Source organism: Oryctolagus cuniculus, chromosome 3 (assembly GCF_051225735.1).
Source record: "Oryctolagus cuniculus isolate XC-2025 breed Fujian yellow rabbit chromosome 3, ASM5122573v1, whole genome shotgun sequence".
Classification (NCBI taxonomy): domain Eukaryota; kingdom Metazoa; phylum Chordata; class Mammalia; order Lagomorpha; family Leporidae; genus Oryctolagus; species Oryctolagus cuniculus.
The window spans coordinates 116736100-116806497 of record NC_142869.1 but is presented as its reverse complement, the minus strand read 5'-3'; the positions used below and the strand labels follow the sequence as shown (position 1 = coordinate 116806497).

Sequence of the window (70398 nt, the reverse complement as noted above, 5' to 3'; positions counted from 1 at the left end):
TTTTCACAATTGTGCCGGCAATAAAATGATGACAGGAAATCGCACAGGCAGGGGTTAGCAGGAGATTTATTTTATTTATTTGAAAGGCAGAGAGACAGAGACAGAGAGAGAGAGAGAGATCCTCCATCCCTGGTTCACTCCCCAAATGGCTGCAACAGCTAGGGCTGGGCCAGGCTGAAGTCAGGAGCCAGGAGCTTCATCCAGGTCTCCCACATGGGCATCAGGGAGACAAATACCTGGGCCATCATCTGTTGCCTTCTCAGGTGCCTTAGCAGAGATCTAGACTGGCAGCGGAGCAGCTGGGACTTGAACCGGTGCTCTGATAGGGGATGCTGGTATCTCTGGCCCGGCTTAGTCTGCTGCACCACACTGCTGGTCCCAGGAGCTGTTTTGTAGTTGCCATACACATACACCTCTCTCCACTCAACAGACATGTAGCAAGGTCCTCCTGTGTGCCAGGCACACAATGTGGGACACACCAGCACAGTTAGTCTTGCCTCAGTTTCCTGTTGCTGCTATCACAAATTGCCACAGAGAGACTTAAAACAACACAACTGATTATTTTAATCATTTCTGCTGATAGACATCCTGCAGTGAAGGCACGCTCTTTCTGGAAGGGAAATTGGTTTCCTGGTCTTTTGCAGTCCCTAGAGACCACTTGCACTCCTTGGCTTGTGTCTCTCCTTCCTTTCTCTCACCCTGGGTCTCCTGTCTTCCTCCTGTTAGGGTGCTATGATTACATCGAGCCCACACATATAACCCAGGGCTGTCCTCCCACCACCATGAGGTCTTTGATTGCTCCTGCCCATTGCCAGGCTGGGTCACCCACTCATAGATCTGGTGGTTAGGGTATGGACATCTTTGGGAGCCCAAGATTCTGCCTTGCTCACTGCCTCATGGCGTTAATCTGCTGATCTACTCAGATGTCCACGGCAGCATTGTCACCCAGGATCTGGGTGAGGGAGTGTTGTGGAGCCCCAGGGATCCGGTCCCAGATATTCTGTAAAGTGAGAAGGTGGCATGCAGAGCGAGGTGGAGGTGGAGATGAACTTGTGCACTTTCAGGGTGGGGGAACATCCAGCCCACAGGCCATAGAAGGCCATAGAAGACCATAGAAAACATCACTGCATCTGGCCCTGCCAAGGCAACTGCAGGTGGGAATTGAAATTCAATACATCTACAGCAGCTTAATTTTTTTAAAAGATTTATTTTATTTACTTGAAAGACAGAGTTACAGAGAGAAGTAAAGACAGAGGGAGAGGTCTTCCATCTGCTGGTTCACTCCCTAATTGGCTGCAACAGCCAGAGCTGCGCTGATCTGATGCCAGGAGCCAGGAGCTTCTTCTGGGTCTCCCATGCAGGTACAGGGGCCCAAGGACTTGGGCCATCTTCTACTGCTTTCCCAAGCCATAGCAGAGAGCTGGATTGGAAGAGGAGCAGCCAGGACTAGAACCGGTGCCCATATAGGATTCCGGCACTTCAGGCCAGGGTGTTAACCCACTGCGCCACAGCGCCGGCCCCCAGCAGCTTAATTTTTAAGGTGATAATTTTGTAGCACTCTTGGATGACTTTGTAGCTATCCAAATGGCCCTGGGTAGAAAAAAGTTCCCCCAACCTGTGTCTCATGGATCCATTTGGAAGGATTTGCAAGATGCTTAACAAAGACTGGGAACCAGAACTAGGGGCTTGAGTCAGGGAGAAAATTACCTTTCCTAACAGACCCCACCACGTAGCTTTTGTTGTCACCATTTGTGAGAATCATGTTTCCAGTGAGACAGAAATGTGGCCTTCAGGGTCTTAACAGTGACCTCCTCGCTTCCCAAGGAGCCCGCCTCCTACATGACCTCCCCCCTACCAGGTGCCCACTAGGAGGGTGATGCTGTTTTGCCCAGGCTGGAAGCAGCAGGTGCCCCTGCCTGGAAGGGCTGCCTGGAGAGCCAGGGTGCCCAGGTGGCACCTGAGGGCAGGCCAGAAAGCAGCCAGGCCCTCTGTCATTTCTTCAGCACTCAGAGATTGTCCAGGAATGGAGGCTGGGGGGCCACCATGGCCCAGCTCAGGGCTGTTGGGTTGAAGGCACTTGGGGGACAACTGGAGGTAGGTGAGGCTGCAGCGCTGGCCTGGAGGCTCCAGCAGGATGGAGCCCCAGGAGGACCAGAGCTTTGCTGGTGGCTACGTGGGCATGGGTGGCGCCCTGTCCTTGCTTGAGTGACATCTGTAGAAGCAGCAGAGTCCCTGGAAGATGTCTCATTAAAGTTCTACAATAAGGATGAGAAAACACACTCCACTTATTTTTTTCTCCCTCTCTCTTCAGGGGAAGCAGCTGGAGTCGGGAGTCCCCTCCCTAAGCTACTCCTCGGTGTCATCTCTGCTGGAGAACGTGTGACAGCGAAGAGAGAAGAAGGTGGACGTTGATTTTTAAGGGGTAACGGGAGAGAAAGGAGCCCAGGAGGAAGACTGACGGGGGTGGAATGGGACACGCGGCTGGAACTCCCAGAGAGGTGGAGTTGTTACAGAGATTGCATGCTACATGTGTGATAGCTAGCTAGCTATCTGGCTATCTGGCTATCTGGCTATCTATCTATACTTGAAGAGCCATCTATACTTGGGCTATCATCTACTGTTTTCCCAGGTCATAGCAGGGAGCTGGATAGGATATGGAGCAGCCAAGGCTCGAATGGCACCCATATATGATGCTGGTGCGTAGGCCAGGGCTTTAACCTGCTGTGCCACAGTACCGGCCCCTGCTCCACTTCTGATCTGATTTCCTGATAATGCACCTGGGAAAGCAGCAGAAGATGGTCCAAGTGCTAGGGCCCCTGTACCCACATGGGAGATCTGGAAGAAGCTCCAGGCCACTGGCTTTGGTCTGGCACAGCCCTGACTGTTGCAGACATTTGAGAAGTGAACCAGTGGATGGAAGATCTGTCCCTCTGTCTCTGTGGCTCTGCCTTTCAAATAAATATATTTTTTAAAAAAAGAATCTTCAGGCAATGTTCTACAGAGCTTACACTTTATTCCATTGAAAACTGATATAGGCTATAAAATATTTAAGTAATAGCTTAACCCCGAAGCCACAAAGGAAAAGACTGATAAATTTGACAATACAAAAAATTAAAAGCTTTAGTACAGAGGGGGAAAAAAAGCTTCCAGACAAACTGCAAAGGTATTTGCAATGCATGTGACAGACAAAAGACTAATTTCCTTAATTTAGAATAATTGAAAGACTTCGAATGAGCAGATGTGAGCAGGAAGTTCTTACAAATGAAAGCTAGCATGAAAACATTCTCAACCTAAGTCCCAGTGCAAGAAATGTAACTCAAGACAGCAGCTGAGACTTCCAGAGTCAAGCCTCACACTGGCAAATGTTGCAATGCTCCTTGTTACCAGGGCTGTCAAAGGCATGGGGACTGGAATCCGCCTGCTGCTGGTGGGCGCAACTGTGTACAGTGTTTTTGGACACAATTTAGAAATGCATTTGCATTTAAAAAACATATACCAGGACAGGCATTGTGGCTGTGGGTGACGTTGCCACCCCATATTGGAGTACTGGTTCAGGTCCTGGCTGCTCTGCTTCCAATCCACCTACCTGTTAACGTACTGGAAAGTCAGTGGATGATGGCCCCAGTGTCTGGGTCCTTGCCATCCAAGTGGGAAACCTGGATGGAGTTCCCAGCTTCTGGCTTCCATCTGCTCCAGTCCTGGTTGTTGAGGCCATTTGGGGAATGAATCAGCAGATGAAAATTCTCTCTGTGTGTGTCATTTTTAAAAAAGATTTATTTATTTACTTGAGAGGCAGAGTTATAGACAGAGAGAGAGAGGCAGAGACAGAAAGGTCTTCCATCCTCTGGTTTACTCCCCGAATATCTGCAATGGCTGGAGCTGGGCCGATCTGAAATCAGGAGCCAGGAAATTCTTCTGTGTCTCCCACGTGGGTGCAGGGGCCCAAGGACTTGGGCCATCTTCCACTGCTTTCCCAGGCCATAGCAGAGAGCTGGATCAGAAGTGCAGCATCTGGGACTTGAACCGGCGCTCATATGGAATGCTGGCATGGCAGATGGAGGCTTAACCTACTACGCCACACCACTGGCCCCTCTCTGTCACTCTTCTAAATATATAAATAAATCTTTAAAAAACAATAAAATAAAATGCATATACTATTGAACTCAGCAATTCCCTATGAATAATTCTGCAAACACCACAATACCCACCACACAGGGATGTAGCAAGTGAGTTATACTGTGTCTCTCTACAGAATACCCCATAGCCATCAGGAAGGATGGGATACAAGTGGACCCAGCTTGGTGGAGAGCAATGTGTTTGATATTCTGTCTGCTGTTTATGTTTATGGCATCACGGCAGAAAAGCCGATATACTGTGCTTAGATTATGCTGAACTATTTTTCAGGAAGGATTCACATGAAGCTAGTAACCACTTTCGGCTGGAGACAGTGAAGGGATGGTTACTCCACCCAGTGAGACAAGAAATGACGGAGCAGATCTCTGGCTGGAAATCATGGGTCTGGGTTGGACTGCTGAGCTTCAGGTGAGTCTTGGAGTAGCTCTCAGAAGGGCTCAGGGTAGAGTGAAAGGCTGGGATTGTGAATTTTATACTTCCAAGTATTCTGTGAATGCTTCAAACATATGGACAAAGTACTTTCATAATAAATTTTAGATCAATTTTTAAAACAATTTATGTATTTCTTCATTTATGTATTTGACAAGCAGAGTGACAGAGAGAGAGAGGGAACGACAGACAAACAGAGACCTTCCATCCACTGGCTCGCCCTCTAAATGCCCACAGAGGACGGGGCTGGACCAGACCAAAGCCAGCAGTCAGGAGTTTCATCTGAGTCTCTCATGTGAGTGCAAGGACCCAAGCACTTGGGCCATCACCTGCTGCCTTCCCAGGCTCATTAGTGGGGAGCTGGATCCGAAGTAGAGCAGCCAGGGACCCAAACCTGTGCTCTGATAAGGCATGCCAGCATTGCAGGGGCAGCTTAACCTGTTGTGCCACAATGCCAATGCCCTAAATACATTTTATTTCTTTCATTTATTTATTTATTTGAAAGGCAAAGGGAGAGACAGAGTTCTCCCATCTGCTGGTTCAACTGCCTAAATGCCTGCAATGGAGGAAGCTGGGAACTCAACCTAGGTCTCCCATATGGGTGGCAGGAACCTAAGTACTTGTGCCATCACTGCTGCCTTCCAGGGGTGTGCATTAGCAGAGAGTTGGAACCGAAGCAGAACCAGGACTCAAACTCAGGCACTCCAATATGGGTCAGGGGCGTTTTCACCACTGTTGCAAGTGCCTGCATCTTTATCATAAATTGTAAGTGAATGTATGTACTAACACGATAGTTGAGTACTGACTTACATGTGGGAGCTATCGCCAAACTGTTCAGCCAACAAAGGCTGGGTAGGAAGCCTCTCTGGCCACCTCTCTGCACCACGCAGTTCCTCTACTTTGTGAAGTCCTTTGGTTCCTGCATCTTGTTCATGGAGGCCTTTGGGCAAATGTCCTACAAGGTGCCCGGGATGATCCTTAATCTCTCCCAGGCCCCATCATCTGGCCCCAAGATACAACCACAACAGAAGCCTGCACTGAGCAATTCCCATGTCACCGTGATTCCCCAAGATGGGATTAGTCACCAATCTGGGCAGCTGTGTGTGTGTCAAGGAGGGTAGAACAACCTGATACAGGGTGGGCATGAGTGTAGCGCTGAGATGCTGCTCGGGATGGACGCCTGCAACCCATACCAGAGAGCCTGGGGGCCGGTCCCAGCTCCCCTTCTGATTCCAGCATCCTGTTGATGCACACCATGGGAGCAGCAGTGACTGCCCAGGTACTTGGGTCTCTACCACCCACAGGAGAGACCTGGAATGCGTTCCCAGTTCTTGGGCATTTGGAGAGTGAACAAGTAGGAAGCTTTGCGCTCTCTCTTGCTCTCTCTCTCTCTCGTCTCAAATTAATTAAATAAGTTAAAAAAAAAAAAGAATGGAGAAAAGAGCAGCTGGCTGGATGGAAGGACTCCTGACTTGGGAACCAGGAAAACTGAGTTCTAATCCAACTGAGCAGTCAACCAGCTGTGCCCTGGGGCCAAGCTCAGTGCTAAGCCACACCTCAGCCCCCGCAGCCGCTGTCACTAGATCAAGGAATCCAACTCAATGCATGATCTCCAACGATCTATCTGGTCTTTCTGCCTTCCTCCCCAGCCCCAGTTCAACCTTGCTATGCATTTTTCCATGTCCCTACTTCCCTGTGGTACCTCTTGCAGGGCTGGAGCTGAGGGCACTGCCTGGTGTCGAGTCTGGGTCCTGGAATCAGACACCCTGGATTGGAATCACATTTCTGCTCCTCTCCAGCTGTGTCTCCCAGAGCCAGCCATCCCTCCTGCGAGTCTTGGTTTCTGACTCTATTGAGTGCCTTCTAGACGTTGTACAGGACAGGCTTTGTCTCAAGGGCTGGTGCAGCAGTGGGGCAGGAAAGTGGGCAAGCACAGCAGGCTGTATCCCCTCACCTCCTTCTGGGCATTGATGCCAATTTCTCCTGACTCTGCGTGGATCATATCCTATTGCGATTGCCTGCTGATGTCTCTGTCTCCCCACCAGAATGAACTCCCTAGGAGCCCAGATCCTGATTTTCAAGCCTGGAGCCCCCAGACCTGGCACAGGGTCTGGCACACAGACGTGGCTGCATGCACCTGCTAAGTTTGCACAGCCACGTGCTTTCCTGCCACAGGTAGCTGGGACGAGGCCTGCAGCCCCTGCTAGCTCACTTCCCTCTGGGCCAAGCTGTCATTCGGGCTGCACGTCTCAGCTCTTGATTGAGCTAATCCACCCACCAGGGTATGGAAGGGAGCCGGGAACTCTCTGGGCAAGCTGCTCTGAGCGGTGACCCCTCGGTTGCCTTGTGCGATGGGGACTGGGCCCGAGGTGCTGGGCCGTCAGCCACGACGCAGGTCCGTTCATCCAGGAGATGAAGAGCCATCAGCTGCCGAGCTGGGAGCATCTGTGAACGCAGCTCACCGGGGGAGGAGGCTCATTTTTAATTAATTACAGCCTCTTTTATCAATGACAGCTGGGGCCACAATCAGCATCATCAGCTCACTTCCATGGTTTCTGAGAGCTCTCCACACTGGGGGCGTCCTGGGAGGACGCCTGGAGCTGGCCTGGGTACCCCAGTGGGTCCTTCCTGTCCATGTCGACTGCACAGATCTTCTCTGGTCCCCCAAGTCTCTGTCTCCCCAGCCTGCCCTCCTGCCTGGTCCTGGCTTAGGTAAGTAGCAGCACAACCATATTCCCAGAACCTGGGAATCAGCAGAGATACCCCAACCCTCACACTGTGTACACCTAGGGCCCTGCCAGCCCGCGCCCCTTGCCCTGCCCCAGCTCGCATCTGCATTCTGGCTCTGATACCTGGCCCCTACTGCTCGCTCCCCGCTAGCAGACTTCCTTCCCGCTCCTGACCCAGGCGGGACTGGGGCCGGAAGCCTCCTGGGATCCCCACCAGCTGCTGCAGCTTCCCCGCCCACCTCCGTGTCCTTGAGCCCTGTACTACATCCAGTTGTCTGTGGCTGGCTCTGGCCCAAGAGCTCCGGGAGGGTCCAGATGGGCACGTCCTTCTCCGTGCCACCTTCCCGGCCAGGGACCTGGCACCTTAGGATGTTCAGGGTAGGGCTTTCTGGGGTGGCAGCAAACCTCAGGAAGCACTCCCAGGTGATGGGGCCCGAGAAGAGAGGCCACTTACAGCACAGGGAGGGTGGGCCAGCAATGCTGTGTGTGTTGCAGTGCTGGCGGGGGGAGTGGTCTCCCCAGAGAGTGTGACGCCTGGCCAGTGGCTGTGCCAGACCCCCAAGATCAAAATGAGCACCTACTGGTGTGGGCTTTTGCTGCACCGCCCCGCCCTCCACGGCAGCCTGACCAGGCAGGGGCAATTTTTAGGGGTGCTGGGATGGTATTACCTGAGAGGTTTGCTCCAGGGCTCACTGACCTGCCTCCGAGGAAGCCCCTCCAGGGGGAGCCTCCTCCCATCCTCAGCATAAACTGTGGGAGCCCCCCACCCCCCGGGGATCTTGAAGTGACATGGTCCCACTCTTCCATGTCCGGATGAGGGCACCGGCCTTGGAGGAGGACCTGGCCCAAGGCCATAAGCCAATATTCAGGCAAACAGGGACTAGAACTCCAGTCCCCTGACTTCTTAGGTGCCCTTCCAGGGCAGAGCTCCTAGGCCAGTGGAACAGCCACTTCCTCCTGCCGGGGCCGATCTTAGAGGCAGGAGGAAGTCGCTGTGGGTCAGCCCTGCATTGGGACCACTGGTTCTGTGGCTGACTGGCTGGCTGTGTGGCCCCGGGAAAATAATCTAACCTCCCTGGGCTTCGGTTTTCTTCTCGGTAAAACGGAGCTGCAGCATGTCATGGGCATGCTCAGAGTTTACCCTGCGTGCTAACGGCACCGGCCCTGCACCTGCCGTTTTGAACGCCATCCGCCCCAGGCCAACAGCACAGTAGGGATCACCGAGCATCGGAAGGAGAGGTCGCGACTGGCCCCGGAGCTGCGTGGGCTGAGGCTAGGCTGCGCCTGACCCATCCCGGGAACCGTCATGAAGACCCGCGGCCTCTCCCAGGCCGCCCGGCAGGCGGGCGGTGGGGCGGAAACCGGGGCGCGTGCCCGGCGGGCCGAGCACGGCCTGCAGCGCCCCCGCGTGCCCGGAGAGGGAAAGCCACCTGTACACCAAGGCCAGGTGCGCTGGAAACGAAGCTGGGCTGGCCTCCTGCAGGGACAGCACGGTCCAGCCCGGGTTCCGTGTGTTGGGGCTAGGTGCCTGACACCCGCCGTCGCCCAGATTGTTCTTTGGTGGCCAGCCCTGCCACTATCTGCAGCGGCCCGTCATCTGTGCCGGTGCTCACCAGGGACCGAGTGCGCACAGTGTTGCGCCTGCCCTCATCAAGAGGGGCGGAGCCAGGCTCCAATCCTCTTACTCCAGGATGGAACTCAGAATGCCCGCAAAGATGGGGCTTTGATGTGCATTTTAACAGAGGTACTGGTGGCAGGAGCTTAGCATCCCGGACCAAAGACCCTGCCGGCCCCCACACCCCTGGGCCAGCGACACCTCCTCCCTCGCTCTGAGCTGTGATCCAGTTTCCTGGTGGCTTCCCCGCAGGCCCTGACCTCAGGGCTGTGAACTTCAGGGGGACACGCAAAGTGTGCCGTGGTGAGGTTGGGAACAGGCTTGTGATGGGTAGAAAAGAGAGGCGTCGCAAGGCGTGAAACACAGGGAGCGGCTCTTGGGGGGTATCAGTAGCCCCCGAGACTTTAGAGCCCCCCAATTTTTCATCCTCAGGAAAACAGGCTTGACCAGGAGGTGGGCAGTGGCGGGAGATGCTGCCTAGTGGCCAGGAAGGGGGAAGCAGAGCATGCAGGTGCAGCAAAGGTGTGTCTGATGCACTTGGGTTCAAGTCCTGTCTCTTCCCTCTTGTCGGCTGTGTGACATGGGACACTCAGATTCCCGTCTGGACAGTGGTCCCTTCCTTATCTGCCTTTTGGGTTGTTCTGTGGATTCAGCGAGAGGCTGTTCCTGGCTCAGGGCAGGCCCTGGGTCGGTGACCTCTTGAGCACTTCTGGTTTCCAATAAGACAGATGCACACCCTCCCTGCTGCAGAGTCAGCTCCTCCAGCACCTGTTCCTCCAGCTGCACCTCACTCAGCTGCCGACCTTGGCGTGTGCCCTCTGAGAAGACAGAAGCAATTCCACGAGAACTCTCTCGCCCTTCATTTTCCCATCATCAGATCCACTGACGGCTGCGTCTTTATTCGTATTTTTGCCTTCCCTCCTGCCGTAATGGAAGAACTATTCCTACTCCCACCAATTGCTCTGAATTCTTTGCCCTCTAGTCCTTGGGAGGACTTGGCTCCTGGAATTATTCCCTGTCTCCTGAATTATAAATGTCTCCCTCTCTACTGGGTCATTCTTCTTAGCAGACAAGCAGGAGTTTTCATATCTTGTTATGATATCCTGTTCTCCCCTGCATCCCAGCATTTCTTGTAGCTGTACCCATTTCCCTTCCCAGCCCACACTGGCTTCGGTGTCCTCTGAGTCTAGTACCTCCCATTCCTGCACACCAGGAACATACACAGAGCCCTAAGGACAGCAGTTAGAGTGGGCTTCCTGGCCCCGGGATGTTGGACTTGACTTTGAGACTTGCTTTGACCAGTGAACTGTGGGCAGAGGAACAGCAGGCCCTGCGAGGAGTCAATGTGCACCTGCTTCTCCTTATCTGTTACTTTCACCAGGGATTGAGAAGCTTAGTTTTGTAAGAAGACGAAGGGACCGGACTTAGCCAGAACCCAGCAAGGAGTAAGGCAGAGCAACCTAGTCAAGCCAGTCCAGATTGTTCTTTGTTTTTAAATATATTTTTAAAAGATTCATTTGTTTGTTTGAAAGGCAAAGTGACAGAGAAGAAAGGAGAGAGAGAGAGCAAGAGAGAGCTCTTCCAGCCACTGGCTCACTCCCCAAATGGCCTGCCATGGCTGAGACAGGCTGAAGCCAGGAGCCAGAGGCTTCATCTGGGTCTCCCACACAGGTGCAGAGGCCCAAGCACTTGGTTCATCTTTCTTTTTTCTTTTTTTTTTTTTTTTTTTTTGACAGGCAGAGTGGACAGTGAGAGAGAGAGGGAGAGAGAAAGGTCTTCCTTTGCCGTTGGTTCACCCTCCAATGGCTGCCGCGGCCAGTGCGCTGCAGCCGGCACACCGCGCTGATCCAAAGCCAGGAGCCAGGTGCTTCTCCTGGTCTCCCATGGGGTGCAGGGCCCAAGCACTTGGGCCATCCTCCACTGCACTCCCAGGCCACAGCAGAGAGCTGGCCTGGAAGAGGGGCAACCGGGACAGAATCCGGCGCCCCAACCGGGACTAGAACCTGGTGTGCCAGCGCCGCTAGGCGGAGAATTAGCCTAGTGAGTCGCGGCGCCGGCCTTGGTTCATCTTTCATTGCTTTCCCAACCCACTAGCACGGAGCTCAAACAGCAGACGAGACTCGAACCTGGTACCCGTATGGGATGCTGGCGTCATGCGAGGCAGTTTAACCTGCTATGCCACAATGCTGGCCCCCAGTTCAGATCATTCTGTCTCCAGCTGACCTGCAGGTGCATGAATGAGCAGATATCATCATGGTAACTGGGGTTTTCTTGGACAGCAATAGCCAGCCAGTATAGTGGGCATTTATGATTAGCTCCCTTTTCTATTTCAGGTTACATCTTGCCAAGTTACCCCTTCCCTCCTGCACCTCACTCAGCTGCCTACCATGGCAGCTATGTTTCTATTGGTAATGGTGCCTGTTTCCCTCTTCTGTAACCACCACCACCGATTGTTTTCAAATTGCTGGTTTAGTGTTCAAATAAATGTTCTCCCTCTCTCTTTTTACATTTACTTCATTGCAAGTGAGGATGAACTTTTAAAGTATTTTTCATTAGACTCTGGTCTCTGTTTTTGGGTCATTGAATAAGGCCCAGGAATATAAACCATCAATTCACAAAAACAGGAACCCATGAGGGGAACAGCCCTATAGCTAAAGGATAAGAGAGCTGCTAAGAAGCCAAAACTATAAAAAAAAAAAAGAAGAATCTGTTAAGTTGAAATGTCTGAGCCATGATTAAAAAAAAGAAACAAATATCCAATTTCATGAATTCCACCATGGGGACACAAAAGGGGGCCGAGGAGCCAACAGCTTCCCTTTAGTTTCTGGCCATCTGCTTAATCCACAGCCTCAGAACAAGCCCTCAGGTAACTGCTGTTGGTGTACACTTTAGTAATGAAGATTTCTATGTAGTGCTTGGTTGATTTGGCAACACTGCTGAAATACTTGAGACAAACTACTTAGGGAGGGAGCAGAGGTTGGTCTCTGCTCATGGTTTTGGAGGCTCATGATCAGTGCATGATCAGGCAGCCCCAGGGGTTCAGTCTCTGGAGAGGCTGGGGGGAGGGCAGGAGGGAGGAGGGGGAGGAGTCAGGTGGTGAGCCAGGCCCCTGCGAGTCCAGAAGCTGACACAAGGGTTCAGAAAGGAGCTGTAGTCATGAACCTTATATCCTGGCATGCTGCCCCGTTCCCACATCGCAAACACTGCATAGCTTTCTGTTGCCGTGTAAGGCTCAGCCTGGTGTGGCTCCAGGTTATCCAGGAAACCAACCTGGTTTTCTAATGCATTTGTGCCACATTCTGACTTCAGCCATGCCAGCCCTTCTTGCTGTCTTCCTCCTGCCACAGGACACTTGCACTTGCTGCTCTCTCTTCTTCATACTCTCCTCCCCTCCCCAACCTCTTCTGTCAGAGTCAGCCCTCCCTTCAGATGTGCCCAATGTGCTGTTTCCATTTCCTTCTTGGTATTTATCACATTTCCCGGCTTACATTTGTTTGTAATGATTTTATTAATATGCCTTCCTTGCTATGCTGGGAGTTCCACAGAGGCAGAGACCGTGTCTGGATTAAGCCCCGAGATATTCCCGGGGAGGTTAGCACAGGGCCTGGCACACAGTTAAGACTCAGCAAACATGTGTGAGTAAAAGGGGAAATGAAGAGGAAGCTACATCAGAGTCCCTGCCTGGGCGTGCAGGATCTCAGCGTGGGCTGCTGGCAGCAAGCTGTCATCAGGAACACGCTCTCTGGGGTGCACCGGGGTGGCTCTGTGAGGACCTGAATCCTCTTCCCTAGGGATGGAGGAAAGGGTTTCCCTCCGCAGGGACCCATCTTCCACCCCCGACGCCCCAGCTGTCCGTCCCTCCTTCTCAGAGGAGGCGGAGCCTAGGATGGGTAGTGAGGATGGAAGAGCCGGGCTTGGGGCTGGCCCCAGACAACCCTCCTCTGTCTCTGTCTCCTCACCTCCATCTCCCACTGTCTACATACCTGTCTCGCTTGCTCAGCTCTTAAAACATGAGGATTGGATCAACCGGGCTCAGCTTTTGATAAGCTAAATGGAGACACATAGAGAGTTGTCTCTAGTGCCGGTGCTGTGGCATAGCAGGTAAAGCTGCAGCCTGCAGCGCCAGCATCCCATATCGATGCTGGTTCGAGTCCTGGCTGCTCCTCTTCTGATCCAGCTCTCTGCTGTGGCCTGGGAAAGCAGTAGAAGATGGCCCAAGTCCTTGGGCCCCTGCACCTGTGTGGGAGACCTGGAAGAAGCTCCTGGTTCTTGGCTTCGGATTGGTGCAGCTCTGGCCATTGCGGCCAAATGGTGAGTGAACCAGCGGATGCAGGACCTCTCTTTCTCTCTCTGCCTCTCCATCTCTCTGTGTATAACTCTGAGTTTCAAATAAATACATCTTTGAAAAAAAAAAAAAACAAGAAAGTTATCTCTGCTTTCAACTCTGTGTTCCTGGCTCACATGAGGCTTTAGGAAGCTCAGGAAGCCAACATTAAGCTTCCCGTAGGATAGATGACATCTTTGCTTCAGGCAGCAGCGGCCTGTCCTTTCTTCGGGCAGAAACTCTTTGGAAGATGAGGAACAGGCAACAAGATTTCATCGGGGGGTATGGTGGTGTTGCTGTTGGAGGGCCCACAGTGGGTTAAGATACCACCTGTAGTGCCAGCATCCCTATTAGAGTGCTGGTTCAAGTCCTAGATTCTCTGATTCTGATCCAGCTCTCTGCAAATGTACCTAGGAAAGCAGTGAAGATGGTACAAGTGCTTGGGCTCCTGCCACCCACACGGGAAGGAGTTTCTGGCTCCCAACTTCAGCTTGGTCCAGCCTGGGTTGTTGTGGCTATTTGGGGAGTGACCCAGCAGATGGAAGACCTCTCTCCCTCTCCCTCTCCCTTTCCCTCTCTCTTCTCTCTCCAGAGGTGGACAATGGCCAGAAACCTTGGCCACTCCATCCCTCAGCCTTCCTGTCTACTCATTCCTAGGTTCAAATTTGGCTCCGCTCTTGACAAGTGGCCCTGGGCAATTTTCCTAATACTGTCAGGTTGAGCTGCTGCATCGGTCAGCAAGGAACGAGAAAGATTCCACCGAGTCCTGTGACCCAGGCATTTCATGCGCCCCAATTCAACATTTACAGCACTCAGCGCATGCGAGCACCAGAGAGAGCGTGAGAGAGACACTCTGGGATTCCGCGCAGACTGTGTATCCCAGGGGAAGCCTGACAGGGGAGAGGGGAGCCAGGCCAGGCCTCTCAAAGAAGGTGAGTCCTTCCACCTGCTTGGTTTAATTCATTCACTCCTTCCATCAACATTAGCTGAGTGCCTCCAGGGGTACTAAAAATGGGCCAAAGTTCCTGCATTTGTGGGGCTCACATCCTAAGAAGAAGTGAATTTCAGGCTGCAAGGTAGCCTTTGCGTGCATCATGCAACCTGGTGCCCACTGCCAGCCGCCTCTTCATTGGCTGCCCGGCCAGAGGGGCGAGGAGCGGCCCTCCGAGCTGTGGGCAGCGCGGGCCCTCAGGGATGCCGCGTCCGAGTGACCATAGGGGCGCTCAAGCCACCTTCAGATTCTGCGCCCCACTCTGTGCCTCCCTCCTGGCCATCGGCCGAGGCTCTCCCGTGAGGGTGTGCAGAGGGTGGGAGGGACTAACTCACTGGCACACAGCCACAGCCCGCACCATTGCCAGGTAGAGCTCAGAGCTTTATTAGCTTCCCCGCCCCCAGAGGCCACCCAGCGGTTCCCAGTCCACATGTGCATGCAAGCCGGAGCATATCTCAGGGCAGAGCGGTGACCCTAGGTCCTCCAGGTCAGCTGCAGTCCACGCCAGCGTCCTCGGTGTGATGGCAGTTGTGGGAGCCCCATTCATTCCTGCCGCAGCTCAACAGGCTCAACTCCGTCCCGCGGCAGAAAACATTGTCCAGCCAGATGGCCCCAGTGCCTGGATACAGAGATGGCAAGGGGAAGGGGATGGGATTAGAGCTGAGGCAAAGCAGCCGTGTGGTCCCTGGGAGCTTCATCCGTCCCGGCTAGCAGGCCCATCTACCCCCAGATCCTGCAGACCCAACCTGATGACTTTTGTGGTGACTCTGTTTCTGTTCTGGTCCCCAGCCTTGTATAAAAGCACATTTACATATTCAATATTTAATCCACACGCTGTCTGAAATATCCTCTTCTCTGCCTTCAGTTTCTTCCCTACAAATTTCTACTGCCTTATTGGCCGGCGCCACGGCTCACTAGGCTAATCCTCCGCCTAGCGGCGCGGGCACACCAAGTTCTAGTCCCGGTCGGGGTGCCGGATTCTGTCCCGGTTGCTCCTCTTCCAGGCCAGCTCTCTGCTGTGGCCAGGGAGTGCAGTGGAGGATGGCCCAAGTGCTTGGGACCTGCACCCCATGGGAGTGCACCTGGCTCCTGCCATCAGATCAGCGCGGTGCGCCGGCCGCAGTGCGCCGGCCGTGGCGGCCATTGGAAGGTGAACCAATGGCAAAGGAAGACCTTTCTCTCTGTCTTTCTCTATCTCTCTGTCCACTCTGCCTGTCAAAAAAAAAATAAATAAATAAATAAAAAATTTATACTGCCTCATCTACCTTTCTCCAATGCCATTTTTCAAGAAAAGATTTATCTATCTATTTATTTATTTGAAAGAGTGACAGAGAGAAGGGGAGAAAGAGAGAGAAAGATCTTCCATCTGCTAGTTCACTCCCCAGGTTCACTCCCTAAATGGCTCCAACTGCCAGGGCTGGGCCAACCTGAAGCCAGGAGGTCCATCTGGGTTTCCCATGTGGGCGTCAGGGGCCTAAGCCACTTGGGCCATCCTTTGCTGCTTTCTCGGGTGCATTAGCAGGGAGCGGGGTCAGAAGTGGAGCAGCTGGGACTTGAACTGGGGCCCATACGTGATGCTGGCATTGCAGGTGGCAGTTTAACCTTCTGCGCTACAAAGCTGGACCCGCAGATGCCTTCCAAACCTTGTCTTCCTGCTTCTCAGATGTATTCACACCTCTCTCAAACAGCTACAAGAGGCAGGAGTTAGGGGGACTAGTTAACACTCTGCCTGAAACGCCTGCATCCCATATCAGGATGCCTGGTTTGTGCTCCTGCTCCTTCAGCTCCTGCTAATACACAGCTTTGGAGGCAGCAGGTGATGCCTCCTGTGTCTGGGTCCCCGCCACCCATGGGAAAAAACTGGGTTGAGTTCTGGGCTTCTGGTTTCAACCTGGCCCAGAACCAGCCATTGTGGAAGTTTGAGGGGAGTGAGTCTGCGGATGGAAGATTTCTCTCTTTCTCTCTGCCTTTCAGATGAAGTGATAATGAATCATTAGTCTTAAGAAAAGCCAGTGTGTACTTTGGGGTGCGGTTGGGTGCCAAGGGAATGGCTCTGGTGTCCCCGTGGCTTGGCTCTCCCAGCCAAGGAAAGGGGTTCACTTCAGCACTTCAACTCCTTTGTTGAAGCTTTGACTTTGGGCTGGAAAACAAAACCTAAAAGCTGATCCCCAGCACTCAGGATGCCTTCCCCAAACTAATCTTAGCTAAGTCTCTGCTCCGAACTGTTTTCTCTTTCCTTCCCAGGGGTTCTTCGAAGATGAGTCAGCTGGGACTGCTGGCTGAGCCAGGCAACGCTGCAGCCACCATGTGCCTTTGCCTGCCTGCCTCTTCTCTCTCTGCCCATTCTGGCATCCCAGCTGCTCCTTGGAGAGCCACACCCACCTCTGTAAACCCCGTTGGCCAGGTGGCAATCTAACTCCAGGACTAGACGAGTCTTGAACCAAGCCTTGTCAGCCAAGCCTTTGCTGCCATGGGTGGAGAGAAGAAGACGCCTCTTCTTGGGTTGGCCAGGCTAAAGGGAGGGACTCCCAGAGCCCTGAGCTGCAGGACTCATCAGCTGCTTGGACCACACTTTTTTTTTTTTTTTTAAGAAACTACATCCAGTCCCTTGCAACCATAAGGTGGCGAATGCCCCAGCAGTGGGAGAGAGCCACGTCAGGCCTTCGGGGAAGAGGCGCTGGCTGGTGAGTTGCTTACCCCCTCCATAGTTGCTAATGGCCCTTCCAGAGGAGAAACCCAGCATGCGACAGAAGACGGTGGCATCTGCGTTGTCCCAGTCATCGTCACAAATCGTCCCCCATGCTCCGTTATAGTAAACCTCAGCCCGGCCCCGGCTTCTGCCGCCAGCAATTCGGATGGAGAAGAAAGACTCGCCTGGACACAAACACATGTGGGAGCAGGGAGGGAAGCACCTTAGGGCATTGTGCTAATGCGGGCTCTTCTTTTCTGTTTTCAGATTATGGAAAATAAAACACACACACACACACACACACACACACAATTCTACAATACAGCACTGACTCTAACAAATTAAAGGGAACCGAAAATGGTAATTACCTCTTTGACCTCTTTCTCCCCTTTCTCCTTGCTGCCCGGAAGATCCTGAAAAACCCACACAATGTAAAGGAAGGCCAGCCAGGATCCCCTCCCCGCCTCTGCCAGGTGGTGGGGCAGCAGAGGGTCAGCTTCTCCCCTCCAGCTTCTCCTGTGAGTGGCATCGTGGTGACTGAGCAAGAGGAAAGGGGCTGAAGCAGGATGGAAGGCAGATAGATTAGGGAGGGAGGCTGGACAGCTAAGGGACGTGGAGTGAGACAGAACCATCTCCTTGATGCAAAGATCTCACTGGTCGTGGAAAACGGGGTTTCCAGCAGGCAGGGATAGGCACGGCCATGAGTCTGCGCCTGGGGAGGCCGGGCCTGGGCTTTCTTCACTGCTGTGTGCTCTGAGCCCAGGACAGTCCCCAGCACACACGTTGTCAACTGAATAAACACATCTGTACCCACTGGGGTTCAGAAGGCCCCCAGGGCCCTGAAAATGGGGGCCTCTCCTAAGAGCCCTCGAGCCAGACGTACACTTACCTTTCTCTCCAGGCTGTCCCTTCTGGCCAGCCGGTCCAATGTTTCCCTTGGGGCCTGCTGGCCCTGGTCTCCCCATGTCTCCCTTCACACCTGCAGGGCCTGGGAGAAAGGAGGCCACACCCGTCAGACACCCTGCCTTGGTCTGGCATGCCTGGCTCGTCTGTAACAGCCAGGTTCCCCTGTGAGTGGCAGTTGGAGCCAGCAGCCTGCATCTCTGGCCTGGGGGCTGTGCTGGTGCCCAACCCCCAGCACAGGCATTCTCTCAGGAACACAGGGTGAAAGTGGCTGGCTGAATCGCAGGGGTTGCTGGTCCTCAGTCGGTTCCACTAATTGTGCTGAATTTCTAGCCGTCCTGGGAGACTTTGCTAGAATGTTCCTAGGCCTCCATACATCCTTCTGTAAATGAAAGTCTTAACAGAATTTTTAGCTGGTGAGAAACATTGCTCATGAGAGAGGCAGGCATTTGGCACTATGGTTAAGACTCCATGTGGGATTCCGGTGTCCTGTATCACAGTGCCTGGATTTGAGTCCCAGTGCTGCTCCCAATTCTCAATTCCTATGAATGTGCACCCTTGAGAGGAAGCAGGGATGGCAGCGGTTGGATACCTGCCACCCACATGGGAGACCTGGACTGAGTTTCTGGCTTTTGACTCTCCTGGCCTGGTTCTTGTCCTTGCTAGCACTTGGATCCTTCTCTCTCTCTCTCTATATATATATATACACACACACACATATATATGTGTATATATATATATATCTCATCTCTATCTCTCATCTCTCTCATCTCTTATCTCTATCTCAACTCTCTATCTGTATCTGCATCTCTATCATCTCTCTCTCTCTCTCTCTCTCTCTCTCTCTATCTCTATCTCTATCTCTATCTCTATCTCTATCTCTGCCTTCCAAAATAAGCAAAGACATTTAAAAGGAAGAGCTAGCGGTGACACGTATCTGCAGTGTTCTGCCTCAGGCTCACTTGGGGCTGGCTGTCGGGAGTGCTGAGCTCGGTTGTCACCTAGCAGCAAGGGCTGGGGAGGCAAGGACAATGAGGATGGTGATGATGATGATGACCTAACAAGAAGCAGCCACAGGTGGAGGGAAGCAGCTGGAGGGGCCAAGAAGAGGCGGGGAACAGGCCAGAGCACAAGCCCGATGCCAGATGGGTGGCCTCGCTCTGCGCAGGCTGCTCAGCCTGACGCTGCCACTCTCACCTGACATTGGTGACCCTTTGCCGTCCCTCGCCTCTGCCCCACACCTTACGCCCGTCAGGACGCCGAGTTCCTGACGTCCCCCAGGTTTTACAGGGGAGGGAGGACTTCGGGCTGGAGGGACAGAATCCTAGAATCTCTGCCCAGCTTTGTGCGGAAGGTCACAGCGTTGCGCGAAAGTCAGCAAGACCCGCCCACCCTGCAAGCACGCGGCCACTCCTGTCATCAGCCCGAGAAATTAAAACGAAGCCGGCCCTGTACCTGGCACTCCCGGTTCTCCTTTTGTTCCTTTCTGTCCTTGAAGTCCTACGAGCAAAACAAAGAAAAGGGGGAGAAGATAATAAAACTTAGATATTAGACACTTTTAATCTTACACAACCTCTAGCTTTTGTCTGATTAATGCAGACGGAAAGATACATCGGTTCCCTGCGATTGCTTAAAACCTCTCTCACACAGCGTAACAGGAGACAGCCTACAGATGAATGGGGATGGGGGTGTCGGCATGAGACAGCGACATGCCGGGTCGAAGTCTGGGCTGCACAGACCCCAGACTGCCCTGCCGGCTTTCCCTGCCCACCGCTGACCGGGCTCGGGGTCTACATCCCACCCCCATTACCTGCCGTTGCCCTTATAGGAAGTGAACGAGGAGCTAGTTTGAAAATGAAGTGGTCTTGAGTCCCAAAAGTCGGTCGAGGGGTCTCAGAGGCCACCAGGAGCTCTGCGTCCTCTGGTGCAGCAGGTGCTCTAGCAGCACTTGTTAGTTTATTTGATTGTGGCCCCCAGTGTAGCTATGATTCGTGTGGCTAAAGGGTCTCATGCCCAGGAGATGGAAAAATAATAATGGCAATGAGAGCTGCTGATCCTGTCTATAGTTTGTTCCCTTCCTTCCCTCCCTCTCCTCTTTCCTCCCTCCCTCCCTCCCTCCCTCTCTCCTTCCTTCCCTTTCCCACTTCCTGCCTCTCACTCACCCCTGTATTCAGTAAATGGTCATGGAAGACCCCCGTCCCCACGCCTGCTAGGTCACTGTAGGATAACAATGTGCTCATTTAGCATCATGCTCTCTCAATTTTATGTGCCAGTATTGATCTTATTTCAGAGCCACTGGACTCCCCAAGGCAGTTACACCAGCTTGAGCCAGTGCGAGCCCAGGACTCTTAAGCGACAGCTCCCAGAAGGGAATGAAAGGAAGACACTGTGCTCACTGCCATGCCCTGGACACACAACCCGGCTTTACCCGAGAGCCACCCTCCCAGCATCATTGAAACCAGAGCAAGCTCCATCTTGCTCATGGTTGTGGCCTGGACCAAGTCCTTCCTGAGTTGCCTCCGCCACCCCCTCCTGGACTTTCCTAAGCACCTGCAGGGTGCTGGTCGGCAGAGGGCAAGAGGCAAAGGCCCTGGGCAGGTCCTTCAGGATGCCTTCTCAGAAAATGAACAAGAGGAGACTCTGCTCTCAGCAGCATCTCCAACTGGTGCTGCTCTGGAGGACGGTCGGTGAGCCAAGCTACTGCACCAGGAGGAGCTGGGGGCACTGGGCATCCTGACGTTACAGCCCCTCGTTTTAGAGATGGGGACAAAATGGAGGCTGTGGCAGGTTCTTCCAAGACCTGAAGTTGCCTTCAAGGTCAGCACAGGTCCCAGCTCGCCCCATGCTATTTGCACAAGCACCTGTCCCTCTAATTCAAGCTCATCCTTGGAGTAGGTGCTGGGGTTCAGCCCCTAAGCCTCAGAGAGTGTCAGATGGCACTGAAGGGAAGCCATCCCTGGCCCCAGCACACAGCTGACACACTCTCTCCCAGGGCAGGAAGGAAAAGTAGCTCGGGCATTGGGTGGCTTGAGCTTGAGCCTACCTCCCCCTAGCAGTGGGTGTGAACTTGAGCCTCGGTTTCATTCTCAGTGTCTCCTTGTTGCCATGGGAGGCAGCTGTGAGAAGGTGTCTGTGTTGAGTGCTGAGCCCTGGGTCTGGCCAGTGCTGAGAGGATGCCTGTGGATCCTGTTTATAGCTGTGCAACCCCGCTCCGCATGGGGAGCACCATGGGCACTGGGGTGGAGTCCCCACATGAGCCCCTGGATGGCTGCCCTGCCAGCACCTGGTAAATGCCTGCAGCTGACCTGCAGGGACTTAACCCAGGTCCCCCAGAGTTGGCAGTGTTTGCTCTTCAGTTCCTTGCATCTGAAAAGCAGGGCAGGTTGCAGGGGAGAAGAGCTCACGCATTAACTCTCCATGCCGCTTGTTAAATAGGATAAGTGTTCGCATCCTGACCCTGGGTCCCCTCTATCTGCGTCTGAGAGGGTGCCACATTGCAGAAATCTTTCCCTAGGGGCACATGCTTGGCATAGCAGTTAGAATGCCTCTTGGGAGGCCTGCCTCTCTTAGCTGAGTGCCTGGGTTCAAGTCCTTGTTCTGGCTTCTGACTCCAGCTTCCTGCTAATGTGTACCCTAGGAGGCAGCAGGTGATGGCTCGAACAGTTGAGTCCCTGCCAACCACATGGTAAACCTAGATTGAATTCCTGGACCCCTGCTCCTGGCTTCAGCTTTGTGCAGCCACAAGCCACTACAGGCATTTGGGGAGTAAACCAGCAGGTAGGAGCATATGCACTGCTCTGTTCCATCCTTTAGCTACCCTGCTGGAGAGTACTGCTTCCCTGCCTTCCCAGGGAGGAAGTTGGCACCAGTGATGCAAGGTGATTTATCCAGGTTCACACGGGAGGGAATAGTGTCTTGGATTGTACCCCAGGCTCAGTCTGCTACCGTGCCCTGCAGCCACCTGTGTTCCACCAGCATGCCAGGCTCCCTCCTCCCTGAAGTTCCACTTGCATTGTCCCCCCCCCCCACACTTTGGGTCATCCCTTTCCCTTAGAAGGGGAGTGGTGAGACCACAGTGTGCATCATAATCTCTGTATGGGGAGGCCATCTGGCACAGCAGTTAAGATGCCAGCCTTCTACATCAGAATGCCTGGGTTTGAGTCTCCACTCTGCTTCTGATTCCAGCTTCCTGCTAATGCACACCCTGGGAGGCAGCAGGTAATGGCTCATTTGGGTTCTTATCACCAACATGGGAGATCTAGGTTGAGCTCTGGGTTCCTGGCTTCTGCTTGGCCCAGACTTGGCTGTTGTGGGCATTTGGAGAGGGTGCAAAATCTGTGTGTGTGTGTGTGTGTGTGTGTTTCTGTTTCTCTCTACCTTCCACATAAAATGAAATCAATGAATAAAAATTTAAAAAATTCACCTGGCTGAGGCTTGTTTAAAAAATCAGCTTGTGAGGCCCCACCTGGAGCTGATTCCTTGGGGCTGGGGTGGGGGCCTGAGAATCTGCATTGCTAGCAAGTGCTCAGGTGAAGCTGATGTACCCGGTGCAGCAACCACACTTTGAGTGGCACTGCCCTAAACAAATCTCACTCCTTTAGGGACCAGCTCACAGCCCGCCTCCTACAAACAGCCTTCCTGGCCGTGCAGGAGCTCATGGCTCCTCCCAAGACTGAGTTTGCCCAGAACCAGGGTTTTAGAGGGCAGAGATTGGCCCTTGATAAGGTACCCTCTGGTGTGTGCTTCCTGGGTGTCAGTGTTGCCTTCAAAATGCCCGTCTACAGGGGGAGGAAAGAAGAATTTTGTTTTGTGTGATTTCTCTCCAAGACACACTGGACTAAGAGAACTCTGGCTGAGAGGCTGTGCATTGACTAATTGGTGCAGGTACATACAATTGCTTCACTGTAAATCAAGGCATTATCCTTCCCAGATCGGCTCATGCACATTAGAGAAAATTTGCTGAAAGCCAGGACCTAGACTGGCAAGTTCTGAAATGACACTAGAGAGGGGCCGGTGTTGTGGAGCAGCAGATCAGGCCACTGCTTGGGTCTCTGATGTCCCATATTGGAGCACAAGTTCAAATCCTGCTTACTCTGCTTCTGATCCAGCTTCCTGCTAATGTGCCTGGCTGGGAAGGCAACAAATGACGGCCTAAATACTTGAGTCCCTGTCACCCATGCGGGAGACCAGGATGGAGTTTCTGGCTTCTGGTTTCAGCCTGGCTCAGACCTGGCTGTTGTGGATATTTGGAGAAGTGAGCCAGGAAATGGAATATCTCTCCTTCTCGCTCTCTCTTTCTTTCCCTTTCTCTCTCTGTCATTCTATGTCATTCTCTGTCATTCTAGCTTTCAAATGAATAAATCTTTAAAAAAAAAAACTTCACAGGATGCAGAGTAAAGCAAAGTGGCTTTTTCAAACTGCTAAACTTAGGGGCCCCACATATGTAAGGGCAAGGAGTTTTTAGAGAATCGATTTTCACCAAAGAAAGTGGTCTGTTGAGTTAGAAAGTGCATGCCTTCCTCTCGCCTGGTGTTTAGCTGATACTCCAACTAAAGCTTTGATTGTTCAAGTCCAAGATGAAGTGGCCAGTTTCAAGCCCAGAATGCTGCTGGGCTGGCTGGACCCTGGCCATTCTGGGGGACTCACATGCCACAGAGGAGGAAACTTCTGTCAACAGCCGGTCAGGAGAGGCTCAGGCGTCCTGATGCTGAGTTAAGTTGTAGACCTTTCTAGAATATTAGTAACCTCACAGGTGAGGTATAACTGGGAAATTTTAGGATTAATCTTGGTAACTGAGGGATTGAACTGAGTAGCAAGAAGGAGGTGGCGGCCAGGCCACCCTGAATTGGGGAATGTGGGGACTTCTGCAGATGTCTCTAAGAAATTTAGAGGAAAATGAGGAAGAGTTTGTAAGTGACAGCTTTGTAGTCTGACTTGGTAGAATTTAATGGATTCTTGAACCACCCTTGTACTTGGATATGAGAAACAGAATTAACTGCATTCATGATATGGGGCTTAACTGCTGCCTATCTTTAAAGTAAAACATTTTAAAATCCAGATGAGAAAATGGGTATTAAGTTATTCTCACCTTGGTTTTGCCTGCAGAAGAAAAAATTGGCACAGAATATCCAGATTGTTATATTTTAGACAGTGAGAGGAGGAATTTCTGATCAGACTGGTATGGTGGAGCATAAACATTCTGGCTGCTTCTAACATTTCATGCAGTGGAAATGGTAAATCTTGAAGGGGAGTCCTGCCTTAATTTCCAAAGTCACTAAGGGATTTAGAGCTGGAATTTGCTTTTTCTTTTGCAATCTTTTCAAAGAGAAAGGGTTGGAAAAGCCAAGTTTGGGGGTTGGAAAAAAGCTTGACACTCTCTCATGCCGAAGTAGACCAATCCCTACTGGGTGTCTGCCCTGCTTGCAAAAGTGGTGTTTCTCCTCTCGGCACGATGGAGGGAGTTTCTTCCTTGTTTTCTTTCATCTGAATTGGATCCTCTCCCTCAATGCCAACAGGGGCAGCTGGTCCACCTGAGTGGGTTGGGGCACCCTAGTGACTGTTGCTCAAGGGAAGAAGGTTTGGTGGCATAGCCAGGAGAGACCACTACCTGGGGGTGGCAGTGCAGGGGTAGGGTCACAGCTGATGTTATACAACAAAGTAGAGTCACTTCCTGTGGTTCCATACAGCAACATTTGGGGAAGCATGACTTTGAGATGACTTTAGGGTTAACTCTTGGGTTCAGTGGCTGCCAACCGTGAGACTCTGAGGGTCACAGGTCTGCCTCTCTGAGCAGGCTGAGAAAACCCAGGAGTCAGGGTGGGTGAACTCGGATTATAGGAGTAAAGTCCAAGCCTAGTGCCTATCCCAGAGGCACTGCTAGTCACAAATGACCTTCTCACTTTTCGAAAGTAATCAACCCACTATGATGAAATCTAGTTGTTACCTAAATCAAGCCTGTGTGAACTCTGTTATCATCCGGAGGGGTTAGATACTCTCTTGAGAGATTAATGATTTTATTTACAAAATGGGAAACACGTCAGTTTGAAAACCCAGCTTGTTATATATCAAAACAGGACAATCACCATGGCAGCTTTGGTTTGGGAAATACCAAGGCCCTGACATTGATGGGTGTGCATCATCTTCCATGATGGGAAGATCTGGCTGTCACCTGCACCCACTCCTCTTTCTCTCCCTTCAAACACTTTCAAATCCAATCTCTCCAGAGGTACACTAGCCCACAACTGCAGGAAGAGGTCCAGACCTGGCTAAGCTTAAGCTCTTTATGGCCCCATGGGACTTCTCTGAGATGCCCATGTGGACCACCAGCTATCACATCAAGGCACACATTTGGACTTGGGTGGCAAACCCATGCAACTCTACATTAGCAGTGATTATCAAATGCCCAAAACCCAAAACGTGATCCATCATGCCTATGTGGGCTACTGGAATTAAGAAGTCACCCCCGGCCGGCACTGCTGCTCAATAGGCTAATCCTCTGCCTGCGGCGCTGGCACACCGGGTTCTAGTCCTGTTCGGGGCACCGAATTCTGTCCCGGTTGCCCCTCTTCCAGGCCAGCTCTCTGCTGTGGCCTGGGAGTGCAGTGGAGGATGGCCCAAGTCCTTGGGCTCTGCACCCGCATGGGAGACCAGGAGAGGCACCTGGCTCCTGGCTTTGGATCAGCGTGGTGCGCCGGTTGCAGTGGCCATTGGAGGGTGAACCAACGACAAAGGAAGACCTTTCTCTCTGTCTCTCTCTCTCACACTATCCACTCTGCCTGTCAAAAAAATAAAAAAGAAAAGAAAAGAAAAGAAGTCACCCCTAAGGCTTGGTGTTGGCACTCAAGGCTTTCCAAGAACCCTGAGGACAGGCAGCACAGCCCCAGGGCCTTGGGCTCAAGGGGTCCTGGCCGAAGAAAGTGCCTCCCTTAATCAGGGAGCCCCATGGGCCAGGGCCCTCCCACTGTAGGCCTCTGGAAAGCCCCCTCTTCAACCATCTCTACACCCTGTATTACACCTGTAATACCATCCCCCCCACATGCTCACACACACGCACTCACACCTTATTACCTGTGTCCCCCTTGCTTCCTTTGGGTCCTGCAACTCCTGGGATTCCTGGACTTCCCGGGGAGCCTGGACAATGGAAGGCATGAAAGGGGGTGTAAAGGCCAGGCCAACTGTGGCCCTTAGCCCTCTGTCCCCTCACCTGGGCAGGACCCAGGAGCTCACCTTTTGGCCCCATGGAGCCACTGCTGCCAGGCTCACCCTTGGCACCTGAGGGTCCTGCTACGCCAGGAATGCCGGGAACCCCGGGCGTTCCAGAGTGACCTGCAAAAGAAGGGGTGGCTGCAGGACTAGTGGCAGTTGGCAGAAGTCCTGCCATCCCCCGAGCCTGTGCCTAGCCTCTGTCATCATCAGCAAGATGCTGTCTCACACCCTATAGAGCCCTGGGCGGTTCTAGCAGTGGGTCTTTAGAGCTAGTCTCGTTAGTAGCAGGCGGGTGAGTCTTTTCCCATTTACTGCAGCACACGGGGACTTGCCGATATGTTTAGTGTTCCTGGGTGGGATACCCTGGATGGCTGAGGAATGTCACTTCAGCCTCTGCCAGCAGCCCCTTGGGTCCTCCCAGGAGAGGGCCAGGGTCTTAACAAACCCCAGATGCTCCAGGTTAACACTACAGTGACATGGAAGGTGGTGGAGGTGGGTCCTCAACTTGATTCCTCTCAGACACCCACAGTGCTTACCTTGATCTCCTTTGGCTCCGGGCAATCCAACTAAACCTAAAATGAAGAAGAACTTTCAGGAATTGCTCCCGCCACCTCCTTGGCCCAGCCTGCCACAGAAAATAAGGTAATAATTGTGCATCAGTGGCCTCTTACCTTGTGGGCCTGGCTTCCCAGAGTCACCTTTGCTTCCAGGGGGCCCAGGGGGCCCCATGGCTCCTATGTCTCCTTTCATGCCCACGTCTCCTTTGCTTCCTGAAAAACCGGAGGGATCACCGTCAGATCTGGGAGGAAGGAGTCTCAGCCAAATCCCCAACTCGGAAACCCTTGGGCTCCTGCCTGGACCCCGGAAATGAAAGATACCATTGGTGCCTTCCAGGAGCATACCTGCCTTGCCCCAGTGTGAGGAGCTGTTGAGGTGACTGGGCACAGCCGATGGTTGACAGAAGGACCACAGCTCAGTTCTCAGGGCCCTGGTCAGAGTCTTGGTCCCCTTGGGAGGGGCCACAGCCCAGCCTCACCCAGAACTGTCCGGCTGATTTATTTTATTTGATAACCATATGTGTTTATTTGAAAGTGGGGAGGAGGGAATTAAGATGTCACCCCTAGCTACCCAAATGCCCCAAACAGCCCAGTTGGGGCAGGGCAGGAGCTGGGAGCTGGGAACTCCATCCAGGTCAGCTACGTGGATGGCAAGGAGTCATGTGCTTGGCCATCATCTGCTGCTTCCCAGGTGCATGAGCAGGGAGCCGGATCAGAGTGCAGCAGCTGGGACTTGCAGTGGCACTCCCTATGGGGAATGGGTATCCCTGGCAGTGACTTAACCCACTGCACCACGATGTGCCCTGCCCGTGTCAGCAGTTGGGAAATTACTCTTCAAAGCCTTTCAAGTTGCAATCTGAACATTCTAGAAAGCAGATCCCCAGTCCTCAGACCAGCAACTTTGAGGCCCCAAAGGAGAGAAAGTTTTGCAGCGTTCTCCTACTCCCGCCAGCCATCCAGACACTGGCTTTCCTGGTGCCCAAGATTTCAAATTTTCCACTTGTCATCAGCATTCAGGCCTCGTCCAGCCCGTCCTCTCCTGAGTCCTCCATTGTTCCCTCCTCCTCTCCTGTCAGTGCCTGGCGCATATCAATTTCCTGGGGACGGGGTTCTGGGTCTCCTTCCCAAACCATAAGCTGGGCTGGGGACGGGGCTGCACAGCCCTTGGTGGCCCCAGCACACAGGGCTCTCCCATCAGCAGCCCACGAGGATGGCTGGTCAGTGTTCAGGAAGCTGCTGGAGGCCCCCACCAGCCAGGGGAGGGGATGTGCAGCTCCACACCCCCAGGGCTTGGAGCCGGGAGAAGGGCTAAGCAGAAATGGCTCCCCTCTGGGGCCCTCAGGGAGGGGTACTGGGATAGAAGATTGTTGAAAAGCACGTATTGCTCCCATAATCCTTCTGGGCAAGATTGGCGCTGGAGAGGGTGCAGCTGTCTCTCCTGTGACTTAGCAAAAGACCTTCCCAAGTCTGAGTTTTGAGTGAATTTAGATGAAAGCCTGGGGAATTGGACTCTTTGGGATGGTTGGATCTTTGAGGACGGATGGTTCCCTGATGGAAAATAGGGCACTCCTAAAGAACTCGGTTCAAGCTGCTGTCTCTTATCAGAGCATAAGGTGCAAACAGGTTGACGGCCGTTCTCGGTGCTTCCATGCTGATTTTGGAGAAGGGTCCAATGGCACTTGTTGGAAGGGTCGGGAAATTAACTGCCCTGGTGGAATTTCTTGATGCCTCATGGTCCTGGCCAGAAAGCAAGATGGCCTGGCTGTGTGAGGTCTCTGCAGCATGGTGTGGCTTGCATGCACATTCCTGCAGCTCCCAGGTCCGCATGGGAGGGACAACTCTGGGAAGCAGAGCAGTGCCAGGACCGGGCTGTGGCTCCCAACAAGGCAACACAGCTCCTTCTGACTCCGGGGTCTCCCAGGCACAGCCCCAAGGTGGGATGAGGAAGTTTCCCAGGAACCACCCTGGGGTTGAATGGCAAAACCGCTGGGGCAGAGGCCGTGGGTAAAACCGCAGACTCCTGGGGTGAGGTCCCTCCCAGCTGTACTGGCCCCAGTAGCCGCCAGTGGATTGGGCAAGCAGTGGGAAGCTGTGATCTCGTGATCTTGAGAGAGTAAATTTGGGAAGAGGAGGGGTGGGTTGGCCCCCTGCTTTCAGAAGAACTGAAATTGGAGCATTTCCCCTCTCGAACACAGGGCTTCCAAGCTCGCAGCTGCGTGTGGACTCCACACCTTCCTTCTGGCTGTGCTCCAACCCTGGGGCAGAAACACCACAGCTTGGACTCAAGTGGCAGCAGGCTGCAGGGCAAAGGCCTGGCTGTTTCCCCTTCTCCAGGAGTCTCCAGAAAGTGAGAGTCTCCCTTTTCCACTTCAAGGAGCCCTGCAGCATGCTGGCTTTGGGACGAGTCTCAGAGCAAGTTTATTTTCTGCCTCACGTGGAACTTGAAAGTATTTGAGGAGGTGACACATGCCTGTGAGGGCAAGCATGCCCGATTTCTTATAATGCAAATAATCCCTAAGTGATGTTACACGTCTTTTATCCCTGTTACAATTATCCTTTATTTGGACCAGTGTTGTGGCGTAGGGGTAAAGCTGCTGCCTGTGATGCTGGCATCCCATATGGACAGCGGTTTGAGTTCCGGCTGTTCCACTTCTGATCCAACTTCCTGCTAATGCACCTGGGAACAGCAGCGGAAGATGGCCCAAGTGTTTGGGCCCCTGCCACTCATGTAGGAGACCTGGATGAAGCTCCTGGCTCCTGGCTTCGGCTTGGCTCAGCCCTGGCTGTTGTGGCTATCTGGGGAAGTGAACCAGTGGAAAGAAGTCTCTCTCTCTCTCTCTCTCTCCCTCTCTCTCTCCCTCTCTCTCTCTCTCTCCCTGTAGCTCTGACTTTCAAATAAATAAATAAATCTTTAAAAAAACAATGTTCCCTCTTAAAGAGTGGTGTACTATTCCCCATTCATAAGCAAGTACCTTGAGGCTCAGAGAGATGAAGTCATTGGCGGAAGAATCTAGCAACCCAAGTCCTTCCCTTTCCACCTTACAGGACAGCTAGCACTGCTACTAAGAACTAATAACAGTTATTATTTATTCAGTGCCTGCCATGTGGCAGACAGTTTGAAAACAGCCTCTAACCCCCAGAACAGTCCTGCAAAATCTGTGTGGCTTAATTATTATTGTTGTAATCCAATGGCCGCCCTTGTACCTCATCACACAGGTGAACAAGGGACGGAGTGGGAATGGAAGCCAAGCTGGCCTGGCTCCCCACCTCCCCCACTGCACCGTGTAGCTGTCCAGGGAGCAAAGGGGCTTGGTCAAATCCAGGGCCCCCAGGACCAAGTTTCTGAGTAGGATGCCTTGGCCTTCAAGGGCTTTTAAAACACAAACTCTGGGGCTCAGTCTGTGTTGTGAGCAAGCCCCTGATGGTTCTTACACAGGGCCTGTAGCTTAAGGACCTCTGCTGAAGAGACAGCACCTGCTCTTGATGGGGGATCAGAGCATTTGGAGCCCCCCCTTTGGAGTCAACCCCCTTACCTTCATTGTCAGTCTTCCTTCTAAGGCCCCACCACCACAGGCCTGCTCCCTTGGGTCCCTCTCCCTCCTCCCTGAGCCCCTGGCCCTGCCTACACCCCTCACCTTACCACCTCAAGGGATGAGTTACGCCGCAGTGACAGTGCCCTCCCTCTCACACCGCATCCTGTCCTTTGCTCGCCTGGAAAGACGAGATCACATGCAGTGCCTGGGAGCAGCCTGAGGGCTGGGCACAGCCTTGCCTTCAGTGGGCACTGAGCAGACCCGGGTGGCACAGTTCAGGCCCCAGCTACTGCACGCCATCCAGTGAGCCCTGACTCCCCCAGAGCTGCCCTTACCTGGGAGGCCTGGGTCTCCTCTGTCTCCCTTCGCTCCTGGTTCCCCTTTGGGGCCCATGAGGCCCGCACCGCCCTGGCTGCCCTTCTCTCCTTGGGGCCCTGGAGTGCCTGCAAAGAGAAGGGTGGTGAGGAGGGCTCCCCTGTGCTCTGGGGGACAGGAAGCATTTGGGGGAGAAGGGACAAGGGCTCCCCCACCCCGGAAAGTCTGGGGCTTGTATTAGCTCATCTCTTGGGTGGTCCTGACGAGGAAGAAGGCTCAAGAGATGACAATGGTGGGCAAGGCATAACCCACTGGGGCTGGGAAGGGCTTTGGCATGAGGACCCGGGAGGGCAGCATCCTCAGTGCCCCAGGCAAGGCACTGCTGACAACAAGCAGGGGAAGCATGAGTTACCGGGGACTCCTGGCTGCCCTCGCGGACCCTGGGGTCCTTGGAAGCCTGTGAAGAAGAGAGAGACTCAATTGCTGTGATCTGGGCTCAAACAGCTCATCTTCCAGAGCCTCCGAGGAGGGCAAGCGCCCAGCAAGAGAGCACTGGCCCTTTCTCTCCAACTCTCTCATAGACAAACACACACACACGTGCATGCACACACATACACACACACAGCAGAGTCTTTGGCAAGCCCAGGCAGCATTTATTTTCTTTCCAATGCATGGAACAGCCTGGGAACGCATCCCGCATGGCAGGTGCAGATAGACTTCAGGAGAGGCAAGTCTGCGTGAATCCTAGCTCTGCACGCAATACGAAGGATGACTGTGGAAAAGCCACACCGGGATTTCCTCATCTGTAGAACCAGCCTGTCGATGGCCAGCCAGTCCTGGGCAGGTGCACAGCTAGTGGAATCGAGAAATAATGTGTCCCACTGCCCAGGCCAGGTAACCTAGGCTAGCATGTGGAGCACAGACCAGAGGGTCTGCATGTCCCCAGGGGAGGGGGTATCGTGTAGAGGAGGGACAGGTGCAGGACAGACATGGTGTGATGGGAAACTGGGGGATACAGGAGGGAACATGAGAAAGGAGGGAGGGGAAGAGTGGAAGATGAAGGGGCTGGGTTGAGAGAAGCCCCAATGGGAGTTACCGGATTACAGAGCTTTGCTGGGTGTGGCCAGTTGAAGGGAGTGGGTCAGGGATGCCCCCAGCAGAAGTGGGGGGAGGCACAGTTGAGCTCCGGGGTGTGCATTTCTTATGCACCCCCTGCAGCCTGCTTCTGGGCCCTGTGTATGTACGTGAGGTCCGTGGAGGCCTGGAGCTGAAGGCAGGGTAGCTGGGTGTTGGAGAGACTGCATGGCTCTACTGTGAGCCTCAGGCAGGAGCCTGTGTCACATGCACACCAGGCAGGCTTCCAGCTCATCCTTTAGAGCAGGACTCAGTGTCTCCCATCTGGGGAGCTGTGGATCCCACTCTGCCTCCCCTGTACGCTCTCTGTGGGCAGAAGGGGGAGGGAGGCAGTCCTGATGGCCTGCTCCAAGCTCCCCCAGGCTGTGAGAGTGTGTGTGTGTGCGTGTGTACATGATGGTGCTGGTGTGTGTCGGCATGCACTTGAGGGTGTGGCTGCGTGCATGTGAGTGCATATGTGTGCACTGAAAATGCTGCTGGGAGACAGACTTAGAGCAAGAGGCTCTCAGGGGTCCCTTCTGCTAACCCATGAATCAGCTCCTCGAGGGAGATCTTCCCTCCTAAAAGGGGTCCTCTCTGTAGCTGCTGCTGTTTGCTCTCTGCCTGCGCAGCCAGGTCTGTGTCAGTCCCCTTCCTTGTAAATCCTTTGCCTCGGCTCCATCTCTGGCCAGGGTCTCAGCAGCCCCAGCCCCTCAGGGAACTGGAACGCATGGTCCAAGTGCAGGGTGGAGTGGGCTGGATCAGCTGCAGAGCCTGCTGTCCCCGTGAGGGACAGCTCTGAGTCCCTGGCTGGGCAGGTTTAGGCGAACCAATGCTTTCCCTGTAATGATGATGGGCTTTAAATCATGATCTCCAGAAATTCTCTGGAGCTCTCTCACCCCATTTTATAGACAGAGAAACTGGGGTTCATCAAGGCAGGGGGATGTTGTCAGAGCCACAGAGACATGTCTGACAGACGCGCAGTCCTTGCTGGACTACAGAGCTTGACTTTCTCTGGGTGTGTGCACAGGGAGGAGACTGCAGCGGCTCCACACCCTTCCCGCCCACCCTGCCAATCAGCCCACAGGCGCTCTCCTGCCAGACAGCCTCCCTTTGGGGGTCTGGACCCTGGCGTGGGTCCCTGGCTACAGCCTGCAGCTCTCATGCTGAGCAAGCCCACTGGGTGCCCCTGTACACACACACAGCCTTTGCTTACCTTTCTCTCCTTTGATGCCAGGTGGGCCTTGGGGACCTGGAGCACCTGAAAGGGAAAAGGAATTCAGAGCCCAGCCTGGACACAGTGTAGCAAAATATGATGGGGCCAGGAGGCAGCGACAGTACCTGTGGCTCCATTGTTTCCTGCAACTCCCGTGGCTCCCTTCTGACCAGGAGACCCCGGCAGGCCAGGTGCACCCTGGGCCCCCTTTTGACCTGGGAGATGTGAGGAAGAGCAGAGACACTCACTTGTCAACCCACAAGATGGAAGGAAAATGCCCCTCACTCACACTTTCACTGAACCCGGAGGAGCAGCCCAATAGCGGAAGGAAGAAAAAACGAAAGAACCTCTCCCTACAAGAAGTTCATGGGGCATCAGAGGGCAAGGAAGTAAATGTGTCGATGATGTCTTCTGAGAGAGGCTGAGTCAGACACACTTGGGTTCAAGTGTAAGCCAGGCAAATTGTTTCAACATGTTCAGCCTCAACTTCCTCCAGTAAATGAGCTTAGTGTGCCAGTTACTCAGGCTGTGCAAGGTCCCAGCGCGTGCGTGCACCTTGCAAGGAACCGCATCATGCTCCCTACTGGTCTGCTCCAGAATAGGGAGGTTGATGGGGGCGGGAACCTCTCATGTCTGGATTCCCAGTGCCTACCTGGACCTCATCCATACAGCTTTCAGTACATATTTTGGGTGGAGGAAGGAAAGATGTCTAGGACAGACAGGGGTGGGCTGGAGAAGGGAGGGGTTGGTTCCACAGTCCCCTTCCCTGAAACTCAGCTGGGGCACCATTAACCACAAGCATGTCCAGGAAGCCGGGGCCAGACCAGGGAGCCGCCCTGGCTGCCGTCTCTGTCCCAGGCTAAATTTGTGACTCTGAATGCCGCAACCAGCCGTCTGCTCCTCCCCTCCTGTTTGTCTCCAGGGGATTTTGCCCTAGAATGGGCTTTGGAGAGGTCTGGCCAAGGCAGGGCAAGCCGTGGGCAAGGGCAGAGGCCCAGGCTCCGGTGGGCAGTGGGCCAGAGGTGGGGCAGGTTCTGGTGCCTGAGAAGCACCCCTAGCTTCTTCAGCTGTCTTCTCTCCTGGTTTCTGGGCTGCAGAAGGAGTGGGAAGAGAGGCTGACAGATAAAGTCAGAGACAGAAAGACACGGGGAGACAGCTGGTGATGACATATGGCCCCTGGGCCCTGGCTTATGATGGTTCCACACAGGATTTTTAGACTTTGTAATGGGTTTACCAGGTTATTAAATGTATTTTAGGGGCTGGTGCTGTGGAATAGCAGGTAAAGCTGCTGCCTGCAGGGTTGGCATTCCGTAAGGGTGCCAGTTTGAGTCCCAGTCCCAGCTGCTCCACTTCTGAGCCAGCTCCCTGCTATGGCCTGGGAAAGCAGCAGAAGATGACCCAAGTCCTAGGGCCCCTGCATCCATGTGGGAGACTCGGAAGCAGCTTCTGGCTCCTGGCTTCAGATTGGCCCAGCTCTGGCTGTTTCAGCCATTTAAGGAGTGAACCAGTGGATGGAAGACCTCTCTCTCTCTCTCTCTCTCTCTCTGCCTCTCTGTAACTCTTTCAAATAAACAAATCTTTTAAAAAATGCATTTGAGATATATGATGGATTTAAACCTTATCATAAATTGAGGAGCACCTGTACGTACAAATATATATATGTGTGTGTGTGTGTGTGTGTGTGTGTGTGTGTGGAGAGAGAGAGAAATTAAGAGATATCAGAGGAGGGGGGAAGATCCAATTAAAAAATTATTTGAGAGACAATGAGCTCCCCATCCACTGCTTAAACCCCAACCCCACCCCCCAGTGCCTGCAATGGCTGAGGAAGGCTGGGACAGGCCAGATCTAGAAGCTAGGAAGTCAGCCCAGGTTTCCTACATGAGTGACAGGGACACAACTACTCAAGCCATCACCACTGTCTCCTGGGTTGTACGTAAGCAGGAAGCTGGATCAGTAGGCACTCCAATAGGAGCTGCAGGCTTCCTAACCTGTATCTTAACCATCAGGCCGAATGTTTGTCCTGAGAAGGGCAGATTTTAAAGGTCAGACTCAATCCACAGAAGTTTGTTTATGTGAGGATTTTGTAGGAACGATCCCTCCTTAGAGGGGAGACATCAGCATTCATCAGGGTGGGTTACTCAAGCATTAGCTCATTTAATCTTTCCAACAATAACATCAGTAGATGATATTAATAATGGTGTTGAGTCCTGACCCTGCATTAAGCCCTTCAGTAAGATCTTTTTTCTGACAGGCAGAGTTAGACAGTGAGAGAGAGAGAGAGACAGAGAGAAAGGTCTTCCTTCCATTGGTTTACTCCCTAAATGGCCGCTATGGCCAGTGTGCTGCACCGATCCAAAGCCAGGGGCCATGTGCTTCCTCCTGGCCTCCCATGCGGGTGCAGGGCCCAAGCACTTGGGCCATCCTTCACTGCCCTCTAGGGCCACAGCAGAGAGCTGAACTGGAAGAGGAGCAACGGGACAGAACCGGTGCCCCAACCAGGAATAGAACCCGGAGTACTGGAGCTGCAGGCAGAAGATTAGCCTAGTGAGCCATGGGGCCAGCCAGTAAACTTTTACATTTATTGTTTTATCCTCACACCCATCCCAGGGGGTCCTCTCATTATCTGCATCTGAGACAGGGAGGACGTGGACTTCAGAAATGTTAAGCAACTTGCTCAAGCCACCCAGCTCATGAGAGGCAGAGCCAGCATCTGTCCCTGGCCATCCAAGTCCATGCTCCTGCCGCAGCAGGAGGCTACTGCAAAGATCTCATGACCAGTGGCCTGGTGTGTGCTGAGCCTCTCAGACCCAAGAGTTCTGTCTCAGGGGCATCATGTGCATATTTCCCTTCAGAATGAAATCTTGACTCTGTGCTGGTAGAACAAGCAGAGCTGTGGGTGGAGTGTGTGTGTGCATGTGTGCCTGTGTGTGTATGTGTGCCTGTGCTCATGTGTGTGCATGCATGTGTGCCTGTGTGTACTGTACATGTGTGGCTGTGTGTCTATGTGTGCCTGTGTGTGTACGGTTCATGTGCACATGTGTGCCTGTGCATGCCTGTGTGCCTGTGTGCACGTGTGTATGTGTGTCTATGTGTGCATGTGTGCTTATGTGTGTACTGTGTTCGTGTGCATGTATCTCTCTGTGTAGTATACATGTGTGCATGTGTGTCTCTGTGTGCATGTGCGTGCTGTGCATGTGTGTATGTGTGCCTATGTGTGTACTGTGCTTGTGTGCATGTGTGTATGTGTGTGTACTGCACATGTGTGCCTGTGTGTGTATGTATGCCTATGACCACGTGCATATGTACCTATGTGCATGTGCATGCACCCAACATGACACACATGCGGGGTGAGGAATATGGAAAGGCAAAGCAGCCATGGGCCCTGTCCTCACACAGCACTGGGCATCCTTTTGCACTGTGTGTGCCTCGCCTCACTTGCGTCTCTCATCAGCCCTGCCCAGGTAGGTCACATGAGCCCTGGAATCTTCTATGCAGGTGAGTTGCTGAGGTAAACTTAAGGAAATGACCCAAAGCCACACAGCCAGTGAGACCTTGGATTTGAACCCGAGTCAGCTTGAAGGCTCAGCCTGTTCCTCCGTGATGTCACCCCCCCGCCCCGTCATTACTGTCACTGGGGTCAGAGGAGCTCAGCACAGGATGAGCACAGCACCTGGTGACAAGTGCTGAGCTGTAGGTGAAAGGCACCTGGAAAGAGAGACTTTGGGAGCTCTGAAAAAGAGGCTTTGGCAGCTGGGATACCTGGGCGGTGGGGAGCTGAGGTGGATGGAGTCAGTCAGGCCTGGGAAGATGGTGCATTGGTGGGGAGCATGAGGAGGAAGGGTCATTTCAGGCCAGGAGAAGGAACTGAGAGTCCAAGCAGGCATGACTGGGTGTGGGGGAGGCCATGGGGACCTGTGCAAGGGAAGCTGGGGTCAGATTTGACCCAGTCCCAAGATGACATATGCCTAGGAGTCCTCGGAGGAGCTGTAGGGGAAGAGCAGGATGGGTGACAGCGTGCACCTACCTGGGGCGCCTCGTTCACCTTTGATCCTCAGCATCTCTACAAGTTAAAGAGAGAGAGTGGGTTGCCGGTTTACTGCAGGGGCACCTCAGCTTTGCCCCACCCGCAACAGGAGTTCCCAAGATCCACATGTGGAGTCTGGCCCCACCCGGGTCAGCAACAGGGACATTGGCCAGATGTGGGGTCGGGGAGGTTGTACACCAAACACCTGGGTGTTCTCAGGGAAAAGCCCTTGTGTGGTCTATACCCTGACAACTGTGGAGGTGCAGAAAGGGGCTTAGGGCTACCTGTGTGCCAGCCATTGCTCCAAACCAGGCCCCTTGGGTTAAGGAGGGGTCCCCTCATGTTGGTCAAAACAAGCTCCGCTCTTCCACACGGCAGACAAGGGAGAGACGCTCTCAGGCTGTCAGCAGGACTGGCCTGAGCGCCATCTGTTTGCCCGCAGCCACAAGGCCCTGGTGGAGAGGCTGGGGCCAGGGAGGACCCCTGGCATTTCCCACCCTGGCTCTGGTTCTTCCTACCCACGACCATGCTCTGGTTGGCCAGCTGCATGGGCGTGGTCACCAGCAGCGCCCCAAGCCCTGGCTCAGACCCTCCCTCCTGAATGTGCTGGATCCGTCTGGGAACTTGGTGATTCAGACACCGCCTTGGCTGGCAGAAGCTCCAGTTCCTGGCTCTTGGAGGTCACATTTCACTTGGTAGGCCCCTTGGTTGGTCCCTAGGTTCCTGACTGCAGCTTCCCTGAAGGGCTACTTCATGCTCACCCCACATGGCTCTCACACTGCATGGTCTCCTGAAGCCCCATACCAGGCCAGGGTTCTGGAAGCCCTTGTCCTCCTGCCAGGGAAGGGGACTCATGCCCCAGCATGTGAACAAATAGCTTCCCATTCCCCATTCTCTCCTGAGGAATCCCAACCCCAACCCAGAGGGGTGGGCGCCAAACCTGGGTTCTGGAAGAAGTTGTCCACCCGCTGTTGCAGGCGCTCCTGGCTTGTGCGGACCTGGAGGAGCTGGGCCTGCAAGCTTTGCCGCTGGAGGGTGCCCCCTGCTATTTGTGCTTCAGGATTTTGGGAGAAGGACGGGTTGTCCTCCATGGGCAGCGTTCCATTGGGAAAGTACATCTCCAGCGCTCTGAGCCGCTCCTGCAGATTCAGAACTGGACCCCGCCCCCACAGTATCCTTTTTAGGGACCTCCTTGAAGGCCAAAGCATTGGAGCAGCTCCCAATGTCCCTGGGCCATGTGTGCATGACGTTGGTTGCCCCTGAGTCCCCGAACGCCATGTTCACATGCTGTCGGGACATTGCACAGAGCTTCTTCTGCATCTTGAATGCATGTACTCCATGCCTAGGCGTGGCCTTACCCAGCCCCAGGATGGCCCTGCTTGGCCTAAGGCTGTGCCCTTGGCACTCACCATCAGTCTCCAACCTTTGTGCAGTTAACCCCTTCCCACATGCTCTGAGGGTGGATGCATGACAGCTACCATGCTGCTCTGGCTTAATGTATCCAAGCCATGTGCAGACATGACCTTAATATGTATCTGACGTGTGTGCATGACCTTAATATGTATGCTGACTGTGCATGCAGCACTCTCGAGAGACTTTAGTGTCTACCAATGGCATGGCAACAAGACTTTAACATCTGAGCTGAAGACACTTTGAAAATGAAGTCATCTTCAACTGAACACCTCCATCAACAAAGCCCTCTCCTGCCCAGAGACTGGGGAGCCTTCGTGTCAGGTATGCATGGCATACCCTGATTAATGCCATTGCTTGAGGGGCCAGTGCTATGGCATAGTGGATTAAGCCACCTCCTGGAGCGTTGGCATCCCACATGGGCGCTAGTTCAAATCTTGGCTACTCCACTTCTGATCCAGCTCTCTGCTAATGTAACTGGGAAAGCTGCCGAAGATGACCTAAGTCCTTGGGCCCCTGGTACCCATGTAAGAGACCTGAAGTAAGCTCCTGGCTCCTGGCTTTGGCCTGACCCATCCCCAGCTGTTGTGCTCATTTTGGGAGTGAACCAGCGGATGGAAAAACTCTCTCTCCCTCTCTGTCTCCCTCTCACTCTCTCAGGCACACAGCACACCATCCCCTTTGCTCCTCCCATCACTGTGGCTGACCAGGGGATGTGCACCCTCTTCCAGCAAGAAGGAGAGGTGGCCTCAGGATCTCTGCTCAGTCTGAGCCCAGAGGGACCACACAGCCCCGGGACTGCTTTACCTTGCATCACCAGCAGCCCAGTGCCCACGGTGAGCAGAATCAGGTAGATGACCACTAGCGCCATGAAGAAGTTCACCCTTATTTTCTTCTTGGGCTTTGGATCTGAAACACATGCAGGACAGAGGGTAGCAACTGCAGAGGGCACCAAACATGGGTGCCATGTGCCAGGACCCCCACGGTGTGAGCAGTGGGCCCCCAGGAGTCATATGGGAAAGACACAGAAAGCCCACAATTCTCAAATCTTCCCCAGTCCTCCTTCAGATCACTCATTCATGTGGCTGCACAAGGGAGGCCGGCCTCAGGTTCAGCACAAGATACAGCCTCAGAGACAGCACCAGACCTGGGGAAACCTAGCATGGGGTGGGAATGGAAAGACACAGGGACACAGGGGTGACTGAGGCTGGAGGTGGAAGTGAGCGCAAGCATGGGCTCTACGGATGGGTTAACGTCAAGCAGGAGAAGTCGTGTTGTCAGAGTAGTTCCTGGAGGTCCAGCCAAGCCCAGAATGCCTTTGTAAATGCAGACCTCCCACCTGGCATGGAAACCAGGTTTGTTAGGAACTGTACGACCTCCCGAGGATCTGATGAAGATTTTATCCCCGATGCTGACCGTTCCATCAAGGGTAGAAAAAGCTGCTAAGGAAACACGACTTCTGGCTGGGATTTGGCCAATGAGGCTCCTCAGGGTGAGAGAGCGAAGAGCCTCTGGTAAACAAGAGCAGGCAGCCTTCCCTGGAGCAAACCATGCAGTCTGGACAAAGACAGGAGGGAAACGGGTTTCAGAAATTTGACAGCTCTATTGTCTCATCCAAATTAACAGTCTGCTCCAGGGGGAAATAAAAATGAGGTTTCAATTCCATCAAAGATTTCAATGAAGCAAAAAGGCTGCACACAGACTTGAGCCTCCCCAGGCCTACCCTGTCCTGGTGGCAGGAGATGGCCTGGATAGGTGTTCTTCTCCCTTGCTTTGACACTAGTGACACCCAGTAGGCGTCCCACCTTCCCAGCCCGGGACCACCTGGTGAGCACACCCAGAGAAGCAGTGTCTGCCCCAGCGGCCTGATGCATCCCAACATCCGCGTGGTGTTGGAAAATGTCCTGTCCCTTCAAGCACCACCAGCAGGGGGCAAGCAAGAACACCGATGGCACCGGGTGAGCGCAGTGAACCAGAGCAACACAGGGCTGGGAAGACTAAGTTGTCATTGGAGCCACAGCCCACAAAAGTAGCCACAGCCCACAAAACTAGAGATTTAAATAGGACGAAGGGCTTCCGAAAATACTACACAGAATGTTCAGGATACAATGGAAAATCACCCGTCAGGGCAAGAACAGAGAAAAATCACAACTTGAATAAAAAGAGATCTTCTGGGACTGGGATTGTGGCACAGTGGATTAAGCTGCCATGTGCACTATGGGTACCCCACATGGGTGCCAATTTGAGTCCTGGCTGCTCCACTTCCAATCCCGCTCCCTGGTAATGCTCCTGGGAAAGCAGTGGAGGATGGCCCAAGTGCTTGGGCCCCTGCCATCCATGAGGGAGACCCAGATGGAGTTCCAGTGTTCTGGCCTCAGCCTGGCCCAGCCCTGGTCATTGTGGCCATTTGGGGAGTGACAGCAGATGGAAGATTCTCTCACTCCAACTCTGCATTTCAAATAAATAAATTAATTTTTATTTGAAGAAAAGAAGAGACAGTCAAGAGATACCATCATAGAGATGGCACAGATGGTGGAATTATTTGACAAGAATTTTAATGTAGCTTTAACAAAAATGTTTTAATAAACAATTACAAATATTCTTGAAATAAAATTTTAAATAAGGGAAAAACCTCACCAAAGAAATACAAGATAAAAATAAACAAATAAAAACTTTAGAAGTAAAGAACCCCAAAAATTTCAAGATAATCTCACTAGTGGCCTCAGCAATATAACAAATAGGAGATAAGAATCAGTGGATTCAATGACAGGACAGCAGAAATTACACAATCTGAAAAGCAGAGAGTACCAATAGGAAAGAGAAAAACCACGAACAGATCCTCAGACACCTGTAGGTTGATAACAAAAAAAAAGAGTGTGGAGCTAAAAAAAAAAAAGCAAGTATAATATTTTAAACTTCCTAAATTTGGTGTAAGACATAAACTTCCAGTTTTAAGAAGCTGAGTGAATCCCTAAATGATAGATAAATCCAAGTAAGTCTACCTCAAGGAGTATTGTAACTAAAAATATAAAATATATATAATTTTATAAGTATATATAAAGACAATGAATACTGAAAATCTAAATAAAAGGGGTTGGCATTGTGACATAGCAGGGAAAGCCGCTGCCTGCAGTCCCGGCATCCCGTATGGGCACCAGTTCGAGTCCCTGCTGCTCCACTTCCAATCCAGCTCCCTGCTAATGTGTCTGAGAAAGCAGTAGAGATGGCCCAAGGCCTTAGGTCCTTGCACCCTCCTGGGAGACCTGGAAGAAGCTCCTGGCTCCTGACTTCTGATTGGCTCAGCTGTGGACATTGAGGCCATTTGGGGAGTGAACCAGCGAATGGAAGATCTTTCTCTTTCTGCCTCTGCATCTCTAACACTGCCTTTCAAATAAATAATCTTTTAAAAATTAAAAAATCTAAGTGAAAAGAAAAAATCTTAAAAACAGTGATAATGCTGCATTACCTATAAAGAAATACCAATTTAAATGACAGCAGATTTCCCATCTGAAACCATGAATGCCAAACGTAAGTGTGACAATGTAGTTTGTTGAAATAAAAGTATTGTAAACCATGGTTTCCATAGCCAGTGAAAACATCCTTCAGGAATGAATGGGAAAGTTAGACAAAAAGATTTTTTTGCTAATAGACCGAACTTCTAAAATTGGCTAACAGTAGTCCTCCAAGAAGAAAGAAAATGGTAATAGAAGAAGGCCTAGACTTTCGACAAGGAAAGTGAACAATAAGTAGACCATTCTCCTCATAAGCTTTTAAAGTTACATTTGCATTTGAAAGAAAAATTATAAAACCATCTGATGCGATACTCCATGTATTAGAGGAAATACTTAAGAAAATTTTATTTTGAAAGAGGAGAAGATAAAAGGACATCAAAAGAAGGAATATTTCTACAGTTTATTGAATTGGTAAAACTTTGCTATTGGTACTCTGGGATAAGTTGTGCAGAGACATTGCAATACCCCAAGATACTACTAGGGAAAGCTTTTCCAAGTGATAGTCCTAAGAACACTATAGGGAAGTAAATATGAAATTCTGAAACTGTTTAAATTATGCATCAGAAGTTAATGAAAGAAAAATAGATAATTTAGAAACAGAGAGAACAAACATGCATGCACAGTACCTTGGCAGATTTAAATCCTTGCATTTCAGTAATTAATTTAAATGGAAATGGTCTAAATATGAGGGAAAAATTTGTAGAAAATACTGTTAAGTTATAAGTGTTTTGGTGCAACACAACTTGAAATCCAAGCCTAGCAATTTTTTCATAATATGCATTTTCCATGCACTATTTAACTGAGTTCAAAAAGCATGACCCAGAGGGTACTATTGAGGTGCAGCAGGTTAAGCTGCTGCATGTGAACCAAGCATCCCATCCTGGAGCACCAGCTTCTCTGCTTCTGATCCTGCTCCCTGCTAATGCAGCTGGGAGGGCAACAGAAGATGGCTCAGGAGTGCTTGGGCCCCCTGCCACCTGTGTAGGAGATCTGGATGGAGTTCCAGGCTCCTGGCTTTGGCCTGGCCCAGCCTTCGTCACTGTGGCCCTTTGGAGAGCAAACCAGTGGGTGGAAGAACTCTTTCTTCCTCACTCTGCCACTGCCTTTCAAAAAAAAATCTTTTTAGGAATGTACCTACAAAGCATCTAAAGGTGGTATCATGCTTTCCCCTTAAGACAGAGACCAAGGCAAGGATGTCTATTCTCACTCATTAAACACAGTGCTGGAAAGTTCAGCTAGGGCAATGAGACAAGAAAAGGAAAAAAAAAAGGAAATATATTGGAAAAGAAGGAATAAAGCCATTCCTATTTGTAAAAGACATGACTTGGTATACAGAAAAATCCCAAAGAATTTGTATTTAAAAAAAAAAAAAAACCTTCTTGGAACTAGTTAACCCATCAAAGTTGCAGGATATAACATATGAAAATCATATGTGAAGATACTTCAGAAACTTGTGGGGAATTAAAAGGTCAGTTTATTTTGGTGAGAAAACATTTGAAATTCATGCATAATTTTTTCATGATAAACATTTTCCACAAATTTTTTTTAAAGAACCTGTGTAGACCAATAAAAAAACAACTGAAAAATGGAATTTAAAACACAAGAGAAAAAAGAAAAGAAAGAGCTGGTATTGTGTCACAGCACCTGCAACACCAGCATCCCATATCAGCACCAATCCAAGTTCTGGCTGCTCCACTTTTGATCCAGCTTCCTGTAATGCAACTGAGCAAGCCGCAGAAGATGGTCCAGGTGCTTGGTCCCTGCACCCATATGAGAGACCTGGATGGAGTTTCAGACTCCTATCCATCTTACCCTTTTTCTCTGTAACTGCCTTTCAAATAAATAAATATTTTTAAAACTACACAAAAGCATTCATAATTACTAAAAATGAAATATTTATGGATAAGTCTCTTGTAAGCTACAATTATTCTGATTTAACAAGTAATGAATGACTTAGATAAATGGAAAGACATACTGTGTTCATGGACATGCTTGAATATAGTAAAGATGTCAGTTCTCTCAACATTTATCTGTAGGTCTAACACAATTGCTACTAAAATTTCAGCAAGTTTTTTGGTAGGTGTAAACAAGCATGTAGAGGCTGGCACTGTGGTGTAGCAGGTAAAGCCACAGCCTGCAGTGCTAGCATCCCATATGGCTGCTGGTTTGAGTCCCAGCTACTCTGCTTCCAATCCAGCTCCCTGCTGGTGTGCCTGGGAAAGCAATGGAAGATGGCTCAAATCCTTGGGTCCCTGCACCCTTGTGGGAGACCTGGAGAAAGCTCCTGGCTTTTTGCTTTGGATTGGTTCAATTTTGGCCATTGTGGCATTGGAAAGTGAACCAGTGGATGGAAGACCTTTCTCTCTCTGCCTCTGACTCTCTGTAACTCTGCCTTTCAAATAAATAAATAAATCTTTAAGAAAAGTCAGTAAAGCTATATGAGAAACAAAAAACAAGCATGTATTCAACGTATATGAGGAACCCCAAGCTCTGTGCTATAGTTTGAACAAAATTTGGTTCCTGAGATCTTATAGATGCAGATGCTTCATCTTTAAAGTAATAAACTGGTGATACTGAGAGAGTGGAAGCTTGATCCAATAATGGTATTTAGAAGGTGGGCCTGGTGGGAGGTCTTTAGATCAGCGGGGGCATGCTTTTGGAAGATAGCTGCTGTAAGAGGGTTGATTATGGAGCCAAGTTGGACCTCCCTGCTTCCTGGCTTACCACGTGGTTCTGCCTCTGTGATGTTCCATCATTGCCATATTCTGGCCTTACCAGATACCTAGCCAGTCTTGGACTATGCACCTCCGAAACTGTGGGTCAAAATAGACATCTTCTCTCGGGGGCCAACGTTGTGGTGCAGTGGGTTAAAGCCCTGGCCTGAAGCGTTGGCATCTCATATGAGTGCCCGTTCTAGTCCTGGCTGCTCCTCTTCTCATCCACCTCTCTGCTATGGCCTGGGAAAGCAGTGGAAGATGATCCAAGTGCTTGGGCCCCTGCAGCCATGTGGGAGACCCAGAAGAAGCTCCTGGCTCCTGGCTTTGGATAGGCTCAACTCTGGCCATTGTGGCCATCTGGGGAGTAAACCAGCAGATGGAAGACCTCTCTCTCTCTCTCTCTCTCTCTCTCTACCTCTCTCTCTAACTCTGTCTTTCAAATAAATAAATCTTTTTTTTTAAAAAAGTGTCTTCTCTCAGATATTTGCTATAGTGACAGAAACCTAATAGCCAGCAATCCTGAAAAGAAGAATAAAGCATGGGGCGTAACTCTATGTTAAAGCTTACAGTACAGCTCTAGCAATCAACCTGGTGTGATATTAGTAGAGGGATAATCATGTACACCAATGGAACAGAATAAAGAACCCAGAAATAGACCTACCCAAACTTGCCCAACTGATTTTGGCAGAGGTACAAAAGCAATTCAATAGAAGAAGGAGAGCCTTTTAATCAAATGGTGCTGGAGCTATTGGCCATTCATGGACCAGAAAAAGAAAGGAAAAAGAGACTTGCTAATACCTTATATAAAAATCAATTAAAAATGGATTATAGACTTAATGGTAGAATGTAAATCTATAAACATTTTAGAATAAAGTTTAAGAGAAAATCTTTTGGGCTTAAGGCTAGAGAAACAATTCTTAGCATCGGCGACAAAAGCATAGCCAACAGGAAGAATTGTAAAGTTGGATCCCTTCAGAACAAAAACTCTTTCTCTGTGAAAGATCCTGTTATGGAGCCAAAAGATAGTTAATTCTAGAGATAAAATATTTGGAAGTCATGTATCTGACAAAGGACTTGTATCTAGGATGTATGAAGTACTTTCAAAACTAAATAGTAAAAAAAAAAAAAATCCAATTAAAACATGGGCAAAAGGTACAAAGAGACATTAAACGGACGAGGGCCTACAAATGGCAAGAAGGCACATGAAAAGATTCAGCATCATTAGCCATCAGGAAAATGCAAATGGAAACCTACAATGAGATATCAGCAGACACCTATGAGAATAGCTGAAATAAAAACCAGCGAGAATGTCAAACGCTGGCAAGGTTGCGGAGGCACAGGAGGAGCTGCACATTTTCGGTGGGACTGTGTAGTGATACAGTCACACTGGGCAATGCATCGCTTGCTTCCTGTAAAAACCAACATGTCTTAGAAACCAGCAATTGCATTTTTAGACATTCATCTCAGAGAAATTAAAACCTAACTCTCACACAAAAACTTTTATGTACATGGTCATAGTAGCTGTATTTGTAATTGTCAAAACCTGGACACAGTACAAATGCCTTCCAGTGGGTGAATGGTAAACAAACAAACAAACAAACAAAAACCCTAGTGGTATATTCCTATCACAACACGGTGCTCCTTAGTAAGAAGAACCAAGTGTTGATATCTATAACAACTTAAGTGGATCCCAAGGATACTACACTATGTGAGAAAGAAATTCCAACCTTAAGAAGGTTACAGCCTGTGTAATAACATGTTTATAACATTCCTGAAATAGCAACATCATAGACATGTAGAACCCATTTGTGGCTGCCAGGAATTGGTGATTGCTGATGGCAGAGTGAGAGGTGTGTGCGCCTCTAAAACATAGACCTATGCAGAATTATATTCACACGCACACAAATGGAGAAGCTCTCTGGACTCAACTTCCTGGTTATGATCTTGCACTAAAGCAATGGAAAGGGTTACTACTGAGGGAAACTGGGTGAAGGGTCACCAAGACCTCCTTGTACATATTTTGCAATTTTCAGGGAACCTGTAATTATTTCACAATAAAAAGTAAAAAAAAAAATTTGCAAACCTCTACATTAAGTTGTAATGTTTAGAAGATGTTGAGAGTGAACAGAACAAGTCAGAACAAGTTCATGGCATGATAGCAGCCACACCAGCCAAGACTGCACCTGAGTGAACTGGAGGGTTAAGATATTAGGGGAATGCACAAAAGTTATCTTCCGATTATCTCTAGAGCAGGAAAAAGGGACGACTAGACCCGCTGGGAGCCAACAGTTCGTCGTAATTAAAACAACAAAAATCTTAACTTCTCCATGTGCATTTTGTCTGGGTCTTCTCTGTGAAGAAATACGGACTTCAGGCAGAAGTTCTTGGGGGAAAAGTATTATGAAGAAAGATGTGAAGCCTGAAATAGTTGAGAGGTTGGGGGTGAGAGGCCCACACAAGCTACATGTATGCTGGTGTGGTCTTGGACAGCAGGGCTTGAGCTGGACAAATGTTCCCACTTTTCCACAAGCTAGAAGCAGGATGTGAAAGATTCTGTCACAGGGACAGATGCAAATTCCCACGTTCAAGTGCAAATGCTCCTTGGCTGGGGTGAGGGGTGGTACGAGGTGGCACTGGTTTCGGTTCCTGGGTATTTGCTGGAGGCTAAATGGAGCAACAGCCAATGTCCAGTCCCTCCAGGAAAGTAAAGCAATTTTTGTGGTAACCTCTCCACAATGGATGCATACATGAAATCAGCACATGTGCAGTGTCAATAGGTATGATTTTTATTCTTCCTCCACACCTGGAGAAAGCTAGGAACAAAAAAGGAAAGGCATGATGGGAGTATCTTGCTTGCAGTGCTGATAATGAAATAAAGGGCTATCTGCTGATGGAATCAGGGTGTGAAATCACGCAGTGCCAAAGGGGTGGAGGCAGAGTATACTTTGCGTTTAGAATGTCCTGTGACTTTGAAACCCATCATCATTTTCAAAATTAATTTTAGAGAAAAGCAGTTACATTCTAGATGTTTCTCTAGCTCACTTCTATATGTTTCTGCAGTGTGTTGTTAAGACATCCCTGATCCTGTATCCTTAAGTAATTAAAGAAAAAAGATGAATATTTGATCAGGCAACAGGGAAAGGCAGCATTTTATATTTCAGTGCTGGCAACAATGCAGAATAATAAGTGAGAAAATGACTTTGCACATGGTATTCAGTAGTGTTTTTGGTGAACAGTATATGGAACTTTTAAGATTTTTTTTTTCCAAAAGAAAGCAGAATTAACTCTATCCAGCAGAAGTAAGTAAGTAAAACAATCTCAAGAGACAAAAAAAGAAGGAAGGATAAGACACTAGGTACAACAGCTTCAGTGTCAGTTAACCCCCTGCATACTGCAGTGGAGTGCCTGGGTGTGAGTCCTGGCTCCACTCCAGGATTCAGCTGCCCACTGATGTGCACCCTGGATGACAGCAGGGATGGCTTAAGTATGCAGGTTGCTGACACATGTAGGACACTTTGAGTGAGTTCTGGGCTTCTGATTTGGTGGGCATTTGGGGAATGAACCAGCAGATGAGACCTACCCCCTTCTCTCTCTCTATTTCTTTTTCTTTCTTTCTTTCTTTTTTTTTTTTTTTTTTTTTTTTTTTTTTTGACAGGCAGAGTGGACAGTGAGAGAGAGAGACAGAGAGAAAGGTCTTCATTTTGCTGTTGGTTCACCCTCCAATGGCCGCCCCGGCCAGCGCGCTGCGGCTGGCGCACCGTGCTGATCCGAAGGCAGGAGCCAGGTACTTCTGGTCTCCCATGGGGTGCAGGGCCCAAGCACTTGGGCCATCTTCCACTGCACTCCCTGGCCGCAGCAGAGAGCTGGCCTGGAAGAGGGGCAACCGGGACAGATTCCGGTGCCCCGACCGGGACTAGAACCCGGTGTGCTGGCGCCACAAGGCGGAGGATTAGCCTAGTGAGCCACGGCACCGGCCTCTCTCTATTTCTAACTCATCTCTATGTTTCTGCCTCTCAAATAAATGCATTTTATTTTATTTTATTTTATTTTTAAAGATTTACTTGAAAGACGGAGTTACAGAGAGAGAGAGAGAGAGAGAGGTCTTCTATCTGCTGGGTCATTTCTCAGATGGCCACAACAGCTGGAGCTGGGTCGGCCAAGGCCAGGAGTCAGGAGCTTTCTCCAGGTCTCCTGTGAGGGTGCAGGGGCCCAAGAACTTGGGCCATCTTCCACTGCCTTCCCAGGCTATTGCAAAGAGCTGGATTAGAAGTGGAGCAGCTGGGACTGCAGGTGGTGGCTTTACCTGCTACACCACAGCACCAGCCCCAATACATGCATTTTTTAAAAGAAATCAATAACAAGTTACAATGTCTGTAGCTGTCCAAGTCATATTATTAGATATAATAAGTCCTAAGGGATGGCTCTCATTCTGTTCCTTTTATTAGAAGGCAGGAAATTGGGAATGCATTTGGTTTTGTTTTAGTTCATGGCACCCACGACCCGAATGGGAAATCTGGGATTTGCCCTTGACTCTAGCATCCCCTGCACCAACTGGATCCCACCATCCCAGTCCTATGAATCTGACCTCCAAGACTTCTCCAGAGTGTTCCCTCCCACCCTGCCCTGCAGCCGTGTCCCTCATGGTCACTTTCCCCAAGCTGCTGCTGTCTTCAGCTTGCCCCCTGCTATGAAGGGGAACACCATCTCCAAGCAAGCCAGGCCTCTTGGTTGATGCCTGAAGCTCTTGCAGGTTCCCTGTTGCTTTCCACACAAATTTGGCTGTACAGCATGGAGCTATTTGTCCTTTGTGGAATATTCCCTAGGAATATGATACAACAGGTGGCGCCCCACCCTGACCACAAACTGCCTCCTTTCTATAACCACCCCTCTTGTCCTCTTCACTTAGAAGAGGTGTCAGCTTCGACCTCCAGGGTCTCCCACAGGCTAGAGGTTTCCCCAGTGACCTGTGCAAATCTAGGTCTCAGTTGGCAGTGAACTCAGATGGTCGGTTTCTGGTCGGACTCACCTGCCACCCTCCTGCATCACCGATGTAAATGTAAGCCCCCCAAGGCCTTCTCTGTGCTGAGTGCAGTAGCCAGCAGGCAGTAGATGCTGAGCATTTGTTCAGCTGACTTTCCTGAACATTTCCAGTATCCTAAGAAGTCGCATACCCCTAAGGATGCCTTCTGAGAAGTGCTGAATAGCTAACAACGATCACAGCCACCCACACTCATGCCATTCTCTGTGGCCACACTATGATATCCTGGAGGCAGAGCCCCAAAACTTTCACCTTTGTACCCACATTCATTCCAGCCAGGCACCTGCACAGGTGGATGTGCACTAAGGGGAGACTCAGGCGAGTGGCACAGCTGCTCTGTTCCCATATAGACACCTTCCAGAAAAGCCCAGGAGTGGGAAGGACTGATCATCTTGGAAGCCGATTCCAAGAGCAAGTTCTAGAATGGCAACTCAGAAGGCATGAATCAAAAGCAAACTCACCCCATGCCTCTACATGCCACAAATTCTAGAATCTGTTAATAAGCATCACCTGTAGAACCCCATGAGAAAATAAAAACAACAGAGTTGACTGAAGCTTTAAAGCCTGAATGTAACCTATGGCATGCCAATTATGAAGCTACAGACATCTCCTAGCCAACACGAAATGGAGAGAGAGTCTCCAACCAGCAATACCCAAAGCATCCTTAAGGAATTTGAAAGGAATTGCCTCCAAAACTAAGTTGCACTCGGCAGGTTTCATGGATTTTTTTCACCTGCTTTGTCTTACATTGCCATCTTCATCACACAACGTGTGTGCCAGAATAAGATACTCATAAAGAGGGGGACAGCAAATAAGCTTTGTCATTCATTGAAAGGAAATTATTTAAATAACATTTAAAAGAATCATGAAGCTAAAAATACTCCAAACAAGTTTTACACTAAAATGTAGCCTCTATTTTTAGCATTCCAGAAATTTCTAACTGCAGCATTCCAGACATGCACTAGTGAGAGTTACATGCAAAACTGTGACAATGGTGCAAGCCTAGACTCTTTCCCCCACTGACTATTCTTGCATCCCCCTAGCAGAAAAACTATCCTACTAGACAATCCCATAACCAGGGGGTTGTACTTTACCATTCAGTTCAAAGGTCTCCATCATAGAGCCCATGGTTTGTTGGAAGGCTGCTGGTTCTTTGGTGCTACCCAAGATCTCTTCTTCCTTGAGGATGCTATTATTTTTCATTGCTAAGCTTTATAGTTGCCCAAAGTCCTATAGCAGCAGAAATGCTCCCCGTAAGAGGAACCACTTGGAAAAGATTGTTCCTATTTAACCACTGTAGCGAGTTGTAGACTGTGCAGCACTTCCCTTTGGCTCTGATTCCTGAATTTGCAAACTGTTTCCTGACATCATCAGGATCAGGCATTTCTCAAAAACGAGATCTTCACAGGTGGAGCTCCTGCCTAATGCAGCTGGCTGCTAAGGGGTGGGGTTGGGGGGATGTCCAGGGGGCTTTGGTGCATCCCCCTATTCCAGGCTCCCTTTCCAAGCTCAGCCCCAGCTTACTGTCCAGTGCACACTCCAGCCACACTTATCTGGTTCTCCACGTTAGAGTTCACCTTGGCTGCTCCACGTGTGATTCCTGGAAACTGGTTAGAAATGCAGAGTTTTAGTGTCCATGGCTTGCAGACTGAATACAGATCTACAGTGATTTATACACGCTGTGAAGTCTGGGAAACACTGCTCTAGACCACACACTTAGTAGGCAATTACAAGGGTACTTCAAAAAGTTCCTGGAAAACAGCATTAGAAGATAAAGTTTAGGGCCCAACATCTACCCTAGTGGTTAAGATGCCCGCATCCCCTGTCAGAGTACCTGGGTTGGAATCCCAGCACCAGCTCCCAACCACAGCTTCCTGTTCACATGCACACTGAGAGGAAGTGGTGATGGCTCAAGTATTTAGGGTCCTGCTACCCACACTGGAGACCTGGGTTAGGTTCCCAGCTTAGTCCCAAAGACATCCATTGCAGGCATTTGGGGAGTGTACCAGTGGATAGGAATGTTTCTCTCTCTCTTTTTCTCTCTCTCTCTCTCTTTCTCTCTCTCTCTCTCTCAGATAATTTAAATAAAATAAAAGAAGATAAGTCTATTTGACATAAAGAAATGTTTCAGTCCATGCATAATTTTTCCCTGATTGTTCACAAATGTTTAGAAGACCCCCGTGTATATTTCTCATATTTCCCCCACATTTAGTCTACATGCATGTGTGTGCCTGCTCCAGCCCCAGTCACATCTGAGCTCCTTGGGGGGAGGGTCCTCCTCCTCCCTCCCTTATGCTGGGTATCCCTGATGTACTACAGATGTTGTGCAACATGGTGGTAAGGACACAGACACTGACACCCAGGATGCCTGGGTTCCAATTCCACCTCTTTCACATAGGAGCTGTGTGACTGTGGGCAAACCAGTTAAGCTGGGAGCCCTTTGATTCCCTCACTTGTAAAGCAAGGAAGATGTTCACAGTTGTGAGTACCAAATGAATTAATAAATAATTAAGGTGTCTAAGATGCACCTGATGTGATAAAAAAAAAATCTTTGTTCATTACTATGGTTTGCCCCTTATGAAGAGGCATGTTGCAATTTCATCCCCATTGTGCCCCGTAAGAGGGTAGGAACTGAATCCGACTCTGGTGTTTATGGGTGGGGCCTTTGGGGGTCATCAGGATACAATGAAGTCACCAGAGTAAAGCCTGATGGTTGAATCTAGGTGGCTTTATAAGAAGGAGACATAGGGCTGGTGCTGTGGCTCGCTTGGCTGATCCTCCACCTGTGGTGCCAGCATCCCATGTAGGAGTCGGGTTCTTGTCCTGGTTGCTCCTCTTCCAGTCCAGCTCTCTGCTGAGACCCGGGAGGGCAGTGGAGGATGGCCCAGGTGCTTGGGCGCCTGCACCCGCATGTGAGACCGGGGTGGGGGGCACCTGGCTCCTGGCTTCAGATCGGCATAGCTCTGGCTGTGGCGGCCATTTTGGGGGTGAACTGGCAGAAGGAGGACCTTTCTCTCTGTCTCTCTCTCGCTCACTGTCTGAATCTATCTGTCAAAAAAAAAAAAAAAAAAAAAAAGGAGACACACTGGGGTGGCACTGTGGCAGAGTAGGTTAATCTGCCACCTGCGACGCCGGCATCCCATATGGGAACTGGTTCAAATCCCAGCTGCTCCACTTCTGATTCAGCTCCCTGCTAATGTGCCTAGGAAAGCAGAGGGAGGTGGCCCAAGCTTGGGCTCCTGTACCTGTGTGGGAGACCCAGAAGAAGCTCTTGGCTCCTGGTTTCAGACCAGCCCAGCTCCAGCCTTTGCAGCTATTTGGGGAAGTGAACCAGTGGATGGATGATCTCTCTTTTAACTCTGTCTTTCCAATTAATAAATAAATATGGAGACACAGAAACACACATGTACACAGACATGCATGCACATACACATGTACATATACATGTGCACGCAGGCACACAAATACTACCATCTCACCTTGACATGTTTTAAGCAGCCTCAGGACTTTGCCAGCAAGAAGATCATCACCAGATACATCTCTTTGACCTTGACCCAGAACCATGAGCTAAAATAGATCTTTTCCTTTATAACTTCCACAGTCTGAGCTATTGTGTTTAGTCTAAGAAAACCAATTAGGCCGGCGCCGCGGCTCAATAGGCTAATCCTCCGCCTAGCGGCGCCGGCACACCGGGTTCTAGTCCCGGTCGGGGCGCCGGATTCTGTCCCGGTTGCCCCTCTTCCAGGCCAGCCCTCTGCTGTGGCCAGGGAGTGCAGTGGAGGATGGCCCAGGTGCTTGGGCCCTGCACCCCATGGGAGACCAGGAAAAGGACCTGGCTCCTGGCTCCTGCCATCGAATCAGCGCGGTGCGCCGGCCGCAGCGCGCTGGCCGCGGCGGCCATTGGAGGGTGAACCAACGGCAAAGGAAGACCTTTCTCTCTGTCTCTCTCTCTCACTGTCCACTCTGCCTGTCAAAAAAAAAAAAAAAAAAAAAAAAAAAAAGAAAACCAATTAAGATGGTCATGTCGCTGTTATTCTCAATGGAGACACAGCGACCCTGCTGGGTGCCAGGGAGATAAAGATACAACCTGAAAGATGCTCACGGTCCCATAAGCAGGGTGGAGCTGGCTCCCAGCTGGTAGGACAGATGTGGCCAGCAGCAGACATGGGCAGGGGTGGGCATATCATAAACAGCTTGACACTCTGAATCAAGGTCTACCAGAGCTGAGTCGAAAGGGGCAACAGGGGAGTGACCCTTGGACACTAGACAGGGTGAGAGCCTGGGGCAGGAAAGAGAGTGCATGCAGGCTCACTGAGGCAGACTGGCCGGGTACAGGGGTCCCAGGGGACAGTAGCTCTAATTGGAATAGCAGAGGTGAGAGGAGAGGTGCTGGGAGCGGACACTCAGCCTGGCCAAGCATTTGTCTTGGGCCTGTGGCGCAGCAGAAAGTGAAAGGGGAATGAACTGCAGGCCAGCCAGTTCCTGGCCGTCCCCGGAGAGGCAGTGGTTCCCAGGGGTGCCCCTCATTTCCACATCCAGGAAGGCACTGGTTTGGGCAGAGGGCTGCGAGCAGAAGCTGGGACAGGAGAGGTTAAAGGAGAGAACTAGAAGGAAGGAAGTGAAGACAGCTGGCAGCTGCAAACAGAGGTTTGGGGCCAGATAAGGAGGTGGCAGGGGGCTTCCCCTGTGGGATAGAAATCCCCCGGGCCAGAGCTGGCCCCTGAGGCTGGCTTTGCCTCCCTACTTTGTTCTGCCTTCTCAGCCCCGGGGCTGACCCGCATGGGAGTCTGGAGGCTGCTCATTTGAAAATGCCCCGGGCTCATTGCTGAGGGCTGTTGTTCTTGGAGAGGGCATTGGGTGGGTGTCCCGTATAGTCCTTTCAGCTCTGGCAACGAGGCCCCGCACACCTGGGTCCCAAATCTAAGTCTTGCATTAAGTTGCTGTGTGCCCTTGGCTGACTTCCTTAATTTCTCTGAACCTCGGGACAAAGTCAGAGCCTCTAGGAGCATTTCCTGTTGTTGAGGATGCTTTGTTATGCCAGCAAGGGTGCTCTGCATTCCCCATGCGTTACTCCTCACTCACGATGACTTGTAGCTTGCTTCACGGTTCCAGAAGGCTGGCATCAGAAGAGGAACACAGGGCCCTTGCCTCTGCCATCTGCTTTAATCCAGGGGCCCCAATCTTAGAGGCTGGCACCAGGGGAGCTTTAGAAAAACACACATGCATGTTCCCCACCTCTAGGCTGAGGCCCTGGCTTCAGCCAAAGCTCTGGAGCAGCTCTGATGCACAGCCAGGCTTAGGGCTCCCAGCAGATAACGCGGCATTGGCATGCAGCCATGGCAACCTGTGGGCACCCTCGAGACTCCATCCCGGGCGGGGGGGCCCTGAGGGGAGCTGTGGGAAATGACTGATAAGCATCCCTTGTTCAGACATAAATGGCTGCTCTATCTGACTCAGACGAATCCAGCCACCCTTCAGAGCCGAGTGATTGCAGTGGGACTGGGAGGCAGTCAGCACGTCTTAGCCTTGAGTGCAGAAGATTTAGACATCAAGACAGGTGATATTTTAATACAGTGCTTTTATTTTTATTTTTATAAAGCTGCTTTTTGTACCTGCTTCTTTTCTTTTATTATCTTTCCAAAGAAAATATTTATTTTATTTGAATGGTGGAGAGACATAGAGACAGAGACCAAGAGAGATCTTCCATCTGCGGGTTCATTCTTCAAATGTCAGCAGCAGCCAGGGTTAGACCAGACTGAAGCTAACCTTCTGGAACTCAGTCCGGGTCTCCTAAGTGGGCTGGTGTGTGGCCCAGCAGGTTAGGCTGCTGCTCGGAATGCCTGCTTTCTGTGTGGGAGTGCCTGGGACTGAGTCCTGCCTCCACTTCCAATCCAGCTCTCAGCTAATGCCATCCTGGGAGGCAGCAGATGATGGCTCAAGCACTTGTGTCTCTGCCACCCACATGGGAGAGACTCAGATGAAGCTCCTAGCTCCTGGCTCCAGCCTGGCCATTGCCACCATTCGGGGGGGTGACCCAGCAGATAGACAATCTCTCTCTCTCTCTCTCTCTCTCTCTCTCTCTCTCTCCCTTTCCATTAAATAAAAATAAACAAATGACCATCAATGGCATATCCATACAACAGAACACTAACCAGACATAAAAAAGCCACAACATGGATGAATTTCAAAATCACAGAGGCTATGTGGGGGGAATTCACAACAGAATGGAAAGACAAGTTGATTTTGGTGTATAAGCTTTTTGGAATCCATGCACCTTTTTTTTTCTTAAAACTTTTCCATGAATTTTTTAAAAGCCCCCTTATCTGCCTGGATTTCAAAATTTTTGCAGGGAAGTCCACATCTCCCAAGTCTATTTTCCATGATGCTTTTGAAGTACCCTCACATTGGATGGTCCTGTTTACCTATAGCTCCAGAATAAGAAGAGTCATCTAAAGTGGCCGAAGCCAGAGCCACGGTGTCTGGGAGTGGTGGGAGGGGAGTGGTGACCGCAGAGAAGAACAAAGGACATTTCTGGGAAGATAAGAGGGTTCTGTGTTTTGATTGGGGCACAGGCTACAGAACTCACTGCACTTTACACATGAAACATGGACATTAATTATACCTAGGTAAAGTTAAAGGAAGATCTTGTAAGCGTCGTTGCTGTTGGACGTTGGCCCAATTCATATAAGTTCACCTTTGAAGGCCTGGAGGTGCCACCGCCCAGGGACAGGTGCAGACCATTTCCTTACACAGGCTCTGGACTGCAGTGTCTTCCCTGAGAAGAGACAGCAGGAAAGAGAAGCAAAGTGGCCTAGAGTGAGACTCTTCCACTGACCCACTGCTCCCAGCCTGGGCACAGACAGGGCAAAGGCTTGGAAGATAGTGGCCTCCCTTGTCTGATTTCAAGGGCACAAGTTCTCCTGACCCCAGACTCCATCCCCTGCCCTCTTGGCCTCTATTTTCACTGGAGGGAAAGCCTTGAATTCCCCTCATCAAAAACGAGAAGTAAAAAACTGCCTCTCTTCCCATGAGAAGAAAGAGACTCGGGCTGATGCGTAAGTGAGCAGCATTATACCTTTCTTGGAGCAAGTCTGGGGGGCTGGGGACAGCAGGTGCACCCAGGCTCCAGAGTTCTGTTCATAGAAGGTGTTAAATACACCCTGAAAGAAGAGCGAGAGCTGCTAGTAGAAACTCCGCAGGCTTCCCAGTTGAACCAAGGACCAAGATCAAGTTTGCCTTAGCAACCCTGAATTTGGAGCAAGAGTTGGTGGGGGGTGGGGAGGAAGTGGAGAAACCACAGAATCCGTGAGAACTGCTGAGGAGGTGGCAGTTAGTCCTTCCTCACTCACGCAGCAACCAGTGCTTATTGTGTGTTCACGATGTTCCAGGCTCCAGTAAAGAAAACACGAACGAGGGCTGAGCTAGTGGTTGAGATTTCTGTGTATGTTACCAGAGTCCCTGCCTTCAACACCCTGCTCCAGCTCCTGATTCCTGCTAACGCAGCCCCTGAGAGGCAGCAGTGTTGGCTCACGTAACTGGGTTCCTGCTATCCATGTGAATTCCTGGCCCCACCCTGGCTGTTGCAGGCAATTAGGAAGTGAACCAGCAGATAGGAGCCCTGTCTTCCTCTCTCTGTCACTCAAACAAATAAATATCTTTTAAAACAACAAAACAAAACAGACATATCCGCTCCAATGAAGTTGCTATTCATACTCCATCGGTCATATGCTTCCAAGGTCATACTCCACCTTGTCGGTTTTAATAACCGCAATTCCTTCCCAATTGTTCATCCACTCCATTCTCTGGCCACCCCTCCTATCGTTCCAGCTCATTCTTAAACTCACTAACTCGAGGGCCTCTGATCTGTTACCCTGCCACCCCCCATGGCTCTCATCCACTTCGTGTCCTTTCTCTCCCACCTGATCAGGTTAAATTCACAGTTAGCCTTAGAACCATCTCCTCACACACATCCCCACTCCACTCCCCAGTCCCTCTTTTTTTTTTTTTTTTTTTTTTTTGCTTCCTGGTACAAAACCCAACCCTGGACAGATCCAACCCTCCATGCAGCTGGAACTAACCCTGTGATTGGGCTGATGGTCTTGCTTTAATTTTGTGACATGGACTGGAAATGAACCTTAATCCTGTCTGGCAATCATAGGGTAATTTTTATTCAACTCACTATCTCAAGCAACTCTCGGAGACTTTTCTTCCCTTCTTCTCCTGTCTCCTCTCTTGGCTCATAACCTTGCCCTCCTCTTCACTGAGAAAAATCAAGCACCTGGAAGGAAAATTCTCTGGACTCTCACCACCAATGACAGCTGCACCAAAGAGTCTGCCTGCCTTGCTATGACCAAGATGAACTTTCCAAATTCCTGGGGCAAGCGTTGTAGCACAGCAGGTTAAGCCACTTCTTGGGATGCCTGTATTGCAAGTCCTGACTACTGCGCTTCCAATCCGGCTTCCTACTAATGCTTCCTGGGAGGCAGCAGATAACGGCTCAAGTGCATGGGTCCCTGCTACCCACGTGGGAGACCCACATGGGGCTCCTGGCTTTGGCTTGGCCCAGCTCCTAGCTGTTGTGGGCATTTGGGGAGTGAACCAGCAATAGAAGATCTCTCTCACATGCATGCTCTGACTTTTACCTTTCAAGTAGACGAAAAACAAAACAACTTTTGAAAAGATCCAACTCTTCCACCTGTGCTCTAGATCCCACCCCTATCACCTGTGCAGGGGCAATTAACAGCTATTGTTCTTCCTTTTCTGTCCTCTACAACACTGATTCTACAGTCTCGGCTGGAGTTTGCCCAACTGCCTGGCATATATACCATCCATCCTAAAACACCTACTCTTTATCCACTCCCCTACAATCTACCCAATTTTTTCCTCTCTTTTTAATAAACTATCTTAAAAGAGTTGTCCATACCTACTGTCTTTAATTTCCCTCCTCTCATGTCCTTTTGTATCAACTCTACTGGGACTTTCATCACCATCACTCAACCAAAGCTTCTCGTGTTAGTATCACGAACAAATGTGGGCTGTCACTGTGGTGCAGCAGGTTTGGCTGGATCCAGTGTGAGCTGAGTGCCTGGGATTGAGTCCTGCCTCTGATTCCAATCCAGCTTTTCTTGTTAATGTGCTCCCGGGGAGGCAGCAAATGATGGCTCAAGTACTTGGGTCCTTGCCCTATTGGGCTGGCTTGGCCCAGCTCTAGATATTGCGGGCATTTGGGAAGTGAGCCAGCAGATGGAAGATTCTCTCTCTCTCTCTCTCTCTCTCTCTCTCTCCACATTTCCAATACATAAAAATGAATATATAGCTGTTTTGAAAGATATCACTAGTACAGCCACGTGGTAACATCGCATGGCTAAGTTTTAGTCCTCGTTACTCGTCAGGAGCGCTTCATGGGCTCGGCAGTCTCCTGAAATGCTTCCTACCCTCTGGTCTCTCTCAGTGTGTTGCACTGATTCCTTCTCTTTTCTCTACCTCTTTAATTGTTTTTTATTTTTATTTTTATTTTATTTAAAAATCAGAGAGAGACACACAGAGACAGAGAGACAGAAAGACATCTTTCACCTGTGACTAACTCCACAGGGAGCTCACATTAGCAAGAAATGGAATTGGAAGTAGAGCCAGGACTTGAACTCAGGCCTCCAATATGGGATGTGGATGTTCTAAGCAGGATCTTCACTGCTGCGCCAAATGTCCACCTCTCTCTTTTCCTTAAGTCTTAAGGTTGAAGATAATGTTTCTAACCTTTGTTGTCGCTCTACGAATATCCACCTAGCTGAGGGATGTTAACTAATCCCACAGTTTTAAAGTTATGATTCCCAATTTGTATTTCCATATCAGACATCTCAAAATTCACACTCAGCATTTCTTTTTTTTTTTTTAAGATTTTTATTCATTTATTTGAGATGTAGAGTTACAGACAGAGAGTGGAAGAGACACAGAGAGAGGCCTTCCATCTGCTGGTTCACTCCCCAAATGGCCACAACAGTCAGCAAGTTGGTCTGACCCAAAGCCAGGAGCCAGGAGTTTCTTTCCAGTCTCCCACACAGGTGCAGGGATCCAAGCACTTGGGGCATCTTCTACTGCTATCCCAGGCCATAGCAGAGAGCAGGACTGGAAGAAGAGCAACCGGGACTAGAACAGGCACCCATATGCACCGCAGGCAGAGGATTAACCTAATGCGCCACGGCACCAGCCCCAAACAAGCCACCATTCTAATTAATCTTCAGACTTCTCTGTCCTTGCTACTACAGAGTTCATGTTGAATATATTAGCCAGAGTGTTCTTGTTAATATAGAAGTTAGGAGTGCTATCAGGGAAAACAGTACAGTAGAGGCAGTAAGAGTCTCTCTCTCTCCACCTGCACAACAATTATACTTAGTCTCAGGTGACTGTTTTGAAACTCTGGTGTTTATTTGAATATTTGCATCTGTCAGGGGACAACTTGTCTGAGTGAGCAATAAAGACTTTGTCATACAAATAGCAGGGTTCTGTGTTCTGGCTGTGGACGGATGCTGTATGTCTTTGCTTTAACCTCCACCAGCTGAGCAGCTTTCAGGAGACTTAAAGGAGCTGCACCTGTGTGGACATTCAAACGCCAGTTTGTATATGAAGGCATTTAGAAAGTCACGGCCGGCACCGCGGCTCACTAGGCTAATCCTCTGCCTTGCGGCGCCGGCACCCCGAGTTCTAGCCCCGGTCAGGGCGCCGGATTGTGTCCCGGTTGCCCCTCTTCCAGGCCAGCTCTCTGCTGTGGCCAGGGAGTGCAGTGGAGGATGGCCCAAGTGCTTGGGCCCTGCACCCCATGGGAGACCAGGAGAAGCACCTGGCTCCTGCCTTTGGATCAGCGCGGTGCGCTGGCCGCAGCCCGCCGGCCGCAGCGCGCCATTGGAGGGTGAACCAATGGCAAAAGGAAGACCTTTCTCTCTCTCTCTCTCTCACACTGTCCACTCTGCCTGTCAAAAAAAAAAAAAAAAAAAAAAAATCACTGTGCATGCCCAGGGAAAGAGTAGGCTCAGGAAAGACCAGCAAAGCTTTCATCTTAGGCTCATTCTCATCACAGGGATACCCCATCAGGGTAAAAAAAAACAAACAAACTAACTTACTAACAAAAAAAGGCCACATTAAAAGGTTGAAATGTTATTCTTTCAACAAAATAAGCACAAAAGGAAAGTATATCCCATTCAAAGGAAAGGAATAAAATAAATGGACAGAAAAATAGATGACCAGAAAACGTACTTAAAGAAACCCAGATATTGGACTTACTAGGCAGATTTTAAAACAGCTCTTTTAGAGGTACTCAAAGAGCTATAGGCAGACACGGACAAAAGCAAGAAAACAGTGCATGGACAAAATGAGAATAAAATAAAGAGATAGAAAATATAAAGGCAGACCAGAAAGAAGTTCTGGAGCTGAAAAGTACAGTAACTAAAGTGAAAAAAATACAACAGAGATGTTTGTCAAGGCAGCCTCACAATAAAACACATTGTAATGAAATTTTAAAAGACACAGAGGGCACCTTGAAAGCATCAAGAGAGAAGTGACTCACTACATACAAGGGCTCTCAGTAAGATTTTTAGCTGACAGATCATCAGAAACCTTGGAGATCAGAAGGCAGTGGGTTGTTACAAATGCCAAAGAAAGTCCTTCAGGTTGAAATGAAAGGAAGCTAGATGGTAATGTGGAGCCAGGCGAAGAAATAAGGCGTGCCAGTGAAGGAAACATAGAGGCGATTAGAAAAACTAGTGTTCATGCAACTTCAGTTTATAACTAATTTTCTACATGATTGAAGATAAATGTATAAAATCAGTATTGCTGGACACACAACATGTGAGAGTTAAGCTATGACATCAGTAATGGAGAGAAGATGGGATGCAGTAGGAAGAGAGTTTTGTATGTTGTTGAAGCTAGGTTGTTGTAAATTCAAATTAGATTGTTATAACTTCAGGATGTTAAATGTAATCCCCATGGTAACCACAGAGAAAATATCTATTGAATCCACATATAAGAAAATGACAAGGGAATCAAAACATGTTGCTACAAGAAAAAAAAAAAAGTCAACTAAACACAAAGAAAAGAGTCATGGAGACTCTGAGGCATAAAGAAACCATCAGCCCATGGAAGACAAGCAGCAACACAGAAGATGCCCCTCCTTAGTGGTGATTACTTTAAATATAAATGGATTAAATCCTCCACTCCAAAGGCAGAGCTTAGCAAAATGAATAAAAGCATGATCCTAAATATATGCCATCTACAGGAGATTCAGTTTAGATTCAAAGACATAAATGGGTTTAAATGAGAGGATGTAGTAAAATGTAGAGGATGTAATAAAATGTACCATTGTAAATAACAAGCAAAAAGAAGTAGCTATACTGATATCAGAAAAAATACATTCTGGCCGGTGCCGTGGCTTACTAGGCTAATCCTCTGCCTGCGGTGCCGGCACCCCTGGGTTCTAGTCCCGGTTGGGGCACCGGTTCTGTCCCAGTTGCTCCATTCCAGTCCAGCTCTCTGCTGTGGCCGGGGAAGGCAGTGAAGTTTGGCCCAAGTGCTTGGGCCCTGTACCCGCATGGGAGACCAGGAGGAAGCACCTGGTTCCTGGCTTCGGATTGGTGCAGCGCGTCGGCCGCAGCGCGCCAGCCGAAGCGGCTATTTGGGGGGGGGGTGAACCAACGGAAAGGGAAGTCCTTTCTCTCTGTCTCTCTCTCCCTCTCTGTGTCTAACTCTGCCTGTCAAAAAAAAAAAAAAAAAGAAAAGAAAAGAAAAAATAAATTCAAAATATAAAAAGGTTACAAGAGATCAAAATGGACATGATGCGCTGATACAACATTCAATACAGCAAGAAGATAGAACAATTTTAAACAGTTTAAAATAGGTGGTTCTATTTGAGTATATCCTCTCCAAAATCCAGGAGTTTAAACTTAATGGCCAATGTGATGACATTGAGAGGTGGGGTCATTGGGGCTGGCACTGTGGTTGCAGGAATTTAAACCACTGCTCGTGACGCTGGTATCCCATATTAGAATGTCACTTCCAGTCCCAGCTACTCTGTTTCTGGTCCAGCTTCCTTGTAATGCACCAGGGAAGGCCGTTGAAGATGGAGGAAATACTTGGACCTCTGACACTCATGTTGAAGACCAGGGTGGAGCTCCTGGTTTCTGGATTTGGCCTGGCCCAGAACTGGATGTTGTGGCCATTGAGGGAGTAAACCAGCGGATGGAAGATCTCTCTCTCTTGTGCATGTGTGTGCTCTCCTTCTATCTCCCCTTGTCGCTCTGCCTTTCAAATAAGTAAAAAATATTTATAAAAAAGGTGGTGCCTTTAAGAGGTGATTAGGTGATTACCCTTGTGAACAGGATTAAGACCCTTACACAAAGCTTCACGTCATGTTCCACTCACTTGCCCTTCACCTTCCAACAGGCAAGGACACAGCCTTCTTTGGAGCAGAGTGAGCACCTAGTAGGTGCTCAAACCTGCTGGTGCCTTGATCTTGGACTCCAGAGCTGTGAGAAAATAAATTCTATTCTCTATCAATTACCCATTTTCAGGCATTTTGTTATAGAAGCACAGACAGATCTAATAAAAGACCCTCAAAATATAAGAAACACAACTCAACAGAATTGAAGGGAGAAAGAGATATTCTAATACCCCAGCTTCAAAAATGAACAGATCAATAAGAAAAAAGATGAGTAAGGAAACAGAGGACTTGAACACCACAATATACCACCTGGACCCATCAGACACATGCAGCAACTCCATCCGACATCAACAGAATACACATTCTTCCCAAGTGCAAAGGGGACGCTCACCGGGATACATCACATGCTGGCCCATTCGAGAGTCTCAACAGATTTAAAAAGATGGGTATCACACAAAATGTCTTCTCCAACTACAATAGGATGAAGTCTGAAATCAGCAACAGAAGGAAAGCTAAAAAATTCATCAATGTGTTGAAATCAAACAGAATACTCTCAAACCACCTGTGGAGCAAAGAAAAAAGTCACAAGGTAAATTAGAAAATGTACAGAGATGAAGCAGGCAGGCATTGGGACACTAAAGTTAAAGCCACCTCTTGGGATACCTGTTTTCAATATCAGAGTGCCTGGCTAGAGTCCAGGTTGCTCCACTTCCAATCCAGCTTCCTGCTAGTGTGCATCCTGGGAGGTCATGAGGATGCCTCAAGTACTTTGGCCCCTGCCACCCCTATGGGAGACCTGGATGGAGTTCCCAACTCCTGGCTTCAGCCTGGCACAGCCTTGGATGATGCAATCTTGTTGGGAGTGAAGCAGTGGGTAGATCTCTTCCTATCTCTTTATCTGTCACTCTGCCTTTCAAATAAATAAACAATAAAAAAATACTTGGAGACGAATGACAATGAAAGCACAATCCACCGCAACTTAGGTACATTTAGAAATGATTAAAATGATAAATATTATGTATACTTTCCCACCATAAAAAAAAGTCAGATTGGTTAGAAAGACCTATTACCATCCTTTGCTGGACAGCAGGAGCTTAACAGCTAGTGAACCTGGAGTACGGATGTTTATCTTTTATTCTCAACCCTCAAGCCTGCCCCTGCCCCCACTGTCTCCAAGAAGTCTGAGTTTGGAGGGACAGTTTTTGGGGATAATCAGGGTTCATTCAGCAGCTCTTCAGTGTTACAAAACTCCCTGGGAGGTCCAAGAATGAATGAAGAAATACAGAAGCGAGTGCTTGTGAAACAGGACCCAGGGCTGGAGTGATGGCTGAGGTTTCTCTTCTCCTTCTCACTTTCATTTCTAGACACTAGCACTGAGGGTGGAATGGTCACAGGGACCGGAAAAGCAGCATGAAGAAGAGTTTGTCTGAACTCGTGTAGCTCCAGAGTTGCCGGAGGCTCTGAGCAGGAAGGGAGCAGTGAGCGGTTGTTGGATGTGACTAATGGGTGGGTAGTTCGGCGATCAGTGGTTGCTACATCATGGCAGACAGCTGGCAATGTCTATCCAAACAGAATTCTTGAGTCGTATTGACTTCACATTGGCTGTAGAAGGGCGCCAGGTGGCTCCTGGGTGGGGGTGGTGGGGGTTGTGGGAGGCAGGGTGATGTAGTCAGGCTGAAGTCAGGAGGGTGAGAACAGCACTCACTGGACCATGGGACCTGAGCCGGGCTCCGACTCAGGTGGAGAAGAACTCTAGTTCTGCAGAACAGAGTGAAGGTGTACCACGTATTTGCTAAGGGCTGCTGGAGTGGACACACACAGGCTCGGGGTACTGGCCAGAGTCCCTCTCCCTTCCCCCACAGCATCCCAGTTTCCTTGACCAGAATTATCCCTTTCTGGTTGGTATTCAGTCCGCTGCAGTTATAATCAGGGGCCCTGCTGTGACTCACCCAAAGAATTGGCAAGGTCCCTGCCGTGGTCTTGAGCAGTGGGACAATTATCTAAAAATAATTAGGGTTTTACTCCTTCTTAGCAGTGCTGTCCTGAGCAGGTTGTTCTTGCCACCTGAGCAGCCTTGCCCTGTTTTCTGCTTGCTTTCTTCACTAAGTTCAGTTCTTTCTATCAAGTCTGGACATGAAATTCTTTCAATAAATTTCTTCTTGCTAAGTTGGCTAGATTTCAATGCTATTGCATATGGTTGAACAACTCGGACTCCCCTAGCTTTGCATAAGGATTTCCAGGGCCTTCTTTGAACCCAGACAGCATTGGAAAAGACATAGAGAAGGCTTGCCAATCTATTTATCCTCTCCATGATGTCTTCGTTAGAACCCTCTTCCTGCTTAACTCTCAGGTACGTGTACCCACTGATTCTGTACTCCCCATTGCTTTGGGTAAGGCATCACTTTCATCAGTCTTAACTACAAGGAGTGCAACTGACTCTTATTCAAGCCAGAGGCTCACTGTTTTCAGAATTAAAATAGTTGAATTACTCCTCAAGAATCCAATTCACACCAATTCAAATCCAATAGTTATTGAACCTCTTTTGGGGGGACAGTAATCAATTTCACTCATTTCTGAAAAAGAACGTTTTTTTAAAAATGAAAGGCAAAAAGATGGAGAGAGAAAGAGACAGATAGAGATCTTTCATCTGCTGATTCAATCCTCAAATGCCCACAATAGCCAAGGGTGGGTCTTTTAGAAGTCAGGAGCTGGGAATCCAATTTGGGTTTCCCAGCTACTTGATCCATCACCTGTTGCTATTAGCAGGAAGCTGGAGTTGGAAGCAGAGTTGGGACTCAAATCCAGGTACTCAAATGCAGGCATCAGTTCTCTGCTGTGGCCAGGGAGTGCAGTGGAGGATGGCCCAAGTACTTGGGCCCTGCACCCCATGGGAGACCAGGATAAATACCTGGCTCCTGCCATGGGATCAACGCGGTGCACCGGCCACAGCGCACCGGCCACGGTGGCCATTGGAGGGTGAACCAATGGCAAAGGAAGACCTTTCTCTCTGTCTCTCTCTCTCACTGTCCACTCTGCCTGTCCAAAAAAAAAAAAATGCAGGCATCCCAAATGTTATTTTTTTTAAGCAAACCATCACAAATAGGACATTTTTTGTCACTATTAAAGTCAATTTTAAACAGATTCTTGGATGGGTGGTTCATAGCCATCAGCTCGTTCGACTTTTGCACCCGTCTCATCCCCAGTGGCTTTTCCAGAACTACTACCTTCTCCATGGAGCTCCATGAGTGTTCCCAATTCAAACTTGGGCTTCTTCAGCATCTTCACTTTTCTAACGAAGACATCATGGAGAGGATAAATAGATTGGCAAGCCTTCTCTATGTCTTTTCCAATGCTGTCTGGGATCAATTTATTGACTACTTCTTTCAAGTCATTTGTTTGCACCTCCCATATCATGATTTCCATCATCTTCTTCCGGATCTGGCGGACCTGTTGGTGCTGAGCATAGGAAGTCTTCCATATCTGATTGTTGCGTTTTTTGGTAAAACCAACACAGAACAGAGGAAGCAAATAGCTATCGGTAGTCTTGACATCAACATGAGCTTTAATCATGCTCTGCTGTTTTTTGACCATGGAGCACGTTTTGTCACGGGTAAGATCCATGCCGTGGAAGTTAGTCAGGCAGTTTTTGCCCTGAACATCCTCAGTAATCAGTCTGAATTTTCTAAATGCAACTTCATCGTTCTGCAGGTCAGCAAGACTCACTGCAAAAACACGACCTTTGAGACCATCAGACTCAATTTTGGTTCCTTGGGTCCTCGTGACCAGTGTTTTCCCAATATTTCATATGTTGAACATAGCAGGTGCTTTCACATCATACCAATCCTTCTTAGAAAATGGGTCCACCACTTTCTTCTTGGCTCCCTTTTTGCCGCCTTTCATAAGGTGCTTGTTCTTGCCGACCGCTATGGTGGTGCTCAGAGAGCCAAAAGGGCGGAAGTCCCCAGATGTTTTAATTTCTGCACCAAGGAATATTTTTTAAGGCAAATAGCAATAAGCAAGCAAAAAATCCTGAGCACATAAACTTTTTAGACTGACCTGTGTTTGAGTGCCCTTTCAATGTTTGGTCCTTCCCACCTTGGAGGGGCTAATGACAGGCAGAAACCATGAACTACGGAGGTGGCTGAAGAGGCAAGTCAGAGTTACAGAGAGAGAGAGAGAGAGAGAGAGAGAGAGGGAGAGAGAGAGAGAGAGAGAGAGAGAGAGAGAGAATCTTCCATTTCTCCAGGTGGCCACAAATGCAGGGCTGGGCCATGCTGAAGCCAGGTGCCAGGAGCTTCATCTGAGTCTCCCACATGGGCTGCAGGAGCCCAAGCACTTGAGCCATCTTCTTCTGCCTTTTCCATGCCATTATCAGGGAGCTGGATTGGAAGTAGAGCAGCTGGGATAGGAATCAGTGCACATATGGGATGCCAGTGTCGGAGATAGTAGCTTTACCTGCTACACCACAATGCTGGCCCCCAGACACACACTTTAAAGGAGGAGTAAAGATCACCCCAGGGAAGGGTCAGCAGCTGGAAGGGGTCTCAATGCCAAACGTTCCCTGACCCCTTAAGCAGGAGCAATGGTGGCAGCAGATGTGTCCTCACAGGACAAGTTCGAAGGTGTAATTTTCGCTGTGTTCTGGCACCCCCACCCCTGATCTTTTCCAAGGCCTGTCTTAGCAGTCTTACTAGCATCCCAACAGGCTTCCAGGAATTTCCTTCTCAGCTGAGATCAGCCATCCATCCACTTCTGTTGCTTGCAACATATCAAAGATTGATACACAGAGCAAGAGATTCCATCAGCAACTCATACCCAAAGGAGGCCCTGTTGTGAACAGCTGCTCCTGACCCTAGGCATCCATCCTCCCAAGAATGGCACAGTTGGTAGGGAGAACAGACTACCAACTGGTTGGATTCATGTAGAGGGGAGAGACCTGGAGCTGAGAGTCTTTGACAAGGCCTCATCCATCCCCTCCCTTGCAGGGAGATTCTGCTTGCTCCTAACTCTGCCCCTGGGTCTACCGAAACATTTTTTGAGCGGAGGTACCATGTAAAAGCAACCCAGCTTGATCCCTCCCGTCATTTGATTTGACTCTTTGTGCTGCCTCCTGAACAAGGCTGAGATCTGGGAACTCAGGAGTCCGAGCTGGGTACTGAGAGTGGTGAAACTGTCGACAACATAAATGCCTGGAGTTGCGCTATTAGCAGTCTGTAAAATTCCCAAGCTATTATTATCTCTCCTGTTGTGTCATTTCTGATCACAAAAGGAGTTTACTGAGAGGATTGTGCAAACTGGATACAAATAAGAAAGGGAAGCAAAGTCCTGATGCAGAGATTTTTAAGTGCTGGGTGGAAAGGAGATAAATCACATTTCTGCAAACTCACTTCCACCTTGGTGGATTTTATAGACTCACTTCGCCAGGCAGCTGAAGGAACAGTACCCACCATGGGCCAAGCATAATTGAGCATTTATACAGGTTGATCCTTCCATAGCTGTCCACTTTATGTAAATGTCATTGATTTCTTTTTTTTTAAAGATTTATTTATTTATTTGAAAGTCAGAGTTACAGAGAGAGAGAGAGAGAGAAAGAGAGAGAGGTCTTCCATCCTCTGGTTCACTCCCAGTTGGCGGCAACCACCATAGCTGCGCCGATCCGAAGCCGGGAGCCAGGAGCTTCTTCCAGGTCTCCTATGCGCAGGTGCAGGGGCCCAAGTACTTGGGCCATCTTCTACTGCTTTCCCAGGCCATAGCAGAGAGCTGGATTGGAAGGGGAGCAGCCAGAATGTTAACCAGCGCCCATGTGAGATGCCAGCATTGTAGGCAGCAGCTTTACCTGCTATGCCACAGCACCGACCCTCTTTCCCCCTTCCCTCCCCTCCCCTCCCCTCCTCTTCCCTCCCCTCCCCTCCTTCCCACTCCCCTCCTCTCCCCTCCCCTCTCCTCTCCTCTCCTCTCCTCTCCTCACCTCTCCTCTCCTCTCCTCTCCTCCCCTCCCCTCCCCTCTCCTCTCCTCTCCTCTCCTCTCCTCTCCTCTCCTCTCCTCTCCTCTCCTCTCCTTTTTTATAGATGAAACACTGAAACCACTGAAGGACACCTGTCCAAGGTCACCCAGCAGGAACATCTGACCCCAGAGCTCTGGATGTCATCGAACACTGAAGAGGAGCCTAAGTTATAGAACTAATACACAAGGGTATTCAAGGGGCTGTCGCTGTGGCGCAGTAGGCTAAGCCTCCACCTGCGGCACCAGCATCCCATATGGGCGCTGGTTCTAGTCCTGACTGTTCTACTTCTGATCTACCTCTCTGCTATGGCCTGGGAAAGCAGTAGAGGATGGCTCAGGTCCTTGGGCCCTTTCACCGGAATGGGAGACCCGGGAGAAGCTCTTGTCTTGGGATAGACCAAGCTCTGGCTGTTGTGGCCATTTGGGGGAGTGAACCAGCAGATGGAAGACCTTACTGTCCGTCTCTCCCTCTCTGTGTCTGTTACTGTACCTCTCAAATAAATAATTTTTCTAAAAAGGGCACTTCAAAAAAGCAGGAAACAGAATTAGAAAATGTTTATTTTGTTGTGGGAAATATTTGAAACCCATGCATAGTTTTTCACAGTATGTATTTTCCATGAACTTTTTGAAGATCCCACATCTTCAGCGTTTCCGCCTGAGGCAGAAGAGCTGACTCCATCCTCTGAAGGCACTCGAAGGAAGGGCAGCTAGCAAGCCTGCAGTGAGACTGGGAATTTTGCAGCACAAAGTCAGCTCGCCAAATCCATGGGCTCTGCATTTGTGGATTCAACCAACCCCAGGCTAAAAAAACTGTTTTTAAGCTGCATTTGTACTGAACACACACAGACTTTTCTCATCATTATTCCCTGGACAGTATAGTATTTACACAGCATTTACATTGGATTAGGTATTATAAGTAACCTAGAGATGATTTTAAAACTGTAGGAGAATGTGTACAGGTTATGCACAAATAGGATGCTTTTCTACAGAACAAACTTGAACAGCTGAGGGTTTTGGTGTCTGTGGGTGTCCTGGAGCCAATCCTTCATGGATATTGGAGGACAACTGTATACCTCTGATGTGCCACCTATTCTGTGTTGTTTTTATTTTTTTACCCAAATACAGTAAACTTTAAGATAATCACAGATCATTAACACTATAGTAGTATAACATTCTTAACAATTTTTTTGACGAAAGTATAAAAGTTTTACAAAATTATATTTGGAGCAATACTGATATATGCAGACACTTCTTCCTTTTTTCCTTATTTATTTTTTTTTTTTAAATTTTAGCTTCCACATACAAGGGAGAACATGCAGTATTTGTCTGAGTCTGGTTTATTTCACTCAACTTGGTGTCCTGCAGTTGCATCCATCTTGCTGCACATAGTAGAATTTCATTCTTTTTTTTAATAGCTGAGTAATAATCCATTGTGTATATATACCATATTTTCTTTATCCATTCATCTGATGATGGACACCTTGGTTGGTTCCAAATTTCGGCTATTGTGAACA

The 70398-nt window shown here is 50.0% G+C and overlaps 1 protein-coding gene and 1 pseudogene across 2 annotated transcripts; both read right to left on the bottom strand.

Moving 5' to 3' along the window:
• Positions 1 to 14582: 14582 nt before the first annotated feature.
• MARCO (macrophage receptor with collagenous structure) lies at positions 14583 to 50716 on the bottom strand. Of its 2 annotated transcripts, XM_008258480.5 has the most exons (17): positions 50549 to 50716; positions 38995 to 39096; positions 37718 to 37930; positions 36778 to 36813; positions 32879 to 32968; positions 32754 to 32798; positions 30837 to 30881; positions 30445 to 30552; positions 26691 to 26789; positions 26556 to 26591; positions 26041 to 26139; positions 25882 to 25944; positions 19270 to 19314; positions 17801 to 17899; positions 17280 to 17324; positions 16920 to 17096; positions 14583 to 14841 (listed from the first exon to the last, which is right to left on the bottom strand). In XM_008258480.5, exons 1-17 carry the CDS (start codon positions 50655 to 50657, stop codon positions 14711 to 14713), a joined length of 1542 nt encoding a protein of 513 aa, XP_008256702.3. In that variant the 5' UTR covers positions 50658 to 50716; the 3' UTR covers positions 14583 to 14710. The 2 variants fall into 2 exon arrangements, with proteins under 2 accessions (XP_008256702.3, XP_017198283.3); XM_017342794.4 differs by lacking the exon at positions 37718 to 37930.
• Positions 50717 to 66012: 15296 nt separating this feature from the next.
• On the bottom strand, positions 66013 to 66838 carry LOC100342961 (small ribosomal subunit protein eS1 pseudogene; annotated as a pseudogene).
• Positions 66839 to 70398: the final 3560 nt, after the last annotated feature.

What these genes read in the sequence shown, in the direction of transcription:
- MARCO (XM_008258480.5), bottom strand. Translation starts at nt 50,657, where the DNA reads ATGAAAAATAATAGCATCCTCAAGGAAGAAGAGATCTTGGGTAGCACC. An exon ending in AGGTGAACGAGGCGCCCCAG is followed by an intron (nt 32,969 to 36,777) that starts GTAGGTGCACGC and finishes CACATCTCCCAG; the next exon opens with GTCAAAAGGGGGCCCAGGGT. An exon ending in TGGGAAGCCAGGCCCACAAG is followed by an intron (nt 26,592 to 26,690) that starts GTAAGAGGCCAC and finishes TCTTCATTTTAG; the next exon opens with GTTTAGTTGGATTGCCCGGA.